The sequence below is a fragment of the Pteropus medius genome, unplaced genomic scaffold (genome assembly GCF_902729225.1).
Source record: "Pteropus medius unplaced genomic scaffold, Ma_sr-lr_union100, whole genome shotgun sequence".
Taxonomy (NCBI): Eukaryota; Metazoa; Chordata; class Mammalia; order Chiroptera; family Pteropodidae; genus Pteropus; species Pteropus medius.
Window position 1 is genome coordinate 546,432 of NW_024346824.1, and position 63,847 is coordinate 610,278.

Sequence of the window (63,847 nt, forward strand, 5' to 3'; positions counted from 1 at the left end):
GTATCAGTTATGAGACTTGAAAACGGGTTGTGGGCTCCAAGTTACCTCCAAGAGCTGGTGCCTCTTGGATTTGGGCAAGTGTGGAAGAAACTTTTAGAAAAACGTGAAGGGGAGGTGAGTGAAGAAGGCAGTGGCTCTTGTCTGGATTGGGGTCAGGAAAGCAAGGGACTGGGAGGGACAAGGACCAAGGGGGCCCATGAAGGGGACAGATTCCTCTTCCCAAGGCAGGAAGGACCTCCTTTTCTCTATGACAAAGGACCCTTGGTGGAGGACAGGCAGGATTTGGAGTCAGATCCAGCCCCAGAGAGGCATTTCAGAGCCTGCAGCAGCCAAGGAGCTGGCAGAGACCCAGAGGCCTGTGTTTGGGGGTGGAGCCACCAGGTTGAATAGAAGTCTGTCCAGATGGGTAAACACAGAGCTGACCTCCTGGGGGAGCCTCCTGAATGAGGTATTTAACCCTCACCATGCTAGAGAAAGTAGGGAACAAGCCCAGCTGGTTCTAAATCGGGGAGAGAAATGCAAAGGGAAGAGACAGAAGTCTGGCTCCAGCTGGTCAGCGGTCTGGCCAAGGCTCCCAAGCTACCCTGAAGACGCATCAGACCTGCCAGGCGGCAGGGCGAGGGGTTAAGGCGTCTCCCACCCCCGAAAAAGAAGAAAGAGGAGGGGAGGTGGGGATAAGGAATCCTTATGATCTGTGGTGGGCAGACAGCACAGCAGCTCCTTGTCGGTGGGCAGCTAAAACCGGCTCTGCATCTCCTGGCTAGTTTGAGGTTTTTGCAAGATAAATAGGCTCCTTGTGGTGCGGGTCGATGCCGCCTACATGGGGCACTGCGTCTCCAGGCACCACCCCCACCATCCGCCCCCAGGCTCACAAAGTTCCCCTTTGTCCGCAGCCTCCCTCCCTCTCCCGTCCCAGGTTAGAGACTCACGTCGATGCCGTCGGATCCAGGCACACCCGGCGGCCCCGGGGGTCCTGGGGGCCCCCGCTCTCCTGGCGGACCTCTCTAAAAACACACAGGGGTGCAGCCTTCAGACAGTGCAGGGAGCTGCACCTTCCCCAGGAAAGACATCTCCGCAGGAAGCAGCGAACTCCCGTTTATTCAGAACCTAAGGTGTACCAGATACTGTGTACCATTACATATAGGATCTTAATGAATGCTCAGAACTGTGAGGAGGATACTTTTTCAAGCCTCAGTTTGCAGTTGAGGAAACAGGCTCAGAAAGATTAAGAATGATCACAGAGAGTAAGTGGCGAAGCCAGATTCTGTCCTAGTTCTGCCCGACTCCTTCCACTGTACCACGATGCCCTTGTGCAGTCGTGGTGGGTAACAGATGGAGAGCCTGATGGCTCGAATAAGTCACAGATAGTCCAATGAAGGGTTGCTTGTATATTCAGGTCTCGGTGGTGAGAAGGTACCCACCCTCCCCCCTACCACTGGTGAAGGTGAAACCCGAAGGGAAAATGGGGGGTGATGGGGACAGGGGGGCGTAAGGACGGGAACCTGTCTTCTCCTTCCACTCAGAGCTCTCTCCCAGCACCGCTCCTCCATCCTTCCTGGGGTGGCCCTCTTATGAGGGGGCCTACGCAGGGGTTCTACGCGTGCCGGGTTCCACGTGTGCCAGGTGACCGCAGAAGAGCTGCGAACCACACAGGGTACCAGACGGCGCCCCGGCCCTGCCCCACCGCGCCCGCGTCCCGTTGGACCTCCATCCCCCAGGCGGCCTCGGAAATGAGCCCCGCAGACAAGCAGCGGCCAGGAGAGAGCGGCGTCTGGCCGGAGCTGGCGCCCCGCGGAAGGCAGAGAGGGCGGAGGCCCCCGAGCCCCTGAATGGGCACCATTGTCTTCCCCGCGGCCTGGACTCAACAGGCTGCCAGGACCCAGAGCCAGCTCCTGCCCCACGCTGCTGTCCCCGGCAAGGCCGAGCATCTCGGGACAGGGTCCCTCAGGCTCCCCAGCTCGTAGACCTCCTTTCACGGTGCCGGGATGCGCCCCGTATGTGCACCTCCTGAGGGGACTTGGCGCTGCGGGACTGTCCAAAGTGGCCCCTCGGGCTAGGAAGTGTCAGTAGAGGGTAGAGGCCAGGCAGATCCCTTCACCAGACTCCTGGGTCCTGGACCTCGGGCCCCCACCCCAGACCCCGACGCGGGAGTGGCAGCGACACTTACGATCTGCGCCAGCGCGAGTCCGAGCACCTGGAGCAGGACGAGGAGGCCGCGGGGGGCGGCCGCAGCGGCCATGGCGGCGGCGGATGGAAGAGGAAGGGGGCCCGGTTCCAGGACCGACGGCTGAGGCTCCGCGCTCGGCAGTGGCTGCTCTTGGAAGTGGCGGGCCCGGCCCCCTGAATATGCGGCGGGGCGGGGCGGGGGGTCCGCGGGGTCTGTCACCTGAGAGGAGCGGATGAGGGAGGCCCAGTGTCCTCCGCCCAGCTCCGCCCCGCTCCGTCCAGCCGCCAGCGCCCACCCTCTGTCCTCGCCCTGGACTTCCCAAAGGCCCTGGCCCTGTAATCTGAGGAGAGGCCTCAGTGCACGGCGGGGCCCACGGTCTGGTTTCTGTGTGAGGAGGCAGAGGGCCGTCGAGGTGCCCCTCCAGCCTGACCTCCAGGGCCCAGCACCTTAGCCCTGACCCGCAGCCCACGCCCCATCACTTGCCCCACGTCCTCACCACTTCTGCCTGTGAGCCTGGGTCACTCCTTTCTCCAGATCCACTGGGCCTCGGGTTCTGCAGACCTGAGAGCAGGCTCTGCTCAGCCCCCACCTCCCTCGTTTCTCTCCACTCACAAACCGGCCTCTTCCATATTAAAACATACCGAAGCCCTTTCTGGATCAACCATCCCGTCAATACCCCATCTGCCTCCTCCCTCTATTTTACTGCTAGATCTTCAGCAGAGTTGTCTGCATGCCACCTTCAGATTTCCTCTTTCCCTCTCACCTCTCTGCTTCTGCCTGAGCTCAGTCTCCTGAAGGTCACCGGTAAGGTGGAACACTTCTTCAGTCATCCAGACAAGCTGTTGGCACCTGGGCCTGCCTGGGCCATTCTGTGAAGTCCAGGCTTCCACCACCCAGCTCCCTCTTCTTCTATTGCCTTTTCTTCTCTGAAGCTCCCTTAAGCACCCAGGTTTCTAGGATTGAGGCTGCTCACTCACTCTGGATGCTCTCCTCCACATTCATGGAAACAACCACCACCTTATACACCAGAATTTCCAAAACCCACCTGTCCAGTATAGCCTCTCTCTAGAGTCCCTTACCTTCCCTTTCATTCACTTAAGCAATATTGGTAAAATGTTTAGGAATCTGACTCTGTCACTAACTTTAAGTATAACCGAAGGCACCTAAAGCTATATGAGTCTGTTTCCTCATCTGTAAAAGGAGATAATAAGAATCCCTATCTTACAGAGTTTTTGTGAACATTGAACGAGATGCTGCATTTGAAATGCGTAATCTAGCACCAGCACATAATAGGTGCTTGATACATTTTAGCTTTCATTATGATTTAATGAGGATCCTCTCTTTACCAGGCCTGCACCCAAATGTGAAGAAGACGGCCACAAGCGGATGAGTCAAAATAGTCAAGGAGAATACCCTTTGGAACTTAGAAACGTCCTGTACCATTGAGCATGTTGGCAAAGGGCTGTAGGTCTTTGAAGGGTGTTCCTGGAGCTGAGACTGGGGAAATGGGCTTGAGAGAATTTAATTGGTCTGCTTTACAGAGTGAGAAAGAATTTGGAGTTTGTAGGAAGTAAATGAGAGGAGGAGGAAGAAGTGAGAGAGGGATGATGGGTATTACCTGGGGTGGGTAGAGTAGTATATGTAAAGGATTTCTAAGAAATAGGATGTCCAAAGTTGCTGGCTTTATGTTGTTCATTTCTTCATCTCTTTTTGGGCTAAATACACAAAGGCCTTGTGTGTGTAAGTTATTTTTTTTGTATGGGAATCGGAACAGGAATGAGCTTCACATTTGGACAGTGCACATTTGTTTATTAATTGTCTACTGCAGCATGACAAATCACCTAAAAATTTAGCGGCTTAAAACAACAATTTCTTGGATCAGAAATTCAGGAATGGCTCTGCTGGTTGAATCTGACTGGGGATCTGTTCAGACACTCTTAACTCATTTTATGGGGCTAATATAACCTTGATACCCAAATCAGTGACAGGTAGTAAGAGAAAGGAATATTAGAGGCCAATCTGTCTTATGAACATAGACAGAAAAGTCTTATTTCAAGTATTAGCATATTGAATAACAATTTATTAAAAGATATATCATGAACAAGTTGGTTTTATACTAGAAAAGTAGGATGGTTTAAAATTAGAAAATTTGTTAATGTAATTCACCATATTATTAGATTGAAAAAGAAAAGTTTAAGATTATCTCAGATGAAGAAAAAAGAAAAAGAGAAACTCAAATGTGTACTCTTGTCTCCATCTATGATAGTAATTTCCTCTTTCAAGCAAGAACAAGTCTGAAAATGGGGGCCCAAGAAGCCAGGTCCTGGACCAGAAGGGAAAATTGACACCACCCACTATGAACCCCATCTCCCTGAAATAGTGGACTAGAGCAAAAAATAGGAGGAAGAGAAATGTCCCTACAATTTCCTCTTCATCCAAATTAACTCAAGATTTCTTTTCTTTCTGTCAATAAAATTTTAAATTTTAAGCATAAAGATATTTTGTTTGAGCAGAGACTGAGTCTGATTCATCCTCTGTGCTCCCAACATACATTGGATCCGTGGACTGAGATTCTTTCAGGACCTTCCCTACCATGCCCTCTCTTGCAGGGACAAATTCTCAGGATTTAGTTCAGAGCGATGGACTAAGTTCTTTTACACATGGCCAAATCCACCAGGCTCACACCTTAGTGCCCTTGGTCATTTTCCAAAACACTTACTTCCTTGCTGTTTTGTGTTTTCCCTCCCTCGATCTAGCATCCAAGGTCTCAACTAATCTCCTATTCCAACCTTTTCCCTGTATCCTCTGGGACATTGGTTCAATGATCAGTAAACTTCCTGTCTGTTCTCAATTTCTAGAGTCATTCGTCCACCTCCAAGCCTGGACCTCTGTCTCAGATGAAGGCTCCGAATTCTTCAGGGTCAGGAGCTGGGAATCAGTGTCTACACTGTCTCTTTAAGTATTTTTCCAGGCACATGCTTGTAGAAGCCCTACTCCTTTAGGCACATGCCAACTGGTTCTGTCACCCCTTCTCCTCTTTTCCCTGGGTCATTTTCTCTCACTCATTAATGACTTGGGCCTTATCTCAACCCTCCTCTCTGAGTCCTGCCGTTATCTGGGGGCACTTCCACATCTTCGTGAATGACTCATTTAACAGCTTAGATTCTCAGTTTCTTGACAACCTGATTTTTAGTGGTTGTCTACTCAATTCCACTTTAGCTATATTCTCAAGGCCATACCCAGGGCTTTGGTCTCATCCAGAATGCCTCACCTCTGAAGAATTAAAATCAAACAACTCTGGGATTCCTGAGCCGCCATGTAAGAAGTCTGACCATCCTCCTGGGGAGACACATGGAGAGGGAGAGGGGCCTGGGCAAGCCCCAGGCTTCTAGCTATCCACACCCAGGAACCAGGCAAATGACTAAAACCATTTTGAACCTTCCAGACCAGTCTGATCACCAGCTAAATACCACTGAGGGTCTGAGGAAACACTGCATGGAGCAGAATATCCCAGCTAAGCCTTGTCTGAATTCCCGATCCACAGAATTGTGAGATTTTTTTTTTTTAAAGAGATTTTTAAAACATTAACATTTTAAATTAATTAATTAATTTCAGAAATTGCACAGAAAGGTCCCATGTACCCTTTATCCAGGTTATCTCAATGATAATATTTTACATAAACATATGTAAAATGGCAATGGCAAAACCAGGAAATTGACAGTATGGCCACAGACTTTATTCAGATTTCACCAGTTTTACATGAATTCATGTGCACATGTGTGTACAGGCACTCAAATATAGTTCTAAGCAATTTTATCACGTGCGTAGATTCATGTAACTACTACCACAATCAGATACAGAACTATTCCATTACCAAAAAGATCCCTCCTGTTACCTCTTTAACGACACTCTTTTCTCTTCTCTTATTTAGGATTTTTGCATCTGTGTTCATGAGAGATATTGATCTGTAGTTTTCTTTGTTTCTGTTATCTTAACTAGGTTTTGGTATCAGAGTAATATTGGCCTCATAAAATGAGTTGGGAAATATTGTCTTCTCTTCGATTTTTTCGAAGAGTTTGTGGAGAATAGGTATTAATTCTTCTTTGAATGTTTGGTAGAAATCACTGGTGAAGCCATCTGGTCTTGGATTTTTACTTTTTGGTGGGTTTTTGATGATTGTTTCAATTTCCATACTGCTGATAGGTCTATTTAGATTTTCCGGTTCTTCTTGATTCAATCTAGGAAGATTGTATTTTTCTAAGTACTGGTTCCTTTCTTCTAGATTATTAAATTTGGTGTTATATACTTTTTTATAGTATTCTTGTATGTCCTTTGTATTTCTGTGATGTCAGTTGTAATTTCCCCTCTTTCATACCTCATTTTGTTTATTTGTGTCCTTTCTCTATTTTCTTTAGTGAGTCTAGCCAGAGGTTTGTCAATTTTATTAACTTCTCAAAGTACCAGCTCTTGGTTGCATTTATTTTTCCTATTTTTTTTTCAATTTCATTTATTTCTGCTCTAATTTTGATTATTTCTTTCCATCTGCTGACTTTAGGCTTCATTTGTTCTTCTTTTTCTAGTTTTTTAAGATGAAGTATTAGGTTGTTTATTTGGGCTCGTTCTTGTTTTTGGAGGTAGACCTATAATGATATGAACTTTCCTCTTATAACCGCTTTTGCCGTGCCCCAAAAGTTTTGATATGTTATACTATCATTATCATTTGTTTCTATGTCTCTCTTGATCTCTCTTTTTATTTCTTGATCTCTCTTTTTATTTCTTGATCTCTCTTTTTATTTCTTCTCTGACCCAGTTATTCTTCAGTAGCATGTTGTTTAATATCCATGCATTTGTGGTTCTTCCTGTAGTTTCAAAGCATTATGATCAGAGAATATGCTTGGTATGATTTCAACCCTCTTATATTTGTTGAGGCTATCTCTATGTCCCAGTATGTGATCAATTGGGGAGAATGTTCCATGTGCACTAGAGAAGAATGTATAAGCAGCTGTTTGGGGATGGAAGGCTCTGTAAATGTCAATTATGTCTAGTCGGTCTAATGTGTCATTTAAGGATGTTATCTCCTTATTGATTTTCTGTTTGGGTGATATGTCCATATCCAACAGTGGGGTATTTAGGTCCCCTACTACAATAGTGTTTCGGTCTGTTTCTCCCTTTGGTTCTGTTAGTAATTGCTTTATATATTTTGGGGCTCCCTGATTGGGAGCATAGATATTAATAAGTGTTATGTCTTCTTGGTGCATGATTCCTTTTATCATTATGAAGTGTCTCTCGGTATCTTTCTTTACCTTTTTTATTTTGAAGTCTATTTCATCTGATATTAGTATCACTACTCCCACTTTTCTCTGAATGCCATTTGCTTGAAATATTGTTTTCCACCCTTTCACTTTGAGTCTATATTTGTCTTTGGAGCTGAGATGTGTATCCAGGAGGCAGCATATGGTTGAGTTTTGTTTTTTTGATCCATTCTGCAACTCTGCGCCTTTTTATTGGTGAATTCAGTCCATTTACATTTAGGGTTATTATTGAAATATGAGGTCTCTTATAGCCATTTTATCTTTCACTTTTTGGTAGCTCAGTATTTCCATTGCTTCCTTGTCCTTGTGTTTCTGTTTTCTTTATTTTGGTTGGCTTTTGTGGGTTTTCCCTCTGATTCTTCTAGTTTTAAGTTATATACTTCAGTTCTTTGGTGTGTAGTTACCATTACGAATATGAAAAGGATAGTTATGTATATCCTTTATATATATACAGTCCATCTTTTTCTCCATGTGCCTTACCTCCATTCCCCTTTGTGAATTTGGATCTTTGAATAGTCCCCTTTTCAGTCATTGTTGTCTCAATTTGTCCCTATGTATGCTGAATGTTCATTACTATCTTGCTATAGCGATTCTTCTCTTATTATTTAAGCTTATAATGCCCTGTTCTTAGTAAGGATTATACTCCTCTGCTTCTATTTGCCTGATAGTCACTTTATTCCTGATTATTATTATTATTTTTTTGTCATTTAGTTTTAGGTGAGCTGATCCCTTTCAGTATTACCTGTAGTGCAGGCCTCGTAGTGGAGAATTCCCTCAATTTTTGTATGTCTGGAAAGGTCTTAATTTCTCCTTCAATCTAAAGGATAGCTTAGCTGGATACATTATTCTAGGCTGGTAGTTCCTTTCACTTAATAGTTTAAATATTTGATTCTATTCTTTTCTGGCTTGTAAGGTCTGCACTGAGAAGTCTGAGGATAATTTAATGGGTTTTCCTTTATAAGTTACCATTTTCTTCCCCCTGGCTGCCCTGAGAATTCTGTCTTTGTTGTTGATTTTTGATAATTTTCATACAATGTGTCTTGGTGAAGGCCTTTTTGGGTTGAGATAATCGGGTGTTCTGTTGACTTCTTGAATTCCAAGCTCCAGCTCATTCCTTAGATTTGGGAAATTCTCGTCAACTATTTGTCTGAAAATGCTTTCTAGTCTCTGCTCCTTTTCCTCGCCTTCAATAGTGCCCATTATTCTTATGTTTCCTCTCCTGATGGTATCAGCTAGTTCTTGAATTTCTCTTTCATTATTTTTTATTCTTCAGTTTCTCTCCTCTTCTTTCTGATTTATTTCTCGATTTCTGTCTTCGATATCATTGATCCTTTCTTCCATTTGGTTGACTCTATTTCCCAAGTTTGCTATTTCATTTTTCAATCTTGCAGGGTGTTTTTTTTTTCTCCAGAAGTTTTATTTGGTTCTTTTTGAGGGTTTCAATCTCCTTGCTCTGCTTATTTAGGTGTTCTTTCAATTCCTGAAATTGTTGATATGACTCGTTTCAGAATTCACTGAGTTTTTCCAGGAGTACCATCCTGAATTCTCTGTCATTTAAATTGCATATTTCTATGTCTATAAGCTCATTTACTGGAGATTTTTCTCTTTCTTTCTGAGAGGCCTTGTCACCTTGGTTGTTCATGGTGTTTAATAGACTGTTTCTCTACCTGAGCATTAATGAAAATGTATTCTGCTTTTTTTTCCAGAAAGAAGATTTATTATATAAAAGTCTCTCTTTAGCCTGCTGCAAAGAAGGCTCTTTTCTTTTGGTTTCCAGTAGGTGGCGTCTAAGCTTCTTGGATCCCTGCTTTATATGATGCCTTAATAATGCCTTTATATAAAGCCTTTATTTTCTTGTAAATATTTAATCACACTCGCTACCCTCAGTTTCAGTCCCTGTCAGTGTTAGCCACAGTTTTGGTAGCATTTGCTCAGATTCCCCTGGGTTCTGTGGTGATCAGTCTCGGAGGGTATGGGAGAGGGGCCTTCGGGGTTGGAGGTTGGGGACTGCAGATCAGGCTCGGTTTTGCAACCATGGCTAGAAAAAATCAACTGTTGTTTCTCTACCATCGGCTTCTCTGCTTTCTGCCCTGATGCCTGGGCCCTGCCACTGGCTGCATGGAACTCACAGACTCTTCCAGGTAGGGCTGTTCAGGGAAGTTGCCACACCTCTCTTCTCCTTCCTTCTCCCCCTACATGGAGCTCCGGTGGCTGCGAGAGGCAGCTTCTTTATTTCTTCCAGTCCACTGACTGACACCTGGGTTTCTGACCTGTGGTAGTTCTTATGTGCAGATCCCACTTTCAGATGTGCTGGTGTGCATTTTCAGTGTTTTTTGTTGAGTTTTAGATGTTCGGCTTATTGTTATTTCAAGGGGAGATATCTGAGGATGTCTCTCACTCCGCCATGTTTCTTTTCAATATCTGGATTTGACTTTTTAAACAATCTTCATGTATAAATTTGCAAGTGTTTGTTGTGCACCTCCCATGTGTGTCACAATAGACATAGTATTAGGGACTCCATGGTGAACAGGCAAGAGTGTCTTAGCTTTCAATAAACTGGCAGAAGTGATTTGAAAGCTGGGAAGACCTTGCAAACTCTTTCTAGAAAGTTTTCTGGATGAAGGGAGATGGCGCACTCTAAGGACAATATCTTGATTAGAGCACAGATCTGATTCCTGTATCTGCCCTCTGCAGCCTACTTTCATATCTTCTGTAGAATATCTACAAATTCAATTTTAAACACAGATATAAGAATTTATATTTTCTATTTCTTGAGTAAGTTTTGATAATTTGTGTCTTTCAAAGAAGTCACCTTTTTAGTGTAGATTTAAATTTACATCCGGTGTCATATTTCTTTTGCCTGATAAACTGTCTTTTATATTCTTATAGAACAGATCTGCTAATGAATTATCTGCGGTTTTGCCTGCCTAAAAAAGTCTTTATTTCAGCTTTCGAAAGATAGTTTTTCTGGGTATAGATTTTTTTTTCTTACATCAGTTCTTTTAGCACTATTGTCTTCTGAAATGCATAGTTTCAGATGGCAATTATGCAGTCTTATCTTTGTTATCTATATTATGTCTTTTTCCCTTGACTGCTATTAAGATTTTTGTCTCTCATTGGCTTTCAGAAATTTGATTATGATATATGATGTGACTTGGTGCAGTTTTATTTGTGTTCGTCCTGTTATGATTTTTTTGAACTTTCGAGATCTATAATTTTATAGTTATATCAAATTTGAAAAGTATTTGGCCATTATTTTTTTTAAATGTTTTCTATCCATCCTTTCCTTCTTTCTCTTTCTTAGGCTCCAATTATATGTGCTTGACCACTTGTTATTGTCCCATAGATCATTGAGGCTCTTTATTTTTATTAAACTTTTAATTCTGCGATAGTTGTAGAATCACATGCACTTGTTTGAAATAATACAAAGAAAGTTTGTGTATTTTTTACCCAGTTTACTCCAAAGGTAAAGTCTTGAAAAACTATATTAATATTAAACCCAGTATTTTATATATTTAGATAGACAGATGTAGATATAGATATATAGATATAATATATATAGCAAATATATATTATATATTATTGAACAAAATAGATGCAGTTCCTGCCTTCACAGTGCTCATACTTTGGGGTAAGCTTTCAGATAAGAAGTATATTGAGGACTATATTAGGGGGAAATTTGGGGGCCTACAGGGACCTAGGATATATTGATATCACCTCTCTAGTAAGCATTTTGCTAGGGATCCTATTGCTGCCAGACCTCCGTCTCAGAGATTCTTAGCTCAACTAAAAAACCCTGAGCTTCTTTTACTTCTCTTTCTGCCTCATTTCCTTTCTTTCTTTTTTTCTCTTTCCCTTCCTTCTTTCTGATACATTTACTGAGCATCTTCTCTACAGCTAGGCACTGTTCTGTATGCTATAGAGGCTGTGTTTATCCTTAGCTGGTCCTTAGAGACTCCATCTTCAGAAAGTCTTTCCAGACTCTACAAGCTAGATTTTCTTTCCACTAATATTTCCTGAGGACCTACTATGTGTCAGGCCTATAGTGTGAGGAAATAATTAAATGACATAATCATAGAAAGGATAGCTAAGAACTACCAGTTATTAATAATATTTATCATTTATATATTTATATTATTATAATTATTCTATATTTGTAACAATACTTATTGAGCACTTGCTATCTGACAGATAGTGTACTAGCATGTTATGTATATTTTGTCATTTAGTCCTCACAACTGCTCACTGAGGTAGGTCCAGTGATTATCTCCATTTTATATACAAAACCGAAGCTTAGGGTAATGAAATAATTTCCCCAAGGATACTCAGCTGTATTTCCACTGTTTCAGGCTCTAGGTTGGTACCAGTTACATGCATTTCCTCTCTTTTCCACTAAGACCACAGAATAAGATTGTGCAGTTTAGGCTCTGCACAAAAAAGGATGACAAAGGGAGAAGAAGCCTGAAATCTAGCTTGGCCGCAAGCTTTTGCTTTGCTGGTCCTAGCCCTTACCACAGAAGAATTCTTAGAACCTTCAGTTTGACTTGAAGTCTGGGTCACTCCAGTTTACTAGCCTCAGACCTCCAATCTCTAAACTCTTGACCCTTTATCCTCAACTCTGATAGGAAGGAGGGGTGGGCGTCGAAACCAAAAAGAAAAGGCAGCCCGCGCCGTTTTCTCCGTTTCCCACAGATATCCTCTGTTCCTCACGGATTTCTCTATTCCCGGGACAGTCCAACTTCTGAGAGCAGTAAATCAGGCTCTCCGGTGCTCTGGAGCCACCTAGTGGTCCTCTGCCGCAGCACACCATGCTGACAAATTGAGTAAAAGTCCTTTCCTCAGGAAGCTCTTAGGGAGATGAAATGGGGAGAGAAGACAAAGAAAGCTCTGAGGGAACTCACCAAGGAGAGATTGTGGCTTCTGGGGAATTAGAGCTTAGAATTTGTATTCAGCTATACTTGGATCCTGATTCAATCACATACTAATTGTGTGACCTTGAGCAAGTCACATTACCTCTTTGAGCATGCCCTTTGATGTCCATAAAGTGTGCTTAGCATAGCGATGGGCAAGCTTTGGATATTTTAGGTAGAAGGAACTTTGTAAGCAAAGGCATGGAAGGAGGTGAATGTTCAGAACACAGAGTAGGTGACATGCTCCCTCTTCCTTGTTGGGGAGAGAGTCAGTCCCATGGAGCAAAGTGGGAGTTAGGGAGCATGAGTCTCTTAACTATAGTACAATGAGAGGAGCTGGAACCCCTTACTGGAACCAGCCACCCATTCCAGGCTGAGACTCAGTGTTAAGCAGCTTTGCTCACCTGGACCCTGGATGCTCTCACATGCCTGGGTAGAAAATGCCAATTATTATGCTTTCTTCTCAAGCTAGAGCAGAGCTCCCCCAAACTCCTCTGAACTGCCAGTCCTGATCCTTGTTCTACCTGACTGTCTATCTGTTCCATCTGTTTCTGTCCCAGTTCTGATACAACATTGATCAACTACAGTGCTGGCTCCTTTGAGGTATGTTCTCCTGGTTTTCTTCCCACCTCTCCAGCTGTTCCTTCTCACGCTCCTTTGTAGGTTTCTTTTCTCTGCACACCCTTACCATCCTGAAGGGTCCTGTCTTGTCCTTCCCTTCTTACTCCCCATCTTTTTCCTGGGTCATCTAACCCACTTCACTGGCTTTAGTTATCACTTACATGTTTTCCACAGAACTACTTTTCCAACTGCCTCTTGGATGTTCCACAGGCACTACCATCATATGTGCAAAATGAAATTATCTGTTTGCCCCCAAACCTGTTCTTCTTCCTGTGTAGCCTACACAGCCAATGGTTCCATCCTCTGTCCTATTGCTTAAGCCAAAAATATGGGTGTCAGCCTTGACACTCTTTCCTCTTTCTTCCCCTAGAAGTATTATCACTATTTTTTTCAGTTACTACGCCCCATTTATGTTTATCTAATCCATCCACCTTTCTTCATCCCTGCTGCAACTCCACCCTCTTTTTTGCTTGGATTGTTATAATGGACTCTTTGCTTTAATTATACCCCTTGTTTGACTCCTGTGTTCCCTTCTGAAGGCTCTAGAGGACAGCTTATTTCCTAGCCTTTTCCACTTTCTAAAGGCTTCCTACTGGATTCTCTGGCTCATGACCTCCATTTTCAAAGCCAGAAACCTTACATCTCTGACCGTTCTTCTACAGTCAAATCTCCCTCTGCTTTTCTCTTTCGTTTTCTTCTTCCACTCTTAAGGACCCTTGTGATCGCATTGGACCCATTCAGATAATCTAGGATAATCTCTCTATCTCAAGATCCTTAACTTAATTATATCTACAATGATCCTCTTGCCACGTAATGTAACAAATTCACAGCTTCTGGGGATTAGGAGGCCTATTTTTCTGCTTACTACAGTCTACGTTCTGACCCCCAAATATTCATGTCTGTCCTACATGCGAAATACACTCACTTCATTCCAAAAAGTCTCCTCAAACTCCCAGCCACTAAAGCATCAACTCAAAATCCAAAATCTCATCTAAATCCTACCAGCTCATAAGGCCCAAATCTCATCATCTAACTCATCTTTATTAGGTATTCGATGAGATTTAGTATAATCTATCCCGGGGTGAAGTCCCTCTCCATCTGTCACCTGTGAAACTAGAAAATAAGTTCTCTACACCAAAAATGGAATGGTAGGACTGGCATAGAACAGTCATAGATATCCCCATGCAAAAAGAGAAAAAAATAGAAGTAAAGGTATTATCAGTCCTAAGTAATTTCAAAATTAAATTGGAATTTAACTCCATCAGGTTTCAAAGCCTAGGAATAATAATACTCTGTGGCTCAAGGAATAATAATTCTCTATGGGTCCACAGCTCTGTCCTTTGAGTCATTTTTTCCTTTTTTTCATGAAAGATAGCATCTGTTTTCTGCTGGGTAATTTTATCATCCTCAACTAAATATCCAAGTTCATTGTTTATAAGTTCTGCTTTCCACATAACTACAGGGTATACAATTCTAAGCTTTTTGCTACTGTGTAACATGGTTCCCCTTTCCTGCAGTTTCCATTAACATGTTCCTCATTTCCTTCTGAGCCCTCACTGGCAGTGCCTTTAACATCCATATTTCTACCAAGTCTGTTAACAACGATTTAGGATTTCTCTAAGTTGACATATTTTTTCTCTACCGTGCTCCTTGCTTCTGTCTGAGCCCTCACTGGCAGAGTCGTTAATATCCATATTTCTACTAACAGTCTGTTGAAGGCAATCTAGGTTTTTTTCTATCATGCTTCTCAAAGTTTTTCCTGCCTCTTCCCACTGCCAAATTCTAAAGTCACTTCCACATGTTTAGGTATTTGTTATAGCAGTACCAAAATACTTAGTGGCTTAAAACAATATAAATTTGTTATTTTAGAGTTTTACACGTCAGCAGTCTGACACTGGGCTAAAATCAAGATGTGAGCAGGGCTGCATTCCTTCCTGGAGACTCTAGGGGAGAACCTATTACCTGTCCTTTTCTACCTTCTAAAGTCTTCCCACATTCCTCGGCTTATGGCCTCCTTCGTTCATTTTCATGCTAGCAACACTGCAGCTTTCTGATCATTATCCCACAGCAAAATCTCTGCCTCTCTCTTCTGCCCCACCCCCTTCCACTCTTAAGGATGCTTGTGATTACACCGAGACCCTCTGGTTGATCTAGAATAATCTCCCCATCTGAAGAATCTTGATTTAATCATGCATTCAGAATCCCTTAGTGCCATGTAATGTAATATATTCACAGGTTCCAGGGATTAGGATGTGGATGTCTTTGGGGGGAGGAACATTATTCTGCCCACCACACTCTTCCAAATTTTAGCCAGTCATTTTAGTCCATGGTAAGTGAAATAAGTTACAGAAAGACAGATACCACCTGATCTCACTTATATGTGGAATCTAAAAAAAAAAAAAAAAATTAAGCTCATAAATACAGAGAACAGATTGGTAGTTGCCATAGGTAGGGGCTGGGAGATGGGAAAATGGGTATAGGAGGTCAAAGCTACAAACTTCTAGTTATATAATAAATAAGTCATGGAGCTATAATGTAGAGCATGATGACTACAGTGAGCCATACCGTAGTGCATATTTAAATATTGCTAAGAGAGTAGATCTTTAAAGCTCTCATCACAAGAAAATCTTTTTGTAGCTATGTATGGTGACAGATGTTAACTAGGCTTATTGTGGTGATCATTTTGCAAGGTATATAAATATGAAATCTTTATGTCGTGCACCTGAATCTAATATAATGTTATATGTCAATCATACCTCAGTTAAACAAAACAAAACAAAACCCTCTTAAATGGCTTCCTATGTACTTCAGGATGCAGACCAAATTCCTACTATGGCTGTTACAAAGCAACTTTTGCCATCTGGCCGTCCCAACCTGTTGAACACTCTCTCACCTTTCGCCTTTCTCCTGCCATTAGCACTCTGAAATACAGCTAAACTGAACTATTTTGTAGCCTCAGTTTCCATACTGACATCAAGGTCATTGTTCATCAAGTTGACTCTTACTTGCTCTTTGAGTCTAGTTTAGACATCATCCTTTTCCGGAAGCCTTCCCTGGGTTATGTGTCCCCTCTAATGTGCTCCAGTACTTATCCAAAGTCAGAGTATATCATATGGCGTTGGAATGACCCATAGACTTTCCAATCTCCTCTACTAGATCGTAAACTCCATGAGAGTAGGGACTGTGTCTGCCTCATTGCTGTGTTCTCTGTGCCCAGCAACGGTCTACTATGAAATAGGCTCTTAGTTGAGTGTTTGCTTTGAGAAGTAATGGGCATGAACTCCTTCCAGCTCACACATTCTGTTCTGTAAACTTTCATTGCAGGATTGCAGGAGGGTTTTGCCACAGATGTTCCAAGCAATCATCTTGCTGCTGGGAGTGACGCTGAGCTGTGAATGGCAGTGGCAGAAGTGAGAGCATTGAGTGGCCAGACCATTACCTTGCTTAATGACTGTGGTGATTTCAATGATTTTCAGTTCAGAAGATAGCACTTGTAGCCACAACTGTCACATCCTAGGTTAGCCCATTGATAGAAAGGAGATTCCTCAGTTCTAAAGGTTAACATTTATTTGATTTGATCTTTTATTATTGTTTATAAGTAACAAAATAGAAATATCATCCAGAATCCCACCTCTTAAAAATGCTCTTTATTATTTCTAATCTTCGTGATAACTTGTATGGTGTTATTTCTCTACAATCTGATCATCAGTTTTCTATCCTTCTTAAGGTCACTTATAGGAGCACATTGTCCAAGACAGTATCTCATAGGCAGTTGTTGGAAATGGCAGAGGGGTGGTGAATCAGACAGAAGACAAGGGTTGCCTTTCAGAGACTGTGGGGGGTGAACTTTCCACTAGTGAGGAGAAGCAGGTGTTTGGCCATGGGAGCCCAGACTCAAGAAGTCATGGAGTGGCTGCCCTTCTGTGTGCTCTGAACTCACGAGTGGCCACATGACGAATCTGACAGCTATACATCACCAATTCTAGAGACCAGGCCAGGGGATTAAGCAGAGAAGTCAATGGTTTCCCTAGCCATGACCTTCAGCAGGGATCAGCGGGGTACCCAAACAGAACCATCTGTACCTGAGGGCATGCTAAAACCAGATACATAGGAATCAGATCAGACCCACTACACTGTGTTGGAGATCATCAAAAGGTACATAGGGCAGTATGCAAACCTGCGGTTCCTAGCCAATGAGACCATAAGAGTATGACTAGAAGAGGTCCAGGAATCAGTAAAGACTTCAAGAACAGAGGAAAGTGGGCTGACAATATGGTTAACACATCTGTTCTTTGGTAAGAGACAAAATCAAAACTGTATTATTGGTACAAAACTGAATTTGTGTGGCAATTTGCAAATCTGAGCCACTTCCTGTTCAGGCACTAGATATGTAGTATATTGGGGTAAGTAAGTCCCTACTAGCTGGATCAAGGGAAGTTCCCATCTTAATTGAGGGTGCTAACAAAATTACTTGGATGTCTATTGAGTCTACCTGGATAAATATTTCAAGCTTGTGGTACCCCAAAAGCTAAGAACCTCAAGGGTTTCTTAAACTCAGGAATTAATTGGAAAAAAAATAATAACACCATTAATAAAGAGGTTTAGCCATGTGAAGAACACGTCTGTATCTTCTTCTAAATCAAGTATCTTAAAAATTCTATTGCTTATTGTGATTTTTGTAAAGTAATTTCTCTTCGAGTTAAAAAAAATAAGTGATAATATTCTTTCCCATTATGCTTGCTCACTCATTACAAATAATAATTGCAAGCCTCTGCAGCTGAGATTTCTGAAGATGCGAGGTTGGGGGCAGACTCAAAAAACCCTACTTTTCACCAAGAATCACAGGGACAAGTCATAAACCAGAAGTTCCCTTGCATTTGTCCCACTCTCTCCTGTCATATTTCCTGGTGCCTTCCTGGGGACTGCCATTCTGAAGTGCCTCAGCTTTGATGGAGAGCTGGGGGATTTCTCTTCACAGAGCTCCCATCCCCTCCTTCCTCATCATTTGAGAGTGGCAACAGAGAGCTGGACTGAGAAGTTTTTGGAGAGAAGAGGAACTCTGTCACTTGGCATGCGTTTCTCACACACTGGAGGAGTACCTGTCTCTCTCTTGGCACTGGTTGGAAAATTGTCCACTGTAGTGATTGCACAGGAAAGGGCTCCAGACCGGAAAATGAAACCCTGGTTCCAGTCTGAGCTCCAACTTTTTCTAGTTAACGTGGATCTAGAATCTGGTTGAAATCTGAATTTATTCTGGTGATGAAAAAAATTTAATGGTTAATTCCTTGACTCCTCAAAGAAGTGATTCTTAAATGTGTTTGGGTTACACAAATCTTTGCAAATCTAGGGCCCGCTCCTTAGAAAAGTACATAGAGCCATACACCCATGAAACTTGTATAATTTTAAAGGTATGGCAAGGTGCTGAGGCCCAACTGCAGGCCCAGTATAAGACCCCCTCCAGGCTTTAACAACATTGGGAACAATGTTGAGTCCAACCTCCTTAGCATAGCACACAAAGCCTTTGTGATCTGGCCCTTTGCTCCCTCTCCAGCTTCTCCTAATGCTCCTTGTATGTAACAACGTGCAATTCTCCTTTCTCACTTCTGCACTTTCTTGCATATTGATCTCTCTGCCTAGAATGTTCTCTTCCTTGATTGCCTGGAAATTGACTAACTCTATTAAGGAAGATTTAAGTTCTCCTCCTCCTCCTCCTCCTCTCCTCCTCCTCTCCTCCTCCTCCTCCTCCTTCTTCTTTTGTGATATGTACCAAAACAGGGCATTTGTTGGGCTATTTAGTCAGTGGTATGAAAGTAGCCATAATGTTAAATCTCATGTCAAAATGTAAAAATGGTGTTTCAATGTCTTGTAGATTCTCCATCTGAAGAATTCTGAAGTTCCAAGGCTTCTTTGGCAGATAAATGTCAAGACTTTCTGCTGCTTTTATAGGATAGAGTCAGGAACGATGTTATCTGTGGTCCTAACCACCAGGGACCCTGTGGCAGACATTGTCTACTGGCTGTCCACAGCCATTTTGCAGCTCCCTTCTCTATTGCTGTCTCCCACTACAGGGGCTGGAAATGCTTTCTCAGTCGGCTTTGTAGTTAGGGGTTGAACCTAGTTCTGGTCAAGAGGTCTTAAGGGAAAGTCTGCTGGGAACTTCTGGGAAAACTTTTGCTTTCCTGATAAAAGAAACATCCACACTGGAGACAATATTTTTTCCCCTTTTCCTGCCTTCAAAGATGATATGATGTTTGGAGCTATGGCAACCATTTTGTGATCATGAGGTGATTAGCATGAGCAGTGGTTCTCAAACTTGAGTATGCACCAGAATCACCCAGATTGTTGTTCCTACTCCTAGAGTTTCTGATTCTGGAGTGGGCCTGAGGATTCGCATTGCTACCATGTTTCTAGATGCTGCTGCTGCTGCTGGGTTGAGAATCACTAAACATGAGGATGAAAATTCAGTAGGCTGATGATGGCAAAGCAGAATGACAGAGTCTGGGTGCTGATGGTCTTGTCAGGTAGCTGAATCTATAAATAACTGCCCTGCCTCTGGATTTTTTGTTCTCTGAGAAACTAAAGAACTATTTGGTTAAGCTATGATTTGTTGGGTTTATTATGACCCACGTTCGAAAGCATTCTGGACTTATAGAGAGCTGGACTCTGTGGGGAGGGTAGAAAGAGAGAAAAATCCAAACAGATGCTCATCTGAGGCTAACTTAAGATGAAGTAAAACTACCTTGACAGGAAATGTTCTGAAACAACTCTTAGAGTCCATGGGTATTGATCATTGTGGATTTTTTTTTTAATATTAGGTTAATTTAAAATATTTAAATCAAAGTAAAGCATGTACATAATTTAAGAAGTCTAGTTATGCAACACTTCTAATGACGAATGTAATGGCCTGCCCTACCCTACCCACCCTGATATCTACTTCTCTGAGGTAATCATTTTCAACTCTTGTAGTGGATTCTTCTGAAATTTATAAATTTACCTAATGACATGCTTCTATTATCATTGTTTACCTTTTCAGCTTTGCTTATTCACTTCCTCCTATGGAAGATAAGAATTTAGATTTTTTTCTACACGCTTTCCTCAACACAACATGCTGAAATCTGTTGGTACCTTGATCTTGGAGTTCAGTCTCCAGAACTGAAAAAAATAAATTTCTGTTGTTTTTAAGTGACTCTATTTATGATATTCCAAATTTACTGGGACAGTCACCATCTTGAACATTGATGGTTAACATGCAGAAGGAAAGAGAATCAGAGGAGTCTCAAGGCAGCAAATAATTGCTTCAGGCATGAAGTGACACATATCCTTTCTGCTCTAAGTCTCAATTTGTTCATTTACAAAATAGATGTTAAAGTAAGAAAAGTTAAGTAAGTTAAAGTAAGAAAAATGATTGCAAACTGGTGGCAGTTTGAGCAAATTAGCTTAGGAGGAAGGCAGAATTCCTTCTGGAGAAACGACTGAGATTTTGTTTAGGAAAAATTCCTTAATGAAGTTGTGTGTTTATTAAAGTCAAGTGTTCTACGTATGGCTAGAAGGGAAGAGGTTTTGATGGAGAATTAAATTGTTTTGATTAATAAAATAATAGAAAATTTTAGTTTTCCTCTGGTGAGATAAAGTTTTGAAGGAATCCTGGTCTTGGGAGAAAGTTAAGAGATGGAGGAGAGGATTTTACTAGAGATAAGATAACTGACAATCTGGTCTTACCAGCTTTCTGATCCATTCTTCCCATGTCAGCCGGTGAACTTTTAAAACCACAAAATGGATCATGTCGTTTCCTCTCCCCTCATAAGTGCCTGATACTTAGAAGTTGCTCAGTAAGAATTTGCTGAGTGCATGAATGAATGAATGAATGAATGAAAACATTTGCCAGATGGCAAGTGGAGCCCTAAAGAAGAGTCATTGAGAAATTCTCTGTAGCAAAGGTTGCCTTGGAGAATGATATTTAATAATCATTTAAAAGTAGTTGCTTATTCTGTGGTATGCTGTAATCACTTTTCTCCCTACACCACCTGTCCAAATGACCTTCAGTAAAAGTCTGCTGCAGAAAACTGCACTATGTGGGAGGATTTAAGGAACGACAGAAGAAAGGTGTCTAGGCCTTAGGCAAAACAATGTCCAAAGATGGCAGTCATCGCAAGAAAGCTAATGAACAGGAGAACCCAGAATTCAGTCAGGATTCAGTGGAAGCAGGTATTCCAAGTGAGATATGAAGAGAATCCTCTGAAAATTTGGGAAGGAGGTGATGTCTCCCTTATCTTGGGTTAAAAGTTTAGGTCCTTTTATTTGGCTGTTGAAGGAAAGGTCCTTTTATTTGGCTGTTGAAGGATTGTGGATACGCTAAGGACCTCTTGGAGGTTACATAAGGATGATAAGTATTTAACTTATAGAGGTGTTTTGAGGATTTTATTACAATAATTCATGTAAAGAGCTTAGCATAGTATCTGGTACGTGGTAAGAGCTCAGTAAATGTTCACTGTTGTTTTTCTTTACTTTCTTCCACTCCCTCCACTCCCTTTCTGCCAGGCTCCATTCATTCTTTTCCAAGGACACGCAGGAGGCGTGTCCACTTCTCCCTCCGCCCACCCCAAGCTCCTCCCCTCACTTCTGCCCGGATTGGTTCCTGAGAGGCGGAACCCAGAGAAGAGTCCAGTACGAAGCGGTGGGGGCGGGGCGCATGCGCGGGCTGGGCTGGGTGGAGGTGGAGAGGAAGAGCTGCCGGAAGTAGGCGGCAGAGGTGGTGGCCGAGCAGGCGCCAGCTGCCTGGGAAACCGAGGCGCGGGACTGACGACCGACAGACGGGCAGGCCAGACGGTTGTCTCTGTGTCCCGCACCCAGGAGGGCCGAGAGTCCCCTTTGCCGGGGCTGAGGGTTTCTGGTCCGGCAGCTTCCTCTGGACTCTGGCTTTTCCCTAAGCCCGCCAGGGGGCGCCGCATTGAGGGGCTGCAGAGTGGGGGGCGGGCGCGGCTGAAGCAAGAAGGGGCGCGGGGCCGGAGGAGAGGGCTCTCCCCCGCTCAGGAGGTGCCCCTGGGCGGGGGACCGGGAGTCCTCACCTCTGAACTGAGGCAGCGGTTTCTGGGGGCGAAGAGGGCGCGCTGCCCTCTGCCCCCGCCGGCACCCTGGCCATGACGGGCAAGTCGGTGAAGGACGTGGATCGGTACCAGGCGGTCCTGGCCAACCTGCTGCTGGAGGAGGATAACAAGTTTTGCGCGGACTGCCAGTCTAAAGGTAGTGCACCTACCCCGGCGGGCGAGGGGTCCTCCAGCCTCCGGGCCGCTCCTAGGAGGCGGCCTGTGTGGGGAGGGGGTTTCTGAAGCTTTGGCCTCCCAAATCATCCGAAATGGTAACCGCGTGCTACTGTTGCTGCTGAGCTTGCTAGGTGTTCTGCAGCGCTCGGATTGGTGTGGGGAGAGATTGCGAGGGCGAATATGTTGGGCGGCGGGGGGGGGCGAGGCGTGGGAATAGAAGGCGGCGTGGTGGTATGCAGGCAGGAAAGTGTGTTTTGGTAGTTTAAGGGTCCGAAATGAGTTTTGAGGCTGTTATTCCAGAGGCAGCCCAGAGCTCACAGCCTTCATTTGAAGCCGGGGACGAACTGCAGAGTGAGCGTGTGTGTGTGTGTGTGCGGTGGCGGGTGGCGGGGAAGGAGAGAGAGGAGGACATGAGGAGGGAAGTGAGATGGTGATGGGGAGGAAAAGTGCTTAAATGATTTTTAAAGGTGGCAATTGTTGCTGCCTGCCATTTGGTTAGCAGCTCCTTCTGACATTTTACAGCTTTGCTGTGATCCGACAGGGTGTTTAGGTGGCTTTCTTTTTCCTGAATATGTGCAGCAGGAAGCTTCCTAATGCAGTGAGACAGTGCGGATTTCTAGACAGTCTTAGCCCTGGCTTGTGGAGTGCGTTTGAGGCTGTGTGTGTGTGCTGGCAGAAACTACCAGATGTGGCTGTAGTGAAGGATCCGTTTAATCACTGGAGAGAGGGAAGCAAGGGATGCATCCAATTTGTTGCTTGCATGGTGATTACCGTTCTAAAGGCGAAATATAGTCATTATTAATTGGCAGAGTTTTAGTTTTTGTTTTCTGTGCCCTCAAAGATTCATGATTTGATCAAATTAAAAATCAGTATGATAGGAAAGCGTGGTTATTAGTGAAATGTTTGCACTCGAAATTTATAGGTACAAGTGTCTATAAACATTCTATTTCCTTATTTTCTTTCTGAATTTTTTGGAATATAATTGGAGGAGTTGAGAAAATTTTTTCTTTTGGTTGGAGAGAAAGATATAGTTATATTTTGGAAGCTATTGTTAATTTACTTCTGTTCATAATGCAGTGGATTTGCCAGAGTTGTTTGCCATATAGCATATTGGGCATATAGTATATAACAAAGATGCATATGTATTTGTATTTATCAGTATTGAGAGAGGAAGTACATGCATAATTAATGCTTTCACTAATTATCTTTTACTTTTGAAAAATAAGGTTATGTGAGGAGGACCGGGGTGGGGGTGGGGTGTGATACATTGATTTAGATGCCTAGTATATTGTAGTGCCCTCTACCAGTAGATAAATGGCATGTGTCATTAGGAAAGCAGGTCCCCAGACTTCTCTCCTGAATTTTTGCATTAGCAAGAACGCATTTTCCAAAGTACTTTAGAATCAATTTATGTTGAGTAGGTTAATTTCTTTTAGTTGACTCTTGTTAGATTTTGTTAGATTTTGTCTTAAATCTATTGGAAGATTTGGTTTAAAATTTAGCAGTGTATCTCTTGGCTTTGCTCTAATTCCCTTATGTCCTCAGTTGACAGATCTTGAGTCACAGTGAAGCAACTCACTGGAGTGAGCATTGCTACATTTGGAGAGTCATATGCCATTTCGATGATTAGTACCACCCCCATCCCCATTTCTCATACCATTCTTACGCTTACTCATATTCCAATAAAATATAGCATATGGAAGAGAGAGGTTGATTCATTACTTCTTCCTCCAAATTTTCCATTTCTCGTATCGATAGCATTACTGGAGATCAGGTAATGAAACATTAGTTAATTCTTAATGAGAACTAGTAACTGCTGGCTTGTAAACCTTATTAACTGCTGTCGATGGTAGAATCTTGGTTTCTGAAACAATTTCTTTTCACAAATTAGTTTTACATTTTGGCTTGGTGGCTTCAGTCACTTAGTCCTAGTATTAAAAATGAGATGACAATGTGTCAGTCATCTTTCAATTCACTTAAATAAGACATTTGTTGAGGCCTCAGTTTATCCAGTTTGTGAATTATCTAGCCCCTTCTCTTTCAACCCTTCTCACTCATTTTCCTCCTCCTTTTTCTTGATTTTTGGTTGTCATAATGATCATGTAGACAACTGTCAGATCATGGAAAGAGGAGACACTTGTATCAGTAGATTAAGTTGCCTGTTAGCTGTGGTGAAAAATGTATTTATTGGGAGGAGGAATTTAAACACTTAAAATGAGACTTGAATTTGAATTTATCTCTGTGTCTCATGTCCATTCTTAGAAAATTGAGAGCTAATAGTACAGGACCTGGTGAATGATTGCTAATCCATTAATAATAAATCAGATGACATAGTCCTGGACTGCAGACCCATGAGTAGATATTTTTGTAATTTTCCAAAATAACTCTTTGGCAATAGCTCTTCTTTTTAAAACCTCATACTTATTTAAGAATGTTGTTATCTTTAAATATGTCATTTGAACACCAGAATAGAGAACAAGAATGTGTTCTCTTTATGTGGTACAAGTTTTGTTGGTCCTGGAGTTTTTAAAAACTCTCTTGAGCACAAGAATCGCCAGTTTCTGGAGCCTCTAAGGCATGGAAGTGATTCCTGTGTAGGAAAGTAAAGTGATCTGGTGCTGTCTTAAACAACAACAACAACAACAACAAAACTATGACTTGCTCTAGGCCTAAAGATCTGGTTTCATTACCACCCCAAGTCCTCAAGCTATTGTGACCTTTAGGGTAAATTTTTGGACTGATTTAAGTAGTGATAGAACAGACATACTGAAAATTCCAGATATGTCCATGTAACTACTTAATTGAGGCCAGGTCCCATTTTAGGGTAGACCCTCTCTGTGGGGTCTTACTAGTCCGAGGTTTAGTTTAGTCTTTAGCTCTGCAGTTTCGTATTTTATCATTGTGCTCGAAATAACTCCTTATCAACCTCTTCAGAGACTGGTTTAAATTAGACGCTATCTTATTTACCACGAAAGAATCTACCATTCTAATGACCTGAATGAATACTCGTGTCCACTATTGGGACACTCCTTTCTCAGTATCAAGGTTCGTAAGGAATTGAGACCTAAAGAATGAGAAGAGAATTAAAATGGAAGACATTTGATGGTCTCGAGGAATATTTACTTGAGACTATGAATCACCACATGGAATTCTGGAATCGGACAGAAATTTTGTAATAATTTTTTTCTTTTTCCTTCTGCTGTGTCCTATCTCTGAAATGATTCACCTTGAATCACCATTGCCTCTGTTCCAATTCCCATTATGTATTCTTAAATTTAAACTTACTTTTTGAAAAAAGTAGCACTTACATATGGTTCAAAATTCAAAAGGTTCAAAAGGGAATGTGTACAGTGAAAAGTTGTTTTCCTGTCTCTGATCCCTTAGCCACCATTTTCCCTTCCAGGAAGTAACCACTGTCAGCAATTTCTTATGTGGCTTTTATTTGCATAGACAAACAACTACATTTAAATATATTTCTTTGCAGTGCTTTTGTGCAAACATTTGCGTAATACCCACAATGCATGACATCTTGCATTTTTCAATCAATAGTATAACATGGAGAACAGGAAGATTCTCTCTTCCGGCACAGTAAGGAGCTTCTTCGTTCTTTCAGGGTATTTCCTAAGGCTATTCCTAGGCTATCTTATTTAAGTTGAAAGATATGCTTAAGTGATTTGGAAACATCTGCTCTCATCGAAGGCATCTTAGGAAGTGTTTCGGGCCCATCCACAGCACATAGTAGCCCATTCTTCGGGTGGCAAAGAAGCAGAGTAGTGGAAGGATCTGTAGACCTGATGTTGAAAAATCCAGTTAAACTCCTTTACTGTGCTTATTTTAGCTCTGTGACCTTCAGCACGCCACCTAACGTTCTCAGTTTAATTTTCCTCATTCGAAAAATGAAAATGTCTCATAAACTAAAGTGTTACACAAAAGTAAGCATTATTATTACCATTGCTGATCTTTTTTAATCTTGATTTTATTCATTTCACTTCCTGACTTTATTCCCTTAAATACTCTGGTTACTGGAAACCACAGTTAGAATGACTCACCCCATAATTCCCTAGTCTTTAAGCCAAACCATTTCCTATCTATGGGGGTTCTGGCATTTTTGCAGATGCACTTTATGGTTTTCTTGAGGATTATCTCTGGATGTTTCCTGACTCTTCAAACTTGTATGAAAGATTAGATGAGGGAGTCTTTGTATAGAAACCTTCTAATGGTAGTCCTAAATTTTAACTCTGGTAAATTAATCTCTAGCTTTGCATTTGTTTTCTGTTGATAAATCAACAGAAATTTTGTTAAACATCATTTCTTAGAACATGAACTTTCCTATCAATTTTTAAATATTTTAGCTATACCTGTGGCACCTTTTGAGAGGTTAAGAAAATTCTATCAGATCTAGACAACAGAAAGCGTTTTGCTTCCATCTCTAGTCCAACACCGTTCTCCAGCCAAGAACAAAAAATTTCCAGGTCTTTACAGTTAATGCATTTTAACTATGACAGTCGTGGTTACCTTGACACAGTTTTACTGAAAGGAATTTATCAAAGTCTCTATTAGATTGTCTTTTAATATCAACTTGTTAAACCTGGGAGATACTTTGCTATTTGTTCTTCTTGTACTTTAAATATTCCATGGCAGTGTGATGGAGTGTACAAAATGCCATAACTTTTAGGGGAAACTCTTTGTGAGTCTGAAATCCCACATTACATGTTTTTATTCAGAAAATATTTCTTAAACACCTACTTTGTGTCACACACTGTACCAGGATATGAAGATTAAAAAGTAGGGTCTTTGGTTTCAAAGACTTTACAGTCCAATGGGGGAAGCAGATGTGTAAACAGATAAATGATGCAATGTAGTAATTAGCATTATGGCGTTGTGTACAGGCCCAAATGAAAGCATTGAAGAAAGCAAACAAGTCTACCTCAGGAAGTTGTGGTTTCAAAGAGACAAGTAGGCTGTGTCTTGAATGATAAACATGACTTTGCCAGGTGAATTTAGGGGACTTTGCATTCTGGGCAGAAGGAACTGTGCAAAGGCTGCCATGGGTAATATATTGTGGGGCAGAGAGGTTGGATTCTTTAGTATATTTTGCCTTCATGTTGGGGAGTGGCTAGGGATGGCCATAAGGTTAAAATCCTAGCTCTGTAGTTGACTTGCTGTGTGATATTGAGATTATAAATATGATTTAGTCTCCCTGTTGTGTAAGAAGCCGATAATATTGGAAATCCACCTTCTACTTAAATGGAATCATAAGCGTCATAGATATGAAACATTTTCTAATTGCTGAGTAGTAAGAAAGGTCTGAGTATTATGCCCACAAGATCTCCATGGAAATGTACCTTCACGAGTACATTAAATTATCTTAGAAAAGTCTAGTGAAATGGCAGCAATAGATGTTATGTCATTTCCAAAGTTAATGACATTGATTTTGAGGCTGAATGTGCTTTTATACTCAAGCAGTCTATGAGTACTGAATATTTGAAGTGTGCTCATGGTTACTCAGTGCTTAGGATGTATAAACAGGTAGCTGCAGCCTGATCTCTCAGTACACTTTTCAGCAAATCCATTGCATTCAAATAAACCAGAAAACTACTTTCTGCATTTTTCATCTGATGTCATTGTGGTATGTAGGTGGCAGCTTTCTTGGGCACAGTTGTCTTTATAACTGTTCACCACATGACTCATTGTCTGTTTCTATTATTCTGCCTGAAATTTTCATCTTGGAATTATGTCATGCAATTGGTGACCGCAACACTTTACTCATTATGTACATTGCAGCTGGCTTTGTATGTTGTGTTGATGGAATCTACCTGTGCCATAGACAAGGGATAAAGTGACTTATTAAATGGACTCAGGCTCAATTCCTCCAAATGATATCCCTGGTGAAAAGATGCCAAGCAAGAATCTGCATAAAACACACATACAATTTGCATTCAAAGCATACAATGCCTAACTTTTGTTATTGTGTCTGCTTAAATCCTTATCACAGTTGTACTTCTGTTTGAGCACAAGTGGCCAGTTTAAGTAGATACTAACTTTGAAGAAGTTCTATATTGGCCTCTGGAATGTGACAGTTCAGCATACCACATTGAAAAGGTAGGAACCAAGTCTGTGTAGAGTAGAACACCTTAAAGTGAATTCACTTTTGCCAGATTACTTTTTTGTTAAAGAAATATTCCTATATTGCTTAACTTTTTAAAATTGTAATTTGCTACAGTTACATGTCCACTAGAATGTAAGCTCCATGAGGGCAGGGGTTTTGTGCCTGTTTGTTCACTACAGTATTCTCAGCACCTAGAACAGGGCTTGGCACAGGTCAGGCTCTCAATAATGTTCATTTGAATGAATGAATTGATTTCGTCATCTATAAATCCTTTGTTTCTTATTAGAAGGAATTTTTTTATAGGTTATCTGAATATTTGTTTAATTCTTAGGAAAGCTAAATTTTAAAATGTATTTTAAAGTCAGGGACCCATCACAGAAATAGAAACCACTGTAGGTGATACAGGCAGAGGGAATTTAATGTACAGAGTAGGTTACATAGATGATGTAAAAGTTGAGAAGGTAAATGGGCTAGTGAGGCAACTCAGAGATTAGCAACACCTGGGAGCTACTATACTCATAAGGAAATTAGAAGGTGCTAGTGTCACCAAAGGCCTGAAGCCTGAGCTGTCTGATGTAAGATAGAAGCATGGAAAGAAGAGCTCTTTGGTGGCAGCTGTAACTCAGACTTAGTAAGAGAGAGAGCATTAACCCTGGCTCCCCTGCCCGCTTCCTCCTGCATCTTATCGGTACCTCCCATTCGTGGAACTTACCCAGAAATCTATTGGCAAGGGAGCCTGGGAGATGTAGTTCTCTGTGATAGAGTGGAGCAGGGGTAGGATCCAAGTGGAAACTTGCAAAAGCACTTAAAAATATTTCCAAGATGTAATTCTTTCTCCTTATTAGTAAACAGTTGAGTTATTTTGGAGAAGAAATAAAAAGGGTTTTCAGGCAGATACAACCTTATGTGCTTCTAAAGGATCTTAACCGTTGCTGAAACAATAATTAGTCCCAGGAAGTAATGTAACAACTCATTCATTGCCTATATAATTAAGATGTGTGACTAGGAAAACTGGCTTCTGTTGAATCTGTATTTGACTGTTGGTTTCTGCCAGAAGCAGTTCATCATTTGGTTACTCAGAAAATAGGTTCCCACCCTGTCAAATCTGGGAGGCCTTAGGTAGGATGTATATATACACTGAGCTTGTCCAATCTACAGCTTGGAAGACTTGGGTCAGCAACACAAATGTACAAAGAGTTTTGAGAATTAAAGCTTTAAAACATGGTACAGATTAGTTTTTTCTTTGATAGTTAAGGTAATTGTGGTGGAGCTAATTCTCCTTGTGCCATATATCATTTTAACTAGTCTTATTAGTTTGTCTGTTCCTCCCCAACTTCAGGTAGGTTAGCACTGGGGGAGGAAGGTGAGATCACTGGATCTACTTTTTTCTATACTGGACCTGAAAAGTATTTAAATGGAACACTGCTGCTGCTCCATTTAAAGGCAAAGCTTCCTAAATTATTGTTACTAATTTTCTTCTTGATTATAAAGTGTTTAATGAGTTACATGATACAAGTTCAGCACTTTCTAGAAGTGCTTTTTTCGTCAATCAGGTCACCTGCCTTTGGGCCCCTGCTTCATTAATGGAATTGGTGGAAGTAGGCCAGCAAAGGTTTTCACTGGAGTGTGAGTATATTTGTTTTTAGGCTTTTATTTCTTGCAGAGGCCACAGATAAGGGACCTCATTGTTTCAGTAAAGTTACTAACTGTAAAAATTGCATAGGTTTTACTGTTTTTCTCTTTTCTCCAAAAATTAATTTCCTCTTGACAGGCATTACTTTAATTCCAGATGTAATTAAAATGTAATTTGGTATTTTAAAAAGCATATCAGAGTGCTTTCCAGAATACCGGGTTTTTTTCAGCCAGCCCATTTCAACTTAAGAGGTACATTTATGCATTTTTGAAGCCTCGTGTTTAATAAGTACATTATTTCACTATTGTATTTGACTCCTCCGTTTTCCAAACTTTCTCCTTCCCTACCCTACTTTTCTGGATCCCGTATTTCCCCACAGGCTTTGTGGATGCTGGTCCATTGATGGCTGCACTACAGGTCTCTCCCCAGTGGAAAACCACAGAGATGAGCCAAATCTGCCTTCAGCTGTGGCCATCCATCAGCGTAAGGTTGCCCTGGTGGTTGTCTTCAGTTTGTCCAACATCCCTTTCACCCCACCTCCTTCCTGTGTGGCTGAAACTTGCCCTGGAATCCCACCTTTGTAACATATCACTAGGTAGTAACAGGATTTTATTATTGCTGCTACTTTTCATTTTCAAGTAATGTTAGTTTTCAACCATCTTTTTGTTGACCTGCAGAGCCCCTCGCCCCCCCCCCCCGCCCCTCCGTTTGTATATTTATGGGTATTCTGGTTTACTTTTAAGTACATGTAGATTATGGCTTATTTAGAAAGTACCGGATTTCATAAGCCCACTTGAAGAATGCTTCGTCGTTGTTGTTGTTGTTTTAACTTCAAGTCATTGCTTTCAAAACGAAATTTCTTACTCCAAAGCAGTGAAAACTGGATTCCTCAGGTTTCACCTCATTTCTCCTCACCCAAAACACAAATGTGCAGCATTCTCATTTTATGAAAATAGTAAGCAAATAAAGGTGGAAGAGAGACCTACTTTCAGCTGTAGCTGATAAGCCTGTCCTACCTAGTATAATGATTTGAGAGACTTGAACACCTTTTCTTTTCCTTTTTTCGAATAGCCATGTAGTCTTTTTGCACCAGCTGCTAGTGATGGAAAGACCATAAATCTCCAAGCCTATACCACAGAGCTTACATCTTTAGATGTGGGTTTACGTATTAATCCTACAATGTTACTTCCTGAAATACACACGAAGTAAATTTTGTTAACTTCTTCCTCTTTTCTTGTCTCACTGGAAGTCCCCAATGTGTGGATTTAGAAATAAGTTCTCTAGTGTTTCAAATCTCAAGTTAAAGATCGTCTTAATATTGTTTAGCTGGTTTTTCTTGTTCTTATGCCTTCAAAAAATGATTTCCTATGGAATTTTCCTTGTGAGCTGGGGACATCTTAGGCTGCAGTATAAAGCTTGTAGGGGAAGAAGGGGCATTGCTGTCTTTATCTTGTTGATACTTTACCACTAGGGTTAAAGCTGACACAAGCCTTCCGATGAGAAATAGGAAGGAAACTCCCTGTTCTTACCATGATGTTTTTGTTCAAAATAGCTGTAAACAGCAGTGCTAATGGAAATCAATTTAAGTGTGACAGCTCATTTGAGAAAGAAACAAAAGATTCAGGCTCTTCTGCTATGTTGAAAACCTTTTTACTGAAAGAATGGCTGTGGGACTGGGAACTGTGTTTCTCTGAGGGTAGGCACGTGGAGTTTGGTTAGAGAAACTGTTTCAGACCTAGGAGAATTTCGAGGAAAGGTCTTTCCTGTAGATATGAATGCTATAATAACTTTCTCAGTTTGTATATGAGAGAAAGAAAGTGTCATTAAAAGCAGCGCTGGAATCAGGAAGACTCTAGATCAGCTCCTATGAGCATTTTGACTTGGTTCTAAGCCTAGTCTGTGAACAGAAGCAGCCTGACATAAGTGACTCAAATGAAGGGTCCATATTGTGGGCAGAGTGTAAAAATAGGGCTCACTTTCATTAGACTTATGTATTTACAGATAGGAACAGAAGCAGCCTGACATAAGTGACTCAAATCAAGGGTCCATATTGTGGGCAGAGAGTAAAAATAGGGCTCAGTTTCATTAGACTTATGTATTTACAGGGGAAAAAAGATTTGTAACCATAGGAACAGACTCCCAGACTAGTTGTTTTTTGTCTCGAGGGATTGGGGGTGGGGGGCAGGAGAGTTCTTGTGCTTATTAGCTAAACATTAAATGTTATTTCTTAAAAAGCAAAAACTTTATTTTTTCTGATGAAGGTTATTCATATTTGATAAAAACCATTGGGAAGAATGAAGTATGATGCAGATGATATTGCCCATAATCCATATCACCTATTTTTTTACTTGAATTTATACTATAATAATTTTATATCTTTATTGTTTTGCTTAAAATTTATCATAAGCATTTTTCATGACATTAAAAACATTTAAATAGCTTTACTGTAGTTCATCATTTGAATAGGTTATTACTTAACTCTTGCCCAGTCGTTGGACATTTTGGTTTTTAATTTTTCAGTATTATAAATAATGGTACAATGTAAATTTTTGTGTTGCTGTTAGACTGGTGGATGTTCAGAGTTGAGTATTCATGGGGTCCTCTAATTGTAAAAAGTTGTCAAGGAGTCCTCTGGGATGAGCCCATGTAGAGATGGCCTTGTTGTGGGGACTGTCATTCCGAAGTGCTTCACCGCAGTAGACATCTGTTAAGACAAGGAATGGAGAGCTGGAAGAATCCTGGCTTGAACAGCTTTATGGCACGTGGTGGAAGCAAGATGGGCCAAGATATATTCTTGTATCACATGCACAGTCTTCCACATTATACACTTGATATGTGGAAATATTGTACTATTGATCAGCATCTTATATTGTTCATACAGGCCTCCTACACTTAAATTCAGTTCCCTGGAAAGGTGGATTAGAGGTCATCCATTGGTAGGAAGGGGATGATACCTACTGCATTTTTTCAAGGGCTTTTCTTAGACTGTAAATTCCATGAAGACAGGGATTGTCCCATTTATATCTGCAGACCAAATCCACAGTGTCTGGCACATAGTGTCTAATGTTTCCATCATAAACACTATTACTCTATTAATGTGTGTTTAGCTCATATGCTTTTTTTGTTTCTTTTTTGAAAGTCACCTTCATAGCATTAAATCAGATATTTGAAGATCTGTGACAGTTCAAGAAGCCGAGCAGGTGAATCTCATAGTTGCTTGGTGGCAATTGCTTCTTTGTGCTATTTCTTTTGTGTGCTTCTGGCATCTGTGCTGCATTGAAAACTGGAGCCATTCACGAAGCTAGTACTCTGCCCTCTCAGTAGGTTTTAGTGTGACACATCAACTTGGGGAACATGTAGCATGGGGTTTGAAACAGGAGGCTGAAATAGCAGTCCCTTTTAGCCTTTTTGTGGGATGAGAGTAAATATTTAGACACTGTTCTCAGGTGCCATAGAAATTAATAATAACCTTGCAGCAGCTTTAGAAGCTTTCCTTGTTCCCACTGGAACAGGTTTAATTTCAAGAACCTTGCTTTGGCTCTTTTGAAGCTGTGATTTTTTTCCTAGAGACCTGTCCTGGGTTTACCTACATAATGTTCCCTTTGTGGGATCTTTTCTGTTCACATGGCTAGCATCTTTGCCCCGCCCCCTTGCACCACACTTTCTGACCTGGATCTCATTATACCCAATTTTGAAACACCTAGGTTTTGAAATACTGTACTGTGTGTTTTCATTTTGAAAGGGCAAATCGCCACCTTTCTCTCTCTCCCCTTAAGCCGGGGCTGTTTTGATGACTAACATTCAACATGCCACTGGACTAACCATCTGTACTTTGATCCCAAAATTCATTTCTGTTCTGCTGTTTGTTTAGAAATGAAAGTTCTCTAGCTTGTTTGGATATGGTTGTGATTCAATTAACCTGGCACTGCTTTTCCGAATGTTTGCCGCTTGTCGGGGCTCCTCTGATGTGTTAGGCAAGCTGCTGCAAAACATTGTGCTTGGCCACTGGTTCTTGAGCTGTATTGTGTCACACTCCTCCACTTCTGCGCTTCCTTGGAGGAAGAGGAATGTCGATGGGAGGTGGTGTGAATAAGCCTTCACGCACACTCTCAGGTGTCGGGCTTCTCAGCAAGAGAGTGAACTGTATGTTGTAATAGAAAAGAACACTTAAGGAGCAGGACGTCAATTTAGAGACCATTATTGAGCATCTACTATGTATAACACACATTGTGGGTGTTTAGAGATGATTCCAATTTCAGTCCAGCTGATAATTTCTATGAACTTGGGTAAATGACCTGACCTCAATGGGCCTTTATTTCTCCAATGTGCTTGAACTAGGTAATCCTTAAGGTTCTTTTTAATTTTGGAATTCTAGTGCTCTAAATTGCTTGTTACAGAACAAGATAAGAGGCTTTTCCACAGAATTGACATAATCTTATATCTCACATGCTCCCAACTAAATGACTTAAAAATGGTTCCTGTAGAATAGGTATTCCCAACCTCTGCGCTCTTGACATTTTGGCTACTTCTCTGTTGTGGGGTTGTCCTATGCATTGCAGGATGTTTAGCAGCATCCCTGGTCTCTGCCCACTAGATGCCAGTAGCACGCCCCACCCACCACCTGTGAGTTGTGATAACTAAAAATGTCTCCAGACATTGATATTGCCCCTTGGGAAAATTGCTTCAGTCGAAAACCACTGTTCTAGAGGGAAGAAAGTGGTACTGTTTGAATGTGGGCTATTTTTAATATCCATTTCATATTGTTTCTCTTCTGCTTATTACCTGGCCTAGGGTTGGAGGATGAAGTCTCATTGGTCAATGGCCATATCACCCTTCTTTTAGTAGCTTCTTTTAAAGATACGCACACCATAAGTGGTCAGGCTCACTTTGCATCTTTAGTACTTTTTTCAGAGTAGGTGTAGATACTGGTTGTCACAAAGAGGAAGTTAAGACTTTAACTTGAAATAAAGCTAAAAATGTAAAGTGCTAAATGTCCCCAAGGAGTGAAGAAAGTGACTTCTAGCGAACCAAGTTAGTGCCTGTTATCTGAAGTGAGGTCACGAGTGATGGGAAATTAGTTCAATTATAATGTCAAGTTTTGAAATATCAGATCTACCTGGCAGACTTTGTAACAGCTGCCTAGCTGTTAGCAATCCCTCCCTACCCACCTCCTCCTCCAGCCTGCTGTTAACCATTGACATGATGATTGAAATGCATTAGCTCTCTTATGAGATCTAATTTTATACTTGTTATGTTTGCTGTAAAATTGTCAGTTTTAGGGTAGGTAACTTTGCATTTGCCCCACTTCCATCTTTGATTCATCTCGTTTAAATCCACATTCTCGACTGAGTTGGGTGCAAAATGATGCTGTGTGCTGATTGGGTAGAGCGCGTTCTGTGAACATCCTTGCTGGAACATTCCGGGACCCCAACACCGTGATGAAGCTGACACTTGAACCTGTGTCAGTCCCTGTCCCTCGGTCCTGGCAAGCTCTGGGTTCCATTCCAGCTGAGTCTTTGCTGGAGTAATTGGCCACATGGAGCTGTTGAACCAAACAATTGTTTGTACTGAGATAGTCTCCCTGTTCAGCTCCTAATGAAATAATCTCCTTCCTGCCCCCGGTGAAAGCAGCTATTTTTTATTTCCTCCCTCCCCTTTTCAGATAAGCCATGTCTCAGCCACCACTCTTCTAGCTTATTCATAAATGCTTTAAGTGGGGTCTTTGTGCAGAGGAAATTGGCTAAAGCCAAAATATCACAGGCTAACTGGAGACAAGGAACATTGAGGACACCCTTTTCCCAACTTTCTATGTAAGATGTTTAATTACCTTTGTATTATTTTCTGAGTAATAAGCAATTTGTACCTCAAGTCCCCATAAAAAAAATACTAACAGTAGGTTTTTTAAAAGTATGCTCGCTTAGGCAGTTGTTACCCAAGGGAGCTCAGAAAAATAAATGAAAACAAAATAAAACCCAATAACAGAACAACAAACCAAAGATGAGTGCCACAGGAGAACAACAGAGTACTGTGGGAGTCAAAAAGAGAAAAGTCTTGATAGAAAAAGTGGATGGAGCAAGATTTGCAGAAAATGATGTTTTGCAAATGGAAATAATAGCCCCTGTAAAGCTATTTGTCAGAGATCTTAAGTTGATCCGGAAAGTTATAAGTAGTCCAGTTTTCCTTATTGGTCTAAACGGAGAACCTCCAAAATGTAACTTGAGGAGGGAGAATCCTCAAGTAGAGATGAAGTTTCCCAGGTGGTCCTGCTTCTCTCCCCCACTTTGGGTTGCTTCTTCTGTATCATTGATGCTTTCATTATATTACTTCCTCTGCTCTAAAGCTCTGCTTCATATATAGACACAAATCACTTCCTTCGACTTTTTTTCCCCTTAGCCCTGTTAAAGACTGTTTAGAACATTGAGTACAAGGGGGAAACAAAAAAGGGAATTGGTCACAAAATAAACAAAACTAAAAAGTAGTCACCCTTTTAAGGTTTACTTGCTGATCCTACCTTGGCTTGTTCCCAGTGCCTGTCCCGCGTCATAGTCCTGAGATCTCTGTGCCTTAGCTTTATAAGACCAGTGTATATTCTTAATTACCTTGCTTGATTTCTTTTTTCTCAGGCCTTATATGTGTAAGGTGCTGTCTAAGGTCCAACCTCCCAGGATTTACTCTCTAGAGAACTTGACCTAGAAGTAAAAACCAAACTAGCCTTCCTGTGCTGCTGTTCACTTAGGGCTCTTTTATTCATTTCTCAGTAGGTAGGCACCCAGGCCCCTTCCTGAGGTTGCTGGCATAATAAGAGACATCATCCTACAGGTGGAACTCAAGATTCTCCAGACAGAATGGGGCCACTTGGAGGTCCAGGAATATGTACTACAACTTTTACAATGGTCTTGTGGGAGCATGTATTTAACAAGAAACGAATAATTGCAAGATGTCAATTCCCCTAATTTGACCTATGAATTTAGGGCTAAACTAATAAAAATATGACTAAGTCTGGCTAGGGGTATTGTTGCTGGTTAGTTTTTATTTATTTTAAATTATTTTTAAAACCCATCAAAATTTATTGAGATACATATTAAGTTACTTTAATAGACTTTTAATAACACTCGTTGCACTTCTTATATTTCACATGTCTCCAGTTGGTCATGTCAAACTTCAATGAATAGTGGATCTTTATTTCAGTCAAAGTATAATAGTTACATTGTCTAATTCTAGAGAGTCCAATGAAATAGAAATAGTATACCCCTAAGCATTATACTGAATACTATCTTAGGAATTATAATAAAAGCAAATGTAGCATCAGCTAAATAATAGTCAATAAGTAAAAACAGATAAATCAAAATTACTTTTAAAGAGCGAAAACAAGCAAACGTTTTCCTGTAATTGTGGATGTTCCAGGGGCTGCTGCTGATGGAAGCTTAATCAAACCTGAATGTGACCCCAGGGTCGCTTGGCTCTCACAGTTTAACCCTCCTCTTTCCCTGGGAACCTGAAGGAGAGGGGCGCACCCACCTCTCAGGTCTCTGCTTATTGAATAGCAGGGGCAAAGGAGCCATTTGGGGACATCTGGAATTTAAACTCTATTTTTGGCCAATTTTTATCTGCCGTGACCATTTTCTTAGCTCATTGAGCTTTCTCTCAATTGACAGAGATGCCAGCCAACTTTGTTGAGCTTTTTTTCTCATGGGATATACTCCATCTCTGATAGAAGGAAATATTTCTTTTCAATTCTCTCTCTAGGCTTTCGGCCATAGGAGTTGTTTCTGGTGTATATTGTTGATGTTTTTGTCTACTTTGCGAAGTTTCTTCTTTATTGTTAAGAAGTAAATTCCCTCCTTGATCAATTCTCTGTAAAGTTGCATTGCATGCTCTTAATGTAGTTCAGTCAGTATTTGTGGACAGTGTCTCTTTTTGAGAAAAGGAAACAACATTCTTGCAAGATGGACCGGATAGGAAGGGACTTCTCTCGCAGAGCATTCTGAGAGCAGGGGTGGATTGAGTAAGTCTTATTTTGGTTTCCTGGTTCCTAAAAATGTTTGTACTTACAGAAGTTCAAGGTTAACTGCTTATTGTTTTTGTTTTGTTTGAATAAGGGACTAGGTGAATTCTCTTTTGTATAGATGAAAATAGGCTGGAAAACATACATACCTCTCAGCCCTACTTAATTTCTCCAAGATGGCAATGGTGTTTCTGTGTATTCTTTGTAATGAATCGGGCCGGAGGGAACTGAGTGAAACTAAGTAACTGGCATTAGAATGATTCTTTTTTTCTTTTCTTTTTCTTTTTCTTTTTTTTTTTTGACTTATTTTTAAAACAAATATTTCTTCTTCACTTGAACTTCTTCACTTGAACATGTTAGAGTTAATGACAGACCAAGTCAAAGAGAATTAACCTCTGTTTTTAAATCAGAGTTTGTTGATTTAGATTTTTCCTTATGTATCTGTCACATTTAAACCAGTTTTTAGTGCCAGTCACAGGCTTCATGAACTGAATTTGATTCAGATTTTTAGGTTCATCAAGTCCTAACATTTCATAAATTGATTTTCTCATGTTGCATTTTCAGAACCATTGACAGTCAAACAGGAAGGGACCTAAAAATCACCTACAAATCAGCTAGAAGAACTGCAGTAGTAGAAGGGATCTTAAGGCTCAGGGTTTGCCCACCCACTGTGCAGGGATCATTTCTCTACCATCCCTGAGAGCTGATCATCCAGCCTCTGCATGAATACCTGCCCTTACTGGGCTTCTGCGAGTTCTGGATATGCTGTATTTGTTTTCACACAGCCTTAATTGTTAGAAGATTCTTCCCCAGAGTGCGCTAAAATCAGCTTCACTCATTGATGCTAGTTCTGTCTTTGGAGCCTCACCAGAGTAACCTAATCCCTTTTCTGTGTGATTGTTTCACCTTTAAGGTGTTTGAAAACTCATCTTTCATTTTCCAAAACAAGAAAAAATTGTATGCTTTTATCTTGCTGAAGAATTCATTTAACAAATATTTATTTTGTATATACTATTTGTAAGCACTGTGCTAAGTGTTTGGGATAAATGATGAAGGGGCATGGTCCTTGCCTCCTAAACCTCACAGTCTACTTAGAGCAAGAGAGACCTGTAAGCAACTAACTATAATGAGATATTGAGTATTAATAGAGCAAAGCATACATTGGCTATTAGCCGTAGAGAAGGTCAAGATTTATTCCATTGGCGGGCCTCAGAGAAGAGGTGACAGTGGAATAGATTTTGAAGTTTGTCAAGCAAGTAATTGGGGGAGAAAGCCATTCCGGGTAAGAAGAAGGGTGTGAGTGTAAAGTGGTGTGAGTGCACGGCATATTTCAGAGTGATGGCTTGCTCAGCATGTGCAAGGCACAGGCCCTTAAAGGGTTTTACAATGTCCTGTTAAGGAGTATCAACTTATCCTGTAGCCAGTGAGGAGCCATGGACAGTGGTGTGTTGTTTGAAAATACCTTTACTGTTTTTTTCCCTCATTACAAAAGCAGTACAAGTTAATTGCAAACGATTCAGAGTATATAAAAATATAGAAACTAAAATAGGTATTTCATAACCCCACTACCCAGAAATAATAGTTTTTAATATTTTACATATATCATTCTAGACATTCTTCTGTGCACACATATACATTTATTCACATTCTTGAACAAAAATTGAATTATTCTGTGTGTACTGTTTTAAAACTAGATTTTAAAATTAAAATAACCTTTCTCTTTCTTCTTTTCTCCCTCCCTCACACTCTCTCTTCTTTCTTTCTTTCTTTTTTTTTCTTTTCTTCTGCATCAGAATTACTCGACAGATTGTTAAAACAGATTGCTGGGCCTCACCGCTAGAGTTTCTGACTCAGTAGGACTGGAGTAGAGCCCGGGGAATTTGAATTTCCAAATTAATATGTAGAGATTTCTTTATTAAATAGAGAGCTACAAAATTTTTCCTCCATTGTGTAGTAATACCATAATTCCTTTATGTAATCCGTTGATGTTTCTAATTTTTATTAGAACATTCTTAATATATTAATGAACATTCTTAGTATATTTCTTTGCATACTTGACCTGTTGTTTCCCTGATGAATTCTTACAAGTGGTGGGAGGGGGAATCAAAGGATTTACTTACTTTTAATTAATTTTTAATTAAAAATTAAAAATTTGCCTCACTGCTATGTGTGAGGAACTATGCTATGCCCTGGGAATATAACAGTGAGTATTGCAAATCTACTCTCTGCTCTTGTGGCACTTACAGTTTCGTGGGAAAGACATGTTAAACAATCAGACAAATAAATATATGATAAAACGTGGTACAACTTAGAAAAAGCAAAGAGTAAATGAAAGTTTATAATCTTTAAAAGGTCTTTATCTTTTAGAGATATATACCAAAGTACATACGGAAGAAATAGCATGATATTTGGGGTTTGCTTCAAAATATTCCACAGTTGGAGGTGAGGGAAGGTGGTGGGAGTATAGCTGAAACAAGATTGGCCAGATGTTGATAATGGCTGAAGCTGGTGGTTAATTATGCTCTACTTTTATATGTTTGAAATTATCCATAATCAAACGTAAAGATGGAAAGAGAGATTATAATCTGGTCTACACTGAGGGGGCCAAGGAAAGGCTCCTTTTAGGAAGAAACTTTTCAGCTGAGACCTTTGTGATGTATAGGAGTTGACCAGGCTACAAGTGGTGGATGGCAGTTGGGAAAGAGCTTTTTAGGTAGTGGGAACAGCATGTACAAAGGCCAAAAGCCTTAAGTAAAGAAAATGTTTTCAGGAAATGAAAGAAGACTGGTATCATCGGAGTTGAAGGCTGGGGAGGTAGGCATCGGCCAGATTGTATAAGATCGTGGAGACCATGTTAAGGATTTTATTCTTTAATCCAACAGTGATAGAAGGAAGCCTTCCATAGAAGGGTTTTAAGCAGCCTAGTGAAGGCGATGTTCGCTTCGTTAAGACCTCAAGCTGACTGTTTTGTGGAGAATGGTTTTGGTTGGGGTTGGAAGAGAAGGAAATGTAAAAGTGGAGAGACATTAGGAGATTATTGCACTAATCTAAGAGATCTGGTGGTTTTGGATTAGAGAAATAGTGTTGCAGATGGAGAGAAGAGATACTGATTTGTGAGATATTTTGGTCTTGGTGTTGGTATAGATATGAGAGTTGAAGGAGAGAGGTATCAAAGATGTTTAAATTTCTGAATGATGCATTTGAGTGGTCAGCGGTGTGACTGACTAAGGGGGATAAAAAAATGGAAGAAGAGCAGGTTTTGTGGCAAGAGATCGAGACCTGTTTGTAATATGCCATTCAGAAAACTGGCATCAATTTATATTTTCACTTCTATATATAAGACAACACAAAAGGTTTATATTTAGAGGCCTGATCTATATAGATTTGTGTTTTAGAAAGATTATTCTGGTGGGAGTCTGGAGACCAGTTAGTTGTTAGTCCATGAGCTCTTTGAATTGGGAATCTCATCTTTATTTTCTCTGCCTTCGTATCCCTAATACCTGGCAGGCAGAGTGCTTGGCACATAGTAGATACTCAGTAAATAATGTTAAAAAGAATGAATGCCTATAGGTGAGAGATGAGAAGGTCAGATAGAGATGGATAAGATTCTGGGAAAGTTTCCAAGGTAGATTCAACAGAGCTTGGATGTAAGATGGAAGAGATTTTCTCTTCCTTTCTTGACCCTTGTGTTGAAGAGCTTTTCAACAGCTTCATGCTGCCAGCAAGTCTACATATAGCTCTCTTTTATTATTATCCCTCTACATTCTAAATATTGTGAGGTAGATATTATTGTACACATTTTATAAATGAGAAAGCCAAGACTTAAAAGTTTAAATATCTCTCTGAGGGTCACAGCTAATCATTGATGGAGTCAACGTACAAAACTAAGTTTTTCCTGGCTGCAAAGATTGAACTTTTAATAATGATACCATTTCCCCACATTTTCAACCATGTAAGTAACTTTTGTCTCTTGTGTTTTCCTCTTCTCTAATTTCAGACTCTTTTATGGAGTATGCAGCTATTGACTAATAAATCTAGTGACTTAAAACTAAAGGAGGCTGACTAGGATTGAACCTTCACTGTTTCTCTGGAAAAAGGTTCTAGAAGAGATGTGGAAGGGGACAGAGGAGGCTCTCCTCTGACTGTTTGTGAAAATACCATCGCCTGTGTCTCTGTACTGAGGCCTTGTTACGTTGTTAGTAGCTCCAGAGCATCAGATCTTACTCTTGTATTCCTCAGCAGCAAAGAGGCTTTGAGTACTCTCGAGCGGGATGCAGAGACATTCCACAGTTGTGATAGTGGCTTAGATGATTTGGAATCATCTTCTCTAGACTGACAGCCAGGAGGCAAATGGTGTAACACTCCACAGCTAATTTTTTTTTCGTTCTTAAAAAAATTTTTTTTTAAATTTTCAATTATAGTTGACATTCAATATTATGTTAGTGTTGGGTGTACAGCATAGTGATTAGACATGTCTATAACTTACAAAGTGATCCCTCTGGTCTAGTACCCACCCGACGTCATACATAATTATTACAGTATTATCAACTATATTCCCTATGCTCCACAGCTTACTTTTAATTAGTGTTCTTAGCTTCTGATTTTGTTAGCAAACAACCATATTTTAACTATCTTATCATGAGTTCTAGAATCTAAAGCAAAGGGAAAATGATAAAGAAACGTGAGATATTAACTTTTGGTCTCGTTTTTAAACCTATATAACTTAGATCTTATCTGAGTTCCTTTATGAAAAGTATAACCCAGAATAGACAGACAGCCCCCTATGAAACCTCATTCGCATCCGGTTAGGTTTTTCTTTTTGTGTTTATGTAACTTCCTGCCACAGAAAGAAGTATGTGAATCATTTGTGTGTTTCTTAGCTATATGGCAGACCTACTGGGCAGATTTGTCTAAGAATTTGAAGGGACTGAAAGTCTTTATAGAAGATAATCTGAGTTTATCAGGATAAGGTATTGGGACAAAATTTTAGGCAGAGAACACCACCTGGTGGTTATAAGGAGGATTTGAGCTTCTGTATTTATAGTATTTGCTATAGTATCTAAGTCATATCTTTAAAAGTTACATTTTAATTTATAATAATTGTGGATTCAAGTTTCTAGGACTAATCTGCCATACGATTCTAACTTTCTTTCGTTAAAATTGCTGTCAAAACCTGCAGACTAACAAAATAATTATCCGTGTCCAACAGAAGTGAAGTCTTATGCCCTTGGTTGTTCCAAACACAGGTCCTGTATCTCTTTAGAAAATCAGTCTGTGTCTTTTCACCTCTCCACTGCAACCTCTAACTTCTATATCATGTTTATTTTATGTGGTAAATTTTTGCCTAGTGGAATAATGGAGAGGGAAATAGTAGTGATTTTTCAATAAGTCTTTGGAAAATGTCATATAAAAGTAAGTCACTTTTTTCCTTCATAAAAATTATGAAAAAGAATTTTATAATTTTCCAGAGTGATTATTAGAGTGAGCAAAGTTGGTATGGGATGGTAGGTTATGTAATGGTTTTTTATTAAAATACATACCTGAGATTTCTTTTTTATTTCAATAAGCATCTTTTTATTTTTTGACAAACTTGAATCTAGATGGTTCTGTAGCTGCACAAAATATGGACATCAGCCCAAGAGGAAAGGATCCTATTAAGTTAATCTGGATGCATATTTCATAGGCCTGATAGGAAGGGGAGGATAAACAAAGCTTTAGATTTTAGGTTGATCCTTAGGCTGACATGGCGTATCTGTATCTTTTTTCCTAGTAGGAAAAGTGAATCCCGGTCCCACCACCATTGAAAAGTTTCTTGAGGGAGGGCTATTCGTGTCAGATACTAAATAAAATGTGACATAACTTTTGCACTGTTCTCCTGAGATTTTTCTTTATATAAGTAACAGTATTATAGTATTTCAACATTTATTATTGGACACTGTAAAAAGCTGCTCCATACACAAATGCACATAGATTGTATAATTCCATTTATATGAAATGTCCAGAATTGGAAAATATATAGAGACAGAAATTAGATTCATGGTTGCCAGAGGCTAGAGTAGGGGTAAGAGGAGTTGGGAGGAAATGGGGAAGTGTCTGGTAATGGGTTTGAGATTTTTCTTTGGGATGATAAAAATGTTCTGGAATTAGATGGTGGTGATGATTGCACAGCTGTGTGAATATACTAAAACTACTGATTTGTACACTTAAAAAAATTAAAATTGAACAAACAAGCTGATCCATGGAGGAATAAACAAAACCAATAAAAAGGTGATTGTGGTAACAATTCTCTCACTATGTTCTAGCAGAAATGTTTGATAATGTAAATATTACAGAATGGGTCTTTTATTGTAATATTTAAATAGTACAGCATAGGCCTAGTGTTGTTTTAATCTGTACTGTATTTTCCTGTTCCTGACCTTCACAGGGCCACGATGGGCCTCCTGGAACATTGGCGTGTTCATCTGCATTCGATGCGCTGGAATCCACAGGAATCTGGGGGTACACATATCCAGGGTAAAATCAGTTAACCTCGACCAGTGGACTCAAGAACAGATTCAGGTACTTACACAGCCCAGGAATGAGTCAGCATCTCCCATATCTCTGTGTTAAAGTAATTCCAGATGAATTTCAAACTGGGCACAAAGGTGAAGATAAGGGAAAATATAGTTGTCAAACACTTGTGTCAAATTCTCATACATTAATAGGGAAGTTTTTAATCTTTCTATTTAATATACAAATTAGTCTACCTATATTTTATGTACGTTAAAACATAAATAGTCTATGGTCTAGGCCCTCATGGATCCAGGAAGGTGTAAAGAATAGGTTTTTGGATTATCTTCCAAATAATATCTAAAACTACAAATGTTAGATCTACAAGGCCTTTGTAGATCTAACATTTGTAGTTTTAGATATTCTCTAAAAACAAAAAAAGCCCCTCTAACTTATATACTTATAATTTTTTTTGCTAAAATGCAAATGTGAATCTTGCTTGCTGTTAGGTTGGTGGGCTAGGAGTGAAACACTTAAGTTAGTGAGTCCAGCTGGCCTAAGATCTGCATCTCCATGTGGATTCATTGTTCTCTACTCTCTTACTATGTTGAAACTTTTTAAAGTAATTTAAAAAATTGGGGGGGCAGTACAGGGAGTGGCTCCAAAGAAAACCAGTTGCTAAAGTCATTGGTAGAAATAAGAGGTTAAGAGGTTATTCTTAACCAGGACATGGCTTCAGAAATACTTTAGACTGTTTTTATAGATTCATGTTATATTTTTCAGTTGCACTTTGTTGTATCTTATGAAGGAAATTATATCCATGGAGGTATTTGAGAATTTGAAGATTTAAAAAGACTTGGAATTTATCCCTCAAGTATTAGAGTCTATTTCAAAAGCCCAGTGTGAAGCACATTTATTGTCAATAAAGCTGAATAGGTTAATTAATAGTATAAACTCTGAAAGTAGTTATTGCCTGCGTATTGCCTGCCCGATTAGGCACTGATTATTACCTGCCAAGTAGACATTTTGATTGGTAGCTGTGTCTTGGACTTTCACATGAGATCTTGAACTATCACTGAATTAAATATATCTTGTCAGACAGATCTTTCAGTAAAAGGAACTCTTGGGAGGAGTAGGAAATACATCTATGGGCAAATATTTAGGAGTAAAGAGAATCATGGATTGGAAATCAGGATACACAGGTTTAAATCTTGGTTCTGCCTTTCTCTAGGTTGGTTCTTAAATTGTAAAATGCTGCCATTGGGTGGGAAGTTTTTCAGTTCTTTCTTATTCTGACATTCCATGTTTCCACGTCTCTTTTTTTATTGCAGTGCATGCAAGAGATGGGGAATGGAAAGGCAAACCGACTTTATGAAGCCTACCTTCCGGAGACCTTTCGGCGACCTCAAATAGACCTGTATCTTTTCTGGAGCAACTTAGAAGGCTGAGTGGTATTTTGGTGTTTTGGAAGAGTCACATAAGATCCAGGACCCATGATCTGGCAAAAGTCAGATCTAATCTATCTAGATTGGTCAAAGTCTTACATTTCCTCTCACCTGCAACAAATACATACAAAAGCATATGTATGCTTTCTATATCAGAATGGTGGTGTCACATGGGGAAGGTTCATTTAGGAATAAAGACTGCGATGATTCACTGTGAATTCTTCCCATAAAGTGACTTCTTCAGTAGATTTTGGATCTCTGAAACTTGTTTGATTAAGTTTACTGTATTGTGTCAAATCAGCAAAACTGCCATTTATTTTTAATGTCTTTTTATATCCTGTGTGAAAGAATTAACTGTTGTTAACCAGTTAATAACTCCACCACGCCCACCCCCCCGCCATTCCCACAACTTGGAAAAGCACCCAGCTCATAAAACCAAACCCCCTAAAGGCAGTGTTCCTCAAAAAGTAGTTTGTCAGCCATCTCATTAGAGTTTGCTTTTTGGTTGGTGAAGGTAGAACATGTTAAAATACAGATTTGGGGCCCTGCAGAAGACCCACCAATTAAAATCTAATAGCGGGGTGCAAGAGTTTATAGTTATGAGAGGCACTCAGTTGCCTTTGTTTAAGGCCTGTTGACTTAAGATCTTTGAAATAGGTAATTGCTGCTTTACCTGTATTCTAGAACAGCCACAGTCTCCTCTGATGTCAGTGTGAAGCTTAATCCCATTTGTTGCTCTCATCACTCTGAAGGAAAATCAGAGGAAACAGGATTCCCTGAAGTAACTGTGAAGAAGGCATTTTAAGGTTTTGGTCAGGGAACTTACATGTGAAGAGACAGGAGCCATATGGGGAAACCAGGCAGCGGGGAGAGAGTGATCTTTTGTAGTCATACCGTGGGGAAGATTTGTTTGATTTGTCCTTAAAGGCTTTTTGCAGAGCTGTTGAGGGATTTATTCGAGATAAATATGAGAAGAAGAAATATATGGACCGAAGTCTGGACATCAATGCCTTTAGGGTTGGTGGTAAATCTTTCAAGTTTTTGCATATAATGTAATTTGCTTATTAATCAGGCCAGGGAAGAATTTGAAGCATAGCTACCAACATGCTCAAAAGCTATCATTTACAAAATACAGAAGTAGAAAAAAGCCAATTTTTTGAATCAAGGCCCTGAGGTATCATGGAGAGCAAACTTTGGCCTTAGGGGCTGGCAGTGAATTCTTCACCTTTATCTGTATTTGGGTATAAGTGATTCCTAGTTTGAAATTATTTCCTCAAATGGACATCTTGGGCATATGAGATCAAATAGAATAATAAGTGTGTACATATATGCACACACATTTATACATACATGAATTTTTTTATTCTGTAAATGAGGTCAACAAAATCAGCTGTAATTAAATCACCAGTTTCCTTCAGTTTGACCAGCGTATATTTCCTCTGTGTCGATGGATAGATCGCCAGTGGCACCCTTGTTTCACAGAAGGGTTTTAGTTGCCAAGTATGCTTTCCATCCTAGACATGAGGTTAGAATCTGAAATACAATGTATGATAACTAGGACAAGTATAACATACAAGAGGAAATAGAGCGTGGTTTCTGGAAGAAGAATATAAGCCTGACTACTGACAACTAAAGGAAAACCAATAAATATTACTATTAGGCCTTTAAAAAGGCTTTGACAAGATTGTACAGTAAATTCTCTTAGGAATCATCAACCATTTCTTGAGTCTCAGAAATAGAGAGAGTATGGGATTCTCCAGTTCCAGCCAGAGGTTCTGTCTGTCTGTCTGCCTGCCTGCCTGCCTGCCTGTCTTTCTGTCTCACTCTCTCTGTCTATCATCTAGCTAGTTATTTATTTTAATGGAGTCTGTACTAGCCAGTGAAATCACCCAGGCTCTAAACCTTTCCATATAATTTAATGTCAAGCTGATTGGAATCATCTCCAAATTGATCTTTGGAGGTTGTGCGAAACGACATTAACTGGTAGGTGAATTTCAGTGCAGGAAAGTCAGTGCAAAATAATATGTGTAATTAGGTAAGGATAATTGCTTAGTATGAAGAACTCTTACCTCATAGTCGTACAGAAAAGGGGCCTATAAGTTATCATAACTGTTCTAAGAAGGATTAACCCAGTGTATAGCTGTGGCTTGGAAGGCATCATCAAAAAGAGTTTGAAACAAAACATATATACTTCTTTTCATTTGTAGAAAACTATAAATGGTCGGTCTGCCTAGCCCTGTTCATTGTACCTGAAGATATGAAATTATATGAGATAAGAAAAGGGTAACTGAGGTAATCTTGAAGATGAGGGAGGAAGGAAGAGTTGCTGTGTGAAGATAATGTTTGTTCATAGTTATGTTGCTGGTGTACCATACCCCTGAAAACAGCCTGTTTTACTCATGGGTGTTTTCATTTAGGAAGGAAATCCTTCTGTTTACCAAAAAGCTATTTCAAATTTTATTTCATGTGCTTAGGTTTTTGAAAATATTCTTGTGAATATTTATATACCAAGAATTAATATTTTCTAAGTGAAGACATTTAATGTCAAATTGAAAAGAAACTAGTTTTGTTAATTAAAGAGTATTGTTTAATGGACAGATAAAACATTTTTAACTTCAAGAAATAGTGTTTCATATTAATGTGTTACACTATGTATGAAACAGACATAACTGCATGTGTTTGTGGTTATAATATTTTACAGAAAATATGAAAAAGTGGAAAATCCATGTCAACTCTTAGTAATGATTGTCATCTTGATACGTTCCCTCTTTTTCTCTATAATTACTTTTTGGAGGCACAGTGATAATACAGTTATATAGAATGTCTTTTACTTTCATTCAACTTACTATATATCATGTATTTTTATGTTACTTATATAGTTTTCATAATTTAATTATTGCCTCATTCAATAAGTAGCTTTTATTTTACCATTTTCCTTCTGTGGCATACAGGTTGGAATTTAAATTTTCTTTTTTTTAATTTTTATTTTTCAATTAGAGTTGAAATTCACTATAATTTTTATATTAGTTTCAGGTAAGTTTTTCTTCAGCATAGATAATTCTGCAGTGAATTTCTTGGTGCATATAACCTTTTCTATATTTTGGATTATTAAGATATATTGCAATATTATCTAGGTCGAAGGGTTTCAGTATTTGTCTTTCATACTTTTGCCAACATATTTTCCAGAATTGTACAGTTATTTTATACTGTTTTCTCAGTGTTGTATAAGAGTACTAGTTTTACTTTATCTATACCAACATTAGGTATTATTAAGATCTTCCCAAAAAATGCATTTTAATTTACACTTTTTGATCATTAGCAAGGCTAATACTTCCTTTAATATGCTTGTGTTCTTGAATTTTCTTTGTGGCTCTGTTTTATACTTAGATGTTCATTTGATGTTAAAATGTGACCAATAACATTATAATCTGTGAAAGTATTATGAAACTGCCCCTGAAAGTAACAGAAACTGTGAGAGACTTTATAATATTTTATTTGATGTGCTTTTTGGTTTTTATACTGGCAAATCATTCAGGATACCCTAAAAGGGATACTTTAATCTGTTTACTTTTTTTTTTTTTGCTTTATTTCCATGATTTTTGTTTTTTTAATCTTTAAGCTTGAAGTTAGTTTATTTTCTGATTTTTTTTTTTAAAGAGATGAGGCTTGATAAAACTTAAAATTGAATTTATAAAGTCACAAAGGCTGTATGCCGAGTTAGATGAACATGAATTTATTCACTAGTGTACCAGGATGAGGGGGGACCCCTCAAAGCAAGTTAAACTTGAGTAAAAAAGGGGTAGCTAACTGGTGAAATGTGAAATGTTAAGGATAAAACTTAACTGCACATTTCAAGAGTCATAAGACAGAATGAGGAGAGCAGGCACCTAAGATATTTGAAGGATGCTTCATAGAGCATTGAGACTAATGTGGACGAGACCAGCTCTCATGCCTGACACCTAGAAACCCCCTAAGCTAGTGAGACTCCTGCTTCAGATTCAATAGGGACTTTTTGTTTCATTTTTGGACATTTGGAATGGTAATTTATCAAACTACTAGTCACCATTGGGCCTGTGTTCTTTATCTTGTTTGTAAAATCATTATAGAAAGAAAAAGATGACAAGTGGAAAAGAGGGAGTGAACCAGCACCTGAGAAAAAAATGGAACCTGTTGTTTTTGAGAAAGTGAAAATGGTAAGTGGGAAAGTATTTGCACTGTGTGGATGGCTTTATGCGTGTGTTTATATGTGTGGTGGAGTGAGGTAGGGTTGATAACATTTTGCCTCTGGGGCTAAAGGTTTCTACATTTAGGTTAGATTGCCAGCTGCCATTTCTGCTTCTTTCCCATTGCTTATTTTTGCCTAATCTGCTCTGTAACACTTCTTTTTGGGGCCAGATGGAAGTTTGGGAACTGCATCTGTCCCATTTAAGCAAGAGGCAGGTTCCATGCCAGAATGCCAAGGCTGTGTGATACCTTTTGAGCAGATGCTACTTCCACATAAATCTTTCTCTTGTGAGACCTTCTGTACCTCATTTCCTGTTGCAGTTAAGAACAGTCTCAAAGCCAGGGCACATTAATTCATTTTAAACAATTGCTTCTTGTATTCTTGCTCTGTCACAATGAAGTAGACACCTTTCTTTTGCCACAGGACATATTGTGGCTATAGTAGTAGATACTCTAATATACAAGCTTGGAATCTTGGGAGAGGGGACTTTTTACTATTTGCTTAATGAGCAGTCTTTTATCATCATTCTGAATTGCGCTGTGTGCAGGACACAGTCATTAGTGATATTGGCAGAGTAAATCAGGTAATCTTTAAATTGATCTCCCTTTTAATATTAAAGGTTTCCTAATTGCTAGGAGATTTGTTGGCTCTCAGCTCTTGTACCATCAGACATCTGCCTTTATTCTTGATTTTTCCTGGGACCCAAAATTGCTACTTCTGTTGAATCCCCTGATCTGTGGTTGTATTGGCTTCAGAAAAATCTCTCTCTTCAGAAAGCCAAACAAGCACAGATATCTTTGTTTTTCCCTTTAGTATTGATTTATGTACTCATGCCTCCTGACTTGAATCTTTCACCCAACACTTCCTGAGTTTTGTTTTCTTTGGTAGCTCTCTTTGAATAACAGCAACCATACTACAAGAATACCTGTGGCTTTACTGTGAAGAGGGTTAAAAAAGGATTCAAAACACCTGCTTATTTCTTTCTGTAACATATTTTCACCTTAGCCACAGAAAAAAGAAGATCCACAACTACCTCGGAAAAGCTCCCCGAAATCTACAGCACCTGTCATGGATTTGTTGGGCCTTGGTAAGAGTTAGACTTTTCCACTCCCATAATCTTAAATTTTAATGAATTCTCTCTGATTCTGGGAAGATAGGTAGAGATAAGAGTCTTCAGTTTATATCTTTGTCACTAAGATTGTTCTCTCATGTTCTCATTGTTTTACATCTGAGCAGTTGTGCTAAGAAGCGTTTACTGTGACATTTTCAGAATGATAGTCCAGTGTAGTGGTTAAGAGCATGGCCTTGAGAGCCAGAGTCCCAAATCTGCTACTTACTGTTATGTGACCTTGGGCAATTCACTTAACCTGTGAACATTACTTTCCTGTCTACGCAGTGAGGATGATCAGAGTCTCTACTTCAAAGGTGTTGTTGGAAGGATGAAATGAGATGCTGCTAAAGCTCTTAGCCCCTTGCCTGACACATAGTAAGCACTCAGTAAACGTTAGCATTTTTCATTAAACCACCACCTGTGAGCCCATCCCCATCTCTCTCATTTTTCAGGTACGACCTGTTTCTGAGATGGCTCATTACCTTGTGGTCATTTATCTTCAAACCTTTGAAACCCTGAACTAGTTATTCTGCCCCTTTCAAAAGTAGAGCTTATTCTTTACCTTTTACATACTGATGGTTGTACTTCATTTCAGTCCTTTTCTGCTGAAAAGGACTTCTAATTGGCTTCTAATTTCTATACTTTACATTTCTCTCTGAAAATAAATCCTATACAACTTTGTCCCTCAAATAGCCAGAAGGGAGCCAGCCAGCCCTCTTGGTGTGGTGCTAATGCAGCCTTCGGGCCTGGGTTTCTGCTGCCCTGTGACTTATAGTTGGGCTACAGGCTTCTCCAGTGTGCTCTTGGGAATGAAGCCTCTTTTGAGATGCCGCATCCAAGCTAGATGGTTCTAGAAGCGTGGATTTCCATGATGGAACATATGGGGCTTCTCTGTCAGCTTTGTGTCTAGAATAGAAGGAAGGCATGGTCTTAATGAGCAGGGCTACATTTTAACTTTGATCTCTCTTTCCAGATGCTCCTGTGGCCTGCTCCATTACAAACAGTAAGACCAGCAATACCCTAGAGAAGGATTTAGAACTTTTGGCCTCTGTTACATCCCCCTCTTCTTCAGTTTCTAGAAAGGTGAGTCTTGTGGGCTCCTTAGGATTAAAGAGTATCTTGAAAAGAACGATTTTGATAACGTAACCATGGAACCATGTCATGCTTCTTCAGTGGAACTAGACTTTGGTTTTCTTAATTCTTGATTCTTGCCTTAATACTGGGTCATCCTAAGATTACTATTCATTCCATTTTGTCTCCTGCCCAGAAAGGGTGGACCCTTTGAGTGGGCTTCTAGCAAAGGTGTGTCAGATTATAAAGGCTGATGCTTTAGGTTAACTCCTCAGCCTGAGTTATTGCCAGAGAATTTGTAGGTATGAGAGACTTGAAACATTTGATGGCTACCATTTGTGGAATACCTGCTGTGTACCAGGCACAATGTTTGTATGTAATTTTGTAGTTTCATTTATAATTTAAAATCATCACCACAGCCCTACAAAATGGATATTTTATAGATGAGGAAACATTAGTTCAGAACAGTTATGTAAATAGGCTTTCGATATACAACTAGTAAATGTCTGCACTGGAATCTAAAGTCAGTTCTTTCTGGCTGCATCATTTATTTGTTTTGTTTTGTTTTTACGAAGTCACATTGTTTTGCTAAAAAAACAGAGTTGTACCAGAACCTGACTATCAGGTGTTTAAAGATATTTGTATGGTAAAAACATCAAGAAGTTATTAACTGAGCCATGAATTCTTATTAGAAATGTTAGGAGCAGCAGAGAGATGAGGGAGGTCCTTACAGAGACCCCCATGAGGACAGTTTCAACTCTCCTCTTGCCCTCTTTGCCCTAAGGTTGTAGGTTCCATGCCAACCGCAGGGAGTGCTGGCTCTGTTCCTGAAAACCTGAACCTGTTTCCAGAGCCAGGGAGCAAATCGGAAGAAACAGGCAAGAAGCAGCTCTCTAAAGACTCCATCCTTTCACTGTATGGATCCCAGACACCACAGATGCCCGCCCAAGGTAAATTTCATGGGGGTCATGGCAATATACCAGATAAAGACATTAGGACTTCCATGCAGGAATTATTTGTTGTGACGGGGCAGTTGTTTTGGGGGCTGGGACATCATACTCCAAATAAGCCTGAACAAAATTGATGCTTCTTGTGAAGCCACAAAGTATCAGCAGATACGTCCGTGGGGTCTGGTGTCACACCTGTGTGAAGTCTGACTTAACGTCTGGATCTAGACCTTAGAGGGGAAGTGGTTAGGTTAGTAACTGACTGGTAAGTCATAGCAAACCTTGTAGGGAATCTGTCTAACTAACCGTTTTGCTGTATGAAAGAGCATTCTGAATTGAGTAGTCCTGAGAAATTCAGGCTAGAAAGGAGTAGCCGGTGAGACTTTGGACTGACTTTGTGTGCTTTCCTTCTAACAGATCTGTGTGTGTGTTTTCTTGGTAGCAATGTTCATGGCTCCTGCTCAGATGGCATATCCCACAGCCTACCCCAGTTTCCCTGGAGTTGCGCCTCCAAACAGCATAATGGGGAGCATGATGCCCCCTCCAGTAGGCATGGTAGCTCAGCCAGGAGCTTCTGGGATGGTTGCCCCCATGGCCATGCCTGCAGGCTATATGGGTGGCATGCAGGCATCAGTGATGGGTGTGCCAAATGGAATGATGACCACCCATCAGGCTGGCTACATGGCAGGCATGGCAGCTATGCCCCAGACTATGTACGGGGTGCAGCCAGCTCAGCAGCTGCAATGGAATCTTACTCAGGTAAGCTGCCCTATTGAATTCGGGACAACAGTTTTGAGACTGCCTCAAGGCTGTCTCAGTTTGTGTCTCTCCTTTATTCTTTGAATCCTAATAGTGGATGGGACAATGCAAGAGACATTCTTAGGTTTGCTTTTTTTTCCCCTAGGTCATTCTAAAGTCAGACTTTCCGAGGAGTTCTGGGTTCTTGTAGAATAAGAGTAACTGCCTAAACCTAAATTTCTCCACACCTTCATCAAAACAAAAACAACCTATACAGTTAAATAAGGAGCACAAATAAAACCACCCATAACCCATGACTACCACATCTAGCAGATAGAATAATACAGACTTTAAATTACATGGCAGTAGATGTATTAAACACCTAAATTCAGCAGAGCCAACATCACAGAGGAGACTACGTGAAAAGAGGAGAGGAAGCAGTGACAGAACACAGATAAAATCACCCCCCAGAAAGAGAAAGTCCTACCCTGATCGGAAACATGCTGAGAATAGGTCTGAGATCTGGTAGATTAAAACTCTGGTTACTTCTAAAGTCAAAAATAAGAGATTGAAATATATAGAATTATAGATGGTAGCCTTGGAAAAGCTTGCTTCTAGGAGAGATGAGGATGACTTATAAGGAGAATGTGCTCTTTGGAGACCTGGTGGCTAAGGGAAAGTAAGAAATGAGAAGTGGAAAAGAGAATCACAAAATCAGAAATATACCGTCCTTCTCCCCTTCAATAGTCATTTCACTATACTAACAGAAGAGGGTGCCCTTGAACTAAGAAATCTAGTAAACCTCTCCAAACCCTCACCCCTGTCTGTATCATTGCTGATTCAGAAAGAGTAAGACACTACAAAATAAACAGTGGCAGATGACATTCATACAAAACTACTATGAGAAGAAAATAGAAAATGAAAATCAAAATGTTTCAGGAAATGAAAATTTCCCCTCCCAGAAAAACAATCATGAAGCAGAAGAAAATGTATATAGTCCACCCATCTGAATTAAATGTCCTGTAACAAATACTTGTAGATAAAACAGCTTGAATCAGAAATTCAAAAACTTAGAATGAAAATGGACAAAAAAAACCAAAAAACTGGAAGTTATTAATGTTTACTGAACTCAGAAATAAATACTGAATTATAAGTTAGCCAGGAGAGAATAGAATCAACTGAAAATATATTTGGCATTGAGGAAAGGCATGAAAGAGCTAAGAAAATGGAAACTAAATATAGAAAGCTGTAAAAAGAATCAGAGAGAAACTAGTATGGAAATTAGACCAACAAGGCCTAACAAATGTGTTTGGAGATTCCCAAAGAAGAAAAACAAAATGGTGGAACAGAATTAATATATTTAAAACTGTAACACAAGAATACTTTCTAGAAATAAAAGACTTAAATATATTGAAGGAGCCCACTGTGTGTCTGGAAAAACTGACCCAGAATGGTCAACTCTAACACATATCACAGTAAACTTTTAGACTTTATAGACAAGAAAAATTTTCAGGACCCCAGGCCTCTTACGTCCCACCCCTCAAAAATTAGTCATTTACAAAAAAAAAAAAGAACACCCAGGTTGATAGCAGACTTCGTAGTAGCAACTTACGAAAAGATAGCAATGTGAATAGTATTTTCAAAACACTCAGTACATGTAGGACAAGTATTTTATAGACAACTAATCTATCCTTCAGATGTCAGGCTATTTTAACCTATTTCCCTTTTGCCCCCAAAATACATGCTGGTTGTTCTTGTGGCTGCAGCGTTTATCCCAAGATTAAACTCACAGATTATAGTCCTAACCTTATCCCCAAAATTTGCCACAAAATAGCTCACTTTTATTATTATTTTCGCATTGCTCTAGTACTATATCAATAGTCTTTAGAAACAAATGACAGTATTCTATTTATAGCATTCTGTTTTTAGTAGTGGTATTGTCATTTACAAAATATAGTAATTCTGGATTGTTGAAAATGTCAAATCCTAGAAGATGTAGCATTCCTAAGTGTGATGTTAACATTGTTCTCGAACAGTTAGCTGCAGATTCGTTTGATGAATCCGATTTATGTATACATTTCTGTTATGTGAGTATTAGAGACACGTTCTGTTTAAAAATAATTCCAAGAACAGTTTTTATATTTTATTTTCACATTGAAAACTAGTCAGATTTGCTTCAGCCTCAAAGAGTGTGTTGATTTAAAATTAAATTAACACTGGCAGTGAGCTGCACTTTTTTCCCTAAATGAGAAATGAGTTCAAAATCTGAAATATGCAAGCTATCAGGGAATATAATACTTAAGCCTTTCCTGAGGAACCTACTGAGCGGATAAGCTTTATTCCACTAAAAGATGACTAGGAACATTTTGGCTAAAGGACTGATGGTGATTGAATGTTTAATTGAGAATCTAAGGCTAAAACAAAGGTAATGAGAAGAATGGAAGAATATATGTTGTATTCTGACAAACAAACAATACAACTAAAAGGAGAAAAGAGGAAAAGAATAAATTGATTATTTCATAGGAAATTAGGTAGAAGTCAAAGGTTGTAATAAGCTGACAAACCAAATGGTAGGAGCTTGAATATGGAATAAAGGTGACCAAAGACAATATAAAAAATATTAGTATTAAAGTAATTACTAGAGCAAAAATCTGAGATTTTCTAAATACCAAAGGAATTTTTTTTACAACAAAATACAATACACAGACTATAAAGTACAGCAATTATAATGAACGCAGTAAAAACAAAATATAGTAGAATTGAGACCAAACATACCAGTCATATCAATAGGCAGCTCTTCTATTAAAAACATATTCAAATTGACTCACAAAACAGCACCTAATTTTATACTAGATACAAAAAATGGAGGTAAAACAAAGTGATTCAAAGTCTGAAAATAAAGAGATGGGAAAGGAATACCAGATGCATGCACATGCTGTCTTTATCAGGCTTAGGTATCAGTGTGATACTTGCTTTACAAAAAATATTGTCACATTTTTCTTTTTCTGTATTCTGGAGTAATTTATAGGTCTTTGAAGCTTTGGTAGAATTCCCATGTGAAATTTTGTGGGCCTTTTGCTTTTTCGTATGTTAATTCTTTGATTACTTTCTCTGTTTCTTCTATGGAAGTCAGTTTTGGAAGACTGTTTTTATTTAGATTATCTACTTCATCTAGGCTTTCAAATTCATTTATCAAAAGTTAGACCACATAGTGTCATGATTTTTTAGTTGCCTGTTTCAATGGTTATTTCTGTCGTCATTTCTTATTTTGTATGTTCGTGTACTCCTTTCTTCTTATCCTTTTTTCAGTTAGTTTAAGTCACTACTTAAGTGGTCCATCTGTTTTGTTAAAAAAATTTTTTTAAAAAAACAGGATTTTGTTTTATTAATTAGTTCTACGTTTTTCTGTTTTTACCTCAGTTTATGGTTTATCTTTACTATTTCCTTCCATAAGCTTTCTTTTGATTTACTTTGCTCTTCTTTTTTTGACTTTCATAGTTGGGATTTTAATTCACTTATTTTTATTCTTTTTTATTTATGTAACTATTGAAGTGCTATATAACAGATGGGAACATGCGAAAAAGACACATGAGCCAACTTTTGGAGGCTCCCACTATCCAAAGGGGACAATTTTAACATCACAGAAAATGACATTAATGGATTATAATACACTGAGGAAAAAAATTCATGAGTCCATAGTGATTTTTTTTTTTTTAAATAAAAAAATGGATGTGGGATAGAGAGAAAGCCTTCTTTATGGAAGAATGACAACTGATAATTATAGAAAGAACAGGGTATTCACATATTCTCAAAGAAATACCCTTCAGATTATGTATTAATCGCAGTGAAAAAACATATGATGGCTACTACCCTAGCCAAGTGATCAAATGTAAAATGACCAGCAATGGGACACATTAATATCATGTGCTTCCTGATATCTCGTACTAAGATCTAAGAAGGACACAATATCACCTACATACAATTCTTGCCAAAAATATTTAACCTGGTTCCAGTCATAAGAAAACATGAGATAAATTCAAATTGAAAGATTTTCTGCAAAAGAAGTGGCCTGGATTCTTAAAACAATGCAGGGGGCGAAAAAAAGGAAAGAAAGACAAATGTGGTAGGGGAACTGTTCTGGATTAAAGAGATATGAAAATGAAATGTACATTAGGATATTGTATTAACCTTAAAATGTATTGTGGTTCTAGGAAAGTGTTCTTTCTTATGAGATGCATCCTGACTTTAGGGTGAAATGTCACCATATCTGCAATTTTCAATGCTCATCAAAATTTTTAGAAGTTTACACATATACATATTTATCTCAGAGAGTAAATATGGCAAAATGCTAACCATTGGGAATTTAAAGAAAGAATATAGGGCTTTCATTGTACTGTTCTTTTAACTTTTCTGTAAACTTGAAATTTTCTTTAAAAGTTGATGGAAGGAAAATAGAAAAAACTTATACAGAAAATGTACTAGGCTTAGAAAATTTAAGGCATTTTTCTTTGGTTAATTGTTTCTTCTGTTCACTACCAGAGGCTAGTTTTTCAATCTAATTTATAAAGAGGCCCTAACCCCACCCAGGCCTTATCTCACTGACTCATTTCTTCCAACAACTTCCTTTCTCATGCACTGAAGACAAGTTGGTCGTTTTTTTGTTTGTTTGTTTTGGTTTGGTTTTTTGCCTTTGGTTGTTAATTCTAAACAATCCAGTTTCTTTTCCTTCCTTTTTCTCTCTGCTTGAGTGTGCACAAGCACTTTCACTGACATTAGTATCTCTGCTGGAGTGGGGGTTTCTGTACACCCAGGCTTAGCTAAAGCAAGTGAACAATAAGCCCCTTCTATTTCAGATGAGAGCCAGGAAAGGAAAAAGAGGATAACTTTTATGCTGTTTTTATGTTGACTAGCTCCAGGATTCCTTCTTTCTCTCTCTGAGCATTAGTCTCTGTCAACTTCTCTCTTCTGAAAAGTCCTTCATTTACATGATCTGGTGTTCTTGAAATGATCTCTTAAGGTTCAGGCCAGTTGTGTACCATAACAGAGTATCTTTTGTCTCATTTTCTCCCTCCCCACAAATGGAGGGACTCCTACCCTGCCTTTTGCTCTAATTGGCTGCATGCCCACATCCTGGTCTGAAAGTCTCCTCTCTCCCTTTCAGATGACCCAGCAGATGGCTGGGATGAACTTCTGTGGAGCCAATGGCATGCTGAGCTATGGACAGTCGATGAGCGGCGGAAATGGACAGGCAGCAAATCAGACTCTCAGCCCTCAGATGTGGAAATAAAAACAAAACACTTGTATGGCTGCCACTCTCCTCTGCCCAATCTCTCCCCCTTTTCCCTCTTTTCCCAACTCTTTCACCCCACCCCCCTTTCCTACCTCTCTCAGTTTGATTTAGAAATTGCTCAATCTGTCATTTGAGGTTTGGCATTCTGCCCAGCCCAGCCACTTCCCAAACACGTAGACCTCTCTGTTGCTTTATGTTGTACATGTTCCCTAGCCATCCTGGCTTCCTCCCCAGCCTCAGCCCCAGTCCTCTCCTGCACCAGCACCTTAGGAATTGTGGGCAGAAGGCACTTAAACCGCAGGAGGAGTGTGCACACCTTTGAGTACCTCTCCTGCAAAGTTAAATCTCCTGTTAGAGTCTCAGAAGGGTCTGTATGCGTTGTGTTTTAGGCAAAGAGGACAGGGTTAGAGGTACTTCCATATGTGTTAATAAGCTATTTCTACATGTTTAAATTATTGGTTGAAGAGGAAGCCATCATGCTCCAATGATTTATGGGAATGAAGAAAGTACCGAAATCAAATTAAATACTTCTTAGGTCTTAGATCAGGTTGGCCCTAGCCCTGGGAGGAGGTAAAACCCTATATGTGAGGATAAGCAAAAATATTACTCTACTGTGCCCTGAATTGCTTTTTGGATCTGAGGCTTCAGGACTCGCTGCTTCAGTCAGCCTTTATTAGCACCAAAGACTGTGAAGGTCCCAAACAAAAATGCACACCCCTTTCCCTGCCTCTGCCCTGCCTGCAGTAGGAACTGGCTCAGTAGCCAGGGGGCCAGCCCCTCCAGTGAGAATGCGGAGCTTAACGTGTGTACTGTGCGCACACGTGTGTGTGTGTGTGTGTGTGTGTGTGTGTGTGCGTTTCTCCCACTCCCCATCTGTTCTAGGTATTATTTTTTTTCTTTCAGTTTTAGGTTTACAACAGAGAGGAGTTAATTTATCAACAGCCAGTTTTTCGTGAAGTTAAAAAAGATTGCAATCTCATTGATGGCTCCCTTCTTTCTTTCCCCTCCCTCAACTTGCCAATCACTCTTTCATGCCTGTGTTTCCTGCGCTGCTCTGTTTCCCTACCTGTTCCAGGTGTATGAGGCAGAGAGCCTGGACAGCTTTCCTCTCAGTCATTGTTCACCCTCCTTGAAAATTAAAAAAAGAAAACTTTGCTTAAAAGATTTCGTCTGTGGGAACCACAATTCCTGGTTGCCTTTTTCCTGTGTATGTGTAAATTCCTTAATAAATATTACAGGGAAGGACTGTGTGCTCGCTGTTACTATGTGTCACTCTTGGAGGTGGGTGAGTTCCACCCAAGTTTTCGGCTTTGCTTTCTGTATTTTAAAAATTCTATATGGGGCATGCCCAAGGGCCAGGCCTAGGCTCAGGCAGTCAGAAAGGAGACCTTTCTCCATTGGCGTCTAGACTTGTGATCTGAGGGAACTGTGGAGATCTGTACCTGCTAGAGTCACAACACTGGAACTTGAAGCACTTTTTTCCCCTCAGATAGGGAAACTGAGGCCTTCCCTTCACTCCCCTCCCTTCCCCCCTTCCCCCCTTTTACTCCCTTTTCCTCCTTTTTCCTTCCCACCCTTCCTCCTTCCTCCTTTTCTCTGAGTACATCTTTTGAATACTTCCAGATATGGAAGGATAGCACAGTGGCTAAGAAAGTGAGCCTGGATCAGGCTGCCAGTGTTCTTATCTCTTTTTACTCTGTGACCTGGTTAAGCTACTAAACCCCCAAATCTCAGTGTAAAATGGGGCTAATGGTAACACTTAAGGGAAAATGAAGCAATTCCTGTGGTGCATGTAACACAGTGTTGGGCACTTAGGACACAAATGTGAGCAAGCAAGTATTACGTGCCAGACCTACGTTAGGCATTAATGCATTCAACAGATGTTTAATAAGTGCTTACAATGTGCCAAACACTGTCTTAGGTTCTGAAATAAAGCAATGAATTAAACTCCCTGATAGCATAGAACAGTGTGGTTAAGAGAAGTGGACAATAAACAAGTAAATAGATTATTTCATTTTGGGCAGTAATAATTTAAGGTAAGACAAGGGCAAAGAGTGGGTATGGGACCATTTGAATGGGGGTAGTCAGGAGGAGGTTACATTTCAACTGAGATCTGAGTAAGCAGCCAGTGGTGTGGGGCTTCAGAAAAATGCAGAATAGGGGTGAATGTCTGCATTGGGAATTGTTTGGCTGGAGGTATAGGTTTGGGAGCTATCAGGGTACTGATGGTTTGTGAAGCCTTGAGACAATATAGTGTCACCTAAGAAGGCATAATGAGAAGAGGACTGAGCCTTGGAGCCCATCAGCTTTTAGAATTTGGGAAGAACAGATAAATGAATCAGACATAGTCCCTGCTCTTAAGAAGCTCACTCATGAGGCAAGACTTAGAATCCCTTATACATGTTCAAGGTGAGCTAGTGGGGCACCTCACCTGTCAGGGAAATCTTAAGGACAGTGGCACTTGAGCTAGGTGGAGAGAGAGAGTAATTAACCAGCAGGTAGGGTAGGATTGGGAGAAGAGTATTCCAGACCCACAGCAGTTCCATGTGAACAAGACAGAGAGCCCTTCAAGAGCACAGAACAGTCAGAGAAGCACAGCAATTCAGTGTTTCTAAGGTACGATCTGAGTCGGGGTGTGCTAAGAAGTGAGACTGAGGTGGGGTTGGGCCAAATTCAGGGGGCTTCCTATACCTTAGGAAGTTTAGCCGGAAGTGTGGTAAACAGTGGAGTGGCATGGTCAGATCTGAGTTTTAGGCAGTGCTGAGAACAATAAGAGAACGAGGCCAGATCTAGGGGACCAGAGAGAGGGCTGCGGTAGGGGTACCGAAGGATGGAGCAGCTAAGAGCAGCAATTCATGAACTGCTTATGAGGCATGTGAGATGCTCAAAGGTGTTCCACAACAAAGCTAAAATAAGTTTGGGAAAGATTGCATGTTATATCACCTCTTGAACATCTAGAATATAATATCCAAATAGTAATGTCTCTGAAAAGTCCTGTGGTAAAGACTTTTTCTTACTAATTATTAGACTTTTTTAGAATGATTTTATGTTCACAACAAAACTGAGCAGAAAGTATACTTCCCACATACCCCACACCGGAGTGGTATATTACAGCTGACGAACCTACATTGACTCGTCATCCCAAATCCGTAATTTACATTAGGGTTCACTCTTGGTATTGTACATTCTATGGGTTTTCACAAATGTATAATGACATGAATTCAATGTAGTACTGTACAGAATATTTTTACTGTCCTAAAAATCCTGTGTGGTTTGCCTGTTCATTCCTTCCTTTCCCTTAGCTCCTGGCAACCACTGATTTTTTTTTTTTTTTTTAACTGTCTCTATAGTTTTGCCTTTCCTGGCATGTCATTTGGTTGGAATCATACAGTATGTAGCCTTTTCAGATTGGCTTCTTTCATTTAGTAATATGCTTTTAAGTTTCTTCCATGTCTTTACATGGCTTGATAGCTCATTTCTTTTTAGTGCGGAATAATCCATTGTCTGGATGAACATTTATTTGTTCACTTACTGAAGGACAGCTTTGTTTTCCAAGTTTTGACAATTATGAATAAAGTTGCTAAAAACATTTGTGTGCAGGTTTTTGTGTGGATATGTTTCCATTTCATTTGGGTAAATACCAAGGAGTGTGATTACTAGATCATATAAGAGTATGCTTAGTTTTGTAAGAAATTATTGAAGTTTGCCAGAGTGCCTGTACCATTTTGCATTCCCACCAGCAATGAATGAGAGTTCCTGTTGCTGCATGTTCTCACAAGAATTTGGTGGTGTCAGTGTTTTGGATTTTGGCCCTGCTAATGTGTGTAGTGGTATCTCATTTTAATTTGCAGTTCCCTAATACATAATATTGAGCATCTTTTCATGTATTTACTTGCCATCTGTTTCTTAACTGGTGAGGCATTTTATCAGGTCTCAAAATAGCTACCCAGTTATCCTAATGACAGTTGAATAATCCATCATTACCCCACTAGTTTGAAATGCCACTTTTTATAACATTAAATTTTAATAATCAAATCTTCCGATTTCATTTCACTAATTGATGAGTATATTTTGGTATTAGTTTTATCTTATTTTCATTATTATGCCTCAATAATACAAGATAATATCTTCTATTATATTTGTAGGGCAATTGATACCAATTATATTGATAGAACAAGTCTGACTTCATTATTGTTGGAAATTTTTATTGGCCATTCTGGAACATTTACCGTTCCACATAAATTTTAGAATCAATTTAGTAAAAAGAAAAGTTGAGATTTTGATTTGGCAGCATCAAAGTAGAGGAAAACTGACATATTTAGAATGTTCTATTCAATTCTTGAATTTGGTATATGTCACTCTTCTCTCCATTTAAATCAATAACTTTTATAGTTTATAATGTCTCACAGACTTCCGATTTATTCTTAGCTATATTTTCCAATTTTTTATTATGAAAATATTCAAACAGAAAAGTTGAAAGAATTTTACAGTGAACATTCACGTACCACTCCCTA

General features: G+C 39.7%; 2 protein-coding genes across 2 annotated transcripts in view; one reads left to right on the forward strand and one right to left on the reverse strand.

The window, feature by feature from the left end:
* COL9A2 (collagen type IX alpha 2 chain) overlaps nt 1-2,457 on the reverse strand; it is a 15,165-nt gene extending 12,708 nt beyond the window's left edge. The window contains 2 exon segments of the mRNA XM_039876654.1: nt 930-1,004; nt 2,168-2,457. Coding sequence (XP_039732588.1) covers nt 930-1,004; nt 2,168-2,239 — 147 coding nt within the window. The 5' untranslated portion in view covers nt 2,240-2,457.
* A 19,303-nt stretch (nt 2,458-21,760) lies between these two features.
* Nucleotides 21,761-60,579, forward strand: SMAP2 (small ArfGAP2). Its single transcript, XM_039876656.1, has 10 exons — nt 21,761-22,250; nt 44,442-44,575; nt 45,838-45,923; nt 46,890-46,968; nt 50,058-50,144; nt 51,182-51,263; nt 52,261-52,370; nt 53,143-53,308; nt 53,748-54,064; nt 59,205-60,579. The coding sequence occupies exons 1-10, from the start codon at nt 22,148-22,150 to the stop codon at nt 59,328-59,330; spliced, it is 1,290 nt and encodes a 429-aa protein (XP_039732590.1). The 5' UTR covers nt 21,761-22,147; the 3' UTR covers nt 59,331-60,579.
* Nucleotides 60,580-63,847: the final 3,268 nt, after the last annotated feature.

Coding starts and splice junctions, on each gene's coding strand:
- SMAP2 (XM_039876656.1), top strand. CDS start 22,148: ATGACGGGCAAGTCGGTGAAGGACGTGGATCGGTACCAGGCGGTCCTG. Junction 45,924..46,889: donor CGGCGACCTCAAATAGACCT/GTATCTTTTCTG, acceptor GGCTTTTTGCAG/AGCTGTTGAGGGATTTATTC. Junction 53,309..53,747: donor ACCACAGATGCCCGCCCAAG/GTAAATTTCATG, acceptor TTTTCTTGGTAG/CAATGTTCATGGCTCCTGCT.